This window comes from Trachemys scripta, chromosome 2, assembly GCF_013100865.1.
Source record: "Trachemys scripta elegans isolate TJP31775 chromosome 2, CAS_Tse_1.0, whole genome shotgun sequence".
Taxonomy (NCBI): Eukaryota; Metazoa; Chordata; order Testudines; family Emydidae; genus Trachemys; species Trachemys scripta.
The window spans coordinates 97,719,023-97,791,111 of NC_048299.1; the positions used below are offsets into that span (position 1 = coordinate 97,719,023).

The 72,089-nt window shown below is 41.8% G+C and overlaps 1 protein-coding gene across 1 annotated transcript; it reads right to left on the reverse strand.

The window, feature by feature from the left end:
- Positions 1-14,206: 14,206 nt before the first annotated feature.
- Positions 14,207-30,412, reverse strand: IGFBP3 (insulin like growth factor binding protein 3). Its single transcript, XM_034761299.1, has 4 exons — positions 29,362-30,412; positions 25,206-25,432; positions 23,744-23,863; positions 14,207-14,939 (listed from the first exon to the last, which is right to left on the reverse strand). Exons 1-4 carry the CDS (start codon positions 29,738-29,740, stop codon positions 14,814-14,816), a joined length of 852 nt encoding a protein of 283 aa, XP_034617190.1. The 5' UTR covers positions 29,741-30,412; the 3' UTR covers positions 14,207-14,813.
- Between the last annotated feature and the right edge of the window lie 41,677 nt (positions 30,413-72,089).

Consider the following 72,089-nt stretch of genomic DNA (forward strand, 5'->3'; position numbering starts at 1 on the left):
ACTTCTATTTTTCCCTGAGGGTGCTCCACCCCTGCTCCTCCCCAAGTCCCTGCCCCCCACTCTGCCTCTTCCCCAAAGGCCCTGTCCTTGTTAAGCCTCTTCCCACCCTTGCTCTGTCCCCTCCCCGAGACCCCCACCCTTGCTCCACCTCTTCCCATCCCCCCACTCCGCCCCCTCCTCCAAGACCCCCACCAGCAGCTCATTGCTCTCTGTCCTCCCCCAAGCGCCTCCCACAGCCACCAAACAGCTCATTGGCGGTGCCTCCGAACAGCTGTGGTTGCCAGCGGCTGAGTACCCACAATTTTTTTTCTGTGGGTGCTTGAGCCCCGGAGCACCTATGGAGTCGGCACCTATAGAAGTGGCCCATTAACATCCCTCTAGTCATAGGAGGGAAGGAAGGGAGAGGGAAAACAGCAGCATGGAGGTGGGGTTAGTGGGGTTAGTGGGTTACAGATTGTTGTAATAAGCTAGAAATCCAGTGTCTCTATTCAGTCCATGATTTTTAGTATCTAACAAAGTGAATTTAAACTCCGGGGCTCATCTTTTGAAGGTATGCAGATTTCCTTTGAGAATGAGAACTGAGAGGTCAGTTATAGAGTGATCACTTTGTAAAAAGCGTTCATCCATAGGGTGATATGGTGTTTTTGTCTTTTATCACTTTCCTGTGTGAGTTCATTCGAGAGCATTGTGATTGTCCAGTTTCACCCACATAGTTGTTGGGGCATTTAGCGCACTGGAGGAGATACACCACATGTTGTGCTAGGTATGTGGGGACCCATGGATCTTGAAAGGTGTGTCATGGGGGGGTGTTGCTCATTGTGGTAGAGGAGATATGTCTTCAGATTTTGCATCTGTTGCTCTGCAGGGTCTGGTGCTGCTTTGAGTTGGTGTGTAGTGGTCTATGGGGAAGTTGTTTCTGATGATGAACTTGACAAGGCGGGGGGTGTGTGTGTGAAGGCCTGACAAAGGAGTTCAGGAAAGATTTCTTTCAGGATGTGGTTCCCATCGAGTATGGGTTGTAATTGTTCAATGATACCCTGTATGGGTTCCAGTGTGGGGTGGTAGGTGACAATTAGGGATGTGCAGATGGAGGGGGTTTGATTTCCATATTGAAGCAGCTTTTTGGGGGGTATTTGGGTGGCCTGTTGCATGATGCAATCTACTTCTGTGGTGGAGTGTCCTTGTTTGGTGAAGGTGGTTTTGAGCGTGTTAAGAGATGTATCCCAGACTTTCTCCTTGGAGTGTATTCTGTGGTATCTGAGTGCCTGGCTGGAGATAATAGCTTTCTTGGCATGGATTTAAGGCTTATTACAACAATCTATAACCCACTAACAATCCCTGCCCCCTCTAAGCTGCCTTTATTCCCCCTTCATTTCTTGTCCCCCACTCCATCACTGGAGGGGTGGCAATGAGCCTGGGGTGCTGGAACATTTGTACAAATGTGGGGAGGAGGTGCCAAGGCCAAAGCTGCTGAGTGGCCTGGGCACTGATGGGGGTGGGAGGGGCAGGGTCTGATGGGAACCTTTTGGAAGAGGAGGTGTCCATACAGGAAGGTTGGTCTCCACCTAAACTAAAACAGAACCAGATGGCTGGCATGTAAATTAAAAAAGTCACAGAGGATTTTTTAAACTAAGGACTGGGGGAAAGCCGGCAGGAGTGGAGGAGCACGTGGTACAGACAGAGATATCCTTTAGGGGAGGATCTATAAATGGGGATTCTCTATATCCTAATAAGGAGGAAAGGATGGCAGATGATAAATTACAGGTAGTGTATGATGAGAAACATCAAATGAAAAGGATTTCCATTCAATTGCATCACATGAAGGCAGACCACTAAAAAGTGACAAATTTTATAAGTACTTAATGTGGTAAGATGAGGCCTGGTATGAGGCCTAAGGCCTGAAGTAAAGTAATGGTCAAGACTTTGTTAACATGAAGCAAAGTTAAACTGTGAGCCAGAGGCAGGCCCTGCTCACAGAAGCTGGCAAGGAAAGGGCTGATGTTGCAAAAATACACAGACTTAAAAGGTACTGGACACTAGAGATATAAAAATATGTCAGGATGGTACCAGAACTCTCCGATACTTGCACATTCCACACAAGGAACAGGCTGATGCATCCTAAAGACAGGGGCAAAAGGGTAATATGATGTATAGAGTTGTTTTGTTCAAACCAACATGTACAAGGTGAGAGGCAGCACACTAATACGTAGAGGGGTTGTACCTCAATACGTCAGGAGTGATACTTGTTTGTATCTGTGTATAAGAATGCACCCTTGAGGAGTTGTCTTGTTCTGGCCAGGGGGCAGTGGAGAATCCCGCCACTGACTGAGCTGGTCCATTGTCAGGGAGCACATATGTACCAGCAGAATTGTAGACATCTGATCCAGGGAGCTAGAGACTGTGTTTTGTTTGGCCATAAACCTTGCCGGGTCCCTTCGTACCTTATCGGAGTATGTGGTCATTGGGGGTTCTCTCGGGGTCTGCTGTGTCAGCTATCTGCAGAGACAGGGCAGCACACAGAGGGAACACACACACATAGCCGACTTTTATCATCATTGAACAGAGCAGAGCATCACACTGGTGACGTCTGACAACCCTTATATACAAATGCTAAATACTAAGATGGGTGAATCTGAGTGCTTGGTATTAAATGAGGATGTTGATATAATAGGTATCAAGAATCTTGGTGGAATTATGAAAATCAATGGGACACGGGAATACCAGGGTACAAGATATATAAGAATGACAGAATAGGTCATGCTGGTCGGGGAGTGCTACTATACATGAAAGAAAGCATAGAGTCAAATGTAATAAAAAAACTTAAGTGAACAAAATTGTGCCATAGAATCTCTATGGATAGAAATTCCATGCTGGCATTATAAGACTATAGCAGTAGGGATTTACTACCGATTACCTGACCAGGATGTTGATGCTGACTATGAAATGCTCAGGGAGATTAGAAAGGCTATAAAAATAATAAAACCTCAATAATAATGGGGGATTTCAGCTATCCCCATATTGACTGGGTACACGTCTCTTCAGGAGAGGATACAGAGATAAAATTTCTTGACACCTTTAATGACTGTTTCTTGGAACAGCTACTCCTGGAACCCACAAGAGAGGCAATGCTTGATTTAGTCCTAAGTGGAGGTGAATTTAGCTGAACTGCTTGGTAATAGGGACCATAATATAAGTAAATGTAACATCCCTGTGGGAGGGATAACACCAAAGCAGCCTACTGCAGTAGCATTTAATTTCCGAAATGGGAACTACACAAAAATGAGGAGGTTAGTTAAACAGAAATAAAAAGATACAGTCCCCAAAGTGAAATGCCTGCAAGCTGCATGGAAACTTTAAAAAAACACCATAATAGAGTATCAAATTAAATGTATACCCACAAATCAAAAATTATAATGAGAGGATGAAAAAACTGCCACCCTGGCTAAACAACCAAGTAAAAGAAGTGGTTAGAGGCAAAAAGGCATCCTTTAAAAACTGGAAAATAGAAAGGAACATAAACTCTGGCAAGTCAAGTGTAAAAATATAATTAGGCAGGCAAAAAAAGAATTTGAAGACTAACCAGAAAAAGACACAAAAATTAACAGCAAAAACATTTTAAGTATATCAGAAGCAGGAATTCTGTTATACAGTCAGTGGGGCCACTGGACAATTGAGATGCTAAAGAAGCACTCAAGGAAAATAAGGCCATTGCAGAGAAAATAAATGAATTCTCTGCATCAGCCTTCACTGCAGAGGATGTGAGAGAGATTTCTATACCTGAACCATTCTTTTTAGGTGACAAATCTGAGGAACTGTCCCAGATTGAAGTGTCAATAGAGGAGGTTTTGGAACAAACTGGTAAATTAAACTATAATAAGTTACCAGGACCAGATGGTCTTTTCTGAATGAACTCAAATATGAAACTTCAGAACTACTAATTGTGGTACGTACACTATTATTTAAATCAACTCCTGTATCAGATGACTGGAGGATAGTTTATGTGACACCAATTTTTTAAAAAGGCTCCAGAAATGATCCTGGCAATTATAGGCCAGTAAGTCTAACTTCAGTACCAGGCAAATTGTTTCACACTATAGAGAAGAGCAGAATTAGCAGACACGTAGATGAACACGGTCTGTGGGGAAGAGTCAAAATGGGTTTTGTAATGGGAAATCATGCCTCACCAAGTTGTTAGAATTCTTTGAGCGATGTGTGTGTGTGTGGGGTCAACAAACAGGTGAACAAGGGTGATCCAATGGATATAGTGTACTTAGACTTTCAGAAAGCATTTGACAAGGTCCCTCACAAAAGACTCTTAAGCAAAGTAAGCCTTCATGGGATAAAAGGGAAGGTCCTCTCATGAATTGGTTAAAAGAAGGAAACAAAGAGTAGGAATAAATGGCCAGTTTTCAGAATGGAGAGAAGTAAATAGTGGTGTCCCCTGGGGATCTGTACTGGGCCCTGTGTTGTTCAACATATTCATAAATGATCTGAAAAGGGGGTAAACGATGAGGTGGCAAAATTTGCAGACAATACAAAATTACTCATGATAGTTAAGTCCAAAGCAGACTGCGAAGAGTTACAAAGGGATTTCAGTAAACTGGGTGATAAAATTCAGTGTTAATAAATGCAACTTAATGCCCAGTGGTAAACATAATCACCACTATACATACAAAATTATGGGGGTCTAAATTAGCTGTTACCAAGAAAGAGATCTTGGAGTTACTGTGGATAGTTCGCTGAAAACATCTGCTCAATGTGCAGTGGCAGTCAAAAAAAAGCTAACAGAATGTTAGGAACCATTAGGAAAGTGATAGATAACAAGACAGAAAATATTAGAATGCCTCTATATAAATCCATGGTATGCCCACTGTGACACACTGTACCTCGGGGGAACACCCAGCATCCCCATGTTCATCCTTGTAAAATGATTGTGTTGTATCCAATGTAAAGTTTGTTATGTTGGGTGTCTTCAGAAGGCTCATGATGCACCAAGCATGATTGTTATAGTGATGTTATAGTAATTGTTACAGTAAGGTTATAGGTTATAATTTCATGTATATAGTTATGAGGCTGAAAATGTATCCTCGTAGCTTAAAACAAGCCCAGGCAAAAACTCTCCAAGAGCAGAGAGGCAGTTCACACCTCATCAGGGCATGTATGGGACAAACCCAGCCCAGCCTCACAGGAACAAAGGATGCTGGCCTAGGCAGCAACAAAAGAATCTGTTGGACTCTTGAGGGAATCACCACCCTTCCTTTGGTCAGTTTGGAACTGCAATAAGGTAATGCTCATCTGACTCTGAAGTGGGGGGCAAAGCCAAAAGGGAAGAAAGAACATGATAAAAGGGAGAGACATTTGCCATGATCTCTCTCTCTCTTCCACCTACATCTACAGACATCACACACCAAGCGACTGAAGCGCTGATCAAAGGGGAAAGCCTGGCTGAAGAGCAATCAGCCAGCCTGTGGTGAGAAGCATCTAAGTTTGCAAGGGCATTGAAAGTGTTAAGATCAGCTTAGAATGCATTTTGCTTTTATTTCATTTGACCAAATCTGACTTGCTATGCTTTGACTTATAATCGCTTAAAATTTATTTTTGTAGTTAATAAATCTGTTTGTTTATCCTACCTGAAGCAGTGTGTTTGGTTTGAAGCATGTCAGAGTCTCCCCTTAGGATAACAAGCCTGGTACATATCAATTTCTTTGTTAAATTGACAAACTCATACAGGCTTGCAGTATCCAGTGAGCATAACTAGATACTGCAAGATGGAGGTTCCTAGGTTTGTGTCTGGGACTGGAGATATTGGCTAGTGTCATTTGGTTGCACAATCCAAGGAGCAGCTTCCATGCCAGAGGCTGTGCGTGAATAGCCCGGCGGGGGGAGGGGGTTCTCACAGCAGAGCAGGGTAAGGCTGGGTCCCAGAGTCAAGGATTGGAGTGACCGAACACATCACCGGTCTAGATAACACCAGAGGGGAACTTCACACCCACATCTTAAATACTTTGTGCAGATCTGGTCACCCCATCTCAAAAAAGATATATTGGAATTGGAAAAGGTAAAGAAAAGGGCAACAAAAATGATTAGGGGTATGGAACGGCTTCCACATGAGGAGAGATTAAAAAGACTGGGACTTTTCAGCTTGGAAAACAGACAACTAAGGGGGATAAGCTAGAAGTCTATAAAATCTTGACTCATGTGGAGAAAGTGAATAAGGAAATGTTATTTACTCCTAGGGGGTAACGCAATAAAATGAATAGGCAGCAGGTCTAAAACAAATGTAAGGAAGTATTTTTTCACAAAACGCACAGTTAACCTGTGGAACTCATTGCTGGGGATGTTGTGGAGGTCAAAACTATAACAGGGTTCAAAACAGAATGAGATAAGTTCATGGAGGATAGGTCCATCAATGGCTATCAGCGAGGCTGGGTAGGGTGCACCACCACGCTCTGAGTGTCCCTCTCCGTTTGCCAGAAGCTGGGAATGGGTGACCCAGGTTGGATCATGTGATGATTTCCTGTTCTGTTCAGCCCCTCTGAACCTGGCATTGGACAGTGTTGGAAGACAGGATACTGAGCTAGATGTCCCATTGGTCTGACCCAGTAGGCTATTCTTATCATGGGGGAGGGGCCGCTTGTATGAACCGCAGATTTAAACATTGCTTAATGGGCAGCGAGAGCCAAGATTGGCCCCCAGGGCAAAAGTTTGACTACTATATTTGGGTGGGGCAGCGTGCATGTGGAGACACGTGTGTGCTGAGCCAGTTCCCCTGGTTCACTCGCTCTCTCCCCCTGTTTGGAGTGGTACCTGGGCTGCTGGTGCTCGGGTGGAGGGGAGTGGTGGGAGACAGCCCAGCCTAATGCGGGACCCGCAGGGGCAGCTGCGGCGACCTGAGTGCGGGAGCTTCGGCCATTCCAGCACCAGCTGCTGCAACGATGCTACTGCTCTGGTGCCTCTGCACCGCCTTCCTGCTGCGGATGCTTCTGCTGCTAAGGGGACACCCTATGCTGGGATCCCGCTTCCCTCCCCGTACCTATTCCACTATCTCCTTCTCTTCCCCATCCCGTCTCCCTTCCCCACTGCCTCTCCCACTGCCCCTCTCCCTGTCCTCCTCCCCCCAACCCCAACATGAGCCAAGCAGAGCAGCTTAGAGCATGCAGAAATGGAGAGGGCAGTGACCCCATATGCACCCCCCCCAATGCCTCACCTCTTTTTGGGGGGCAATGCTCCCCCCTCAAACTACAACTATCCCTTCCCCATCTCCAGTCCTGGAACTACACTCCCTGCCCCGAGCCAGGCTCCCTCTGCTCAGAATGGGACACCTTCTAGCTGTGGAGCCTGGGCCGGGAGCTGCAGCCACACACAGAAGCCTGCCCATGCAGCTGCAGACTGCAGGTCGGAGGCTGCCTCGACGGAGGAGGGGCTGATGCGGTTGATGGTGTGGGTGCGCTGCTCTTGCCCTCCCTTAAGGCAGGTTTCTTTTGTTAAAAAGTGAACGGCATAGCCCTTTTAAAACTGGAGGGGTTATAGCCCCTCCTGAGGTTCCCCCTCCCCACCCGAGTTCTGTCACCCCGTAAGGAGCCACATCACCTTTAATGGTCCCTTGAAATACGTTTTAACTGCTTATGCTAAACAATCTGTTCCACCTTGTATTTTACTGTGATGCTCTGCGTAAGCTCAAAAGCTTGTCTCTCACCCACAGAAGTTGGTCCAATGAAAAATATTACCTCACCCATTTTGTATCTCTAATATCCCGAGACCAACATGGTTACAACAACACTACATACATCTACAGTAGGGTTTTCATTCCACAACTTTTAGGCACTCATGCCTCCCCCATGCAGCTTTTCTTAATTATGCACTCTACTGCCTTTGCAAAAAACCCTGCACAGAATGAACTGTGTGTCACCAGCATAGAATTTGCAAAGGTTACCCCCTCAGGCTCAGTAAACAAATAAATTGTATACAAACCCTCAAAGACTCCTCTCCTCATTGAGGGTTATTTCCCTGACAAAATGTAACCTTCTACTCCCAAGTTAGTTCAGTAGTAAACAGGTTTAAGGAAAGACTGATCATGTTCTTATCATGGGAAAAGTACTCCAAAAACTCAATGTAAACCATCGCTGACAAGTTCTGTTGTGCTCCATGGAGACCTTTGTATGCAAATAAGTTAATCAGCCAATTTACATAGTTTGGTTATAACCATAACCTTCAGCTTCTGATCAACACACCCTGATGCAGCCACTGTGCTGGAGAGTGGCTGGGAGGTGCTAGGGTACATGAATGGGTGCTTTGGCTGCTGTGTGTGTATGTGGGAATTAGCTGGTTTGAGGTGTCTAGATGAGCATGGGACCCGTGTTGGCTGTATTGCCTTGTATTCTTGATACCTCCATTTGCTGCTCCTTCTTCACTTAGATCTACCAATGGGAGAAGAGAGGTAGAGAGGACTGCAGCTCAGTAGGCACCACAGCAGCCATTAGTTGCAAGCCATTCCTGCAGCATAGCTGGATACCTGGCATTTCAGCTGGGCTGTGGAAATGCGTGATGGGGATGCTTGCATTTGGCAACGCTGCTTAAGGATGCCATGTTAGCTAGTGTAACTGGAGAACCAGAAAAGTAATACAAGGGGCAGGATTTTTACAAGGATGAGCTGGGATCTGGAGCATTATTCTTTGCCTGTGCAGGCTTTCAGACCATACCTCATGGCCCTCTCACCTGTTAGGAGGAAGAATAGGGCAAAACCACAGCTTGACTAGGATTTTTTTTAACTTCCTGTGAAATTATTACCAGGACAGCAGCAGTTACACAGCACAAAAAACAGGCAGTGAGTTTAAAAAGTTCTTCTCCTAATGGAAAACACATTTATGTGTCTTAGCAGTGCATCGAGGACTGTTTTCTTTTAGTAGAAAGATACATCATATTCTCTCAGCTGATCTAATGCAGTGGAGCAATGGTCACCCGACACCACATGTTGATAGACTAAATGGGTTCAAGATGAAAGAAGATATTTATCCCCAATGGATATGCAAAAACATTTTCCTCCGAATAGTAAGTATTACCTAGAATGAACTTCCCACACTGGCAAACATAGTCTTATTACATGCAATGATGACTAAAAGCGAAAAACCAACTCCCCGCACCTCCTCCCTCCAAAAACCCAACCACCTTGGAATAGTCACACATCCTCAGTCTTTAGAATTATTTATCAATAAATAAATAAACAAAGGGGAGCAAGGTCATTTTATAAGAAGCAAACATGTCCTCATAGAAATTAATAATTTAGACATCAATGATTTTAAAATGCACAACTTGCCCATTACAAAACGGTTACATTGGTTACAAAATAGCAACCTCTATAAACATGTCATTTTAAATATGAAGCTCTGGTGTCCAGCAAAGTTGCTCAGCACTTTTCATACTTTAACTATAATTTGTATGGCTAACAGATAACGTCTCTGTGGAGCCATCCACGGGCACCCAGTTTTAAAGAGTGAATCGAGATATCAAAAAATGATTTCCCAGAAGATTTGTAAAACCATTACTTAATGTTAGGTCTCAGTTCAATAAAGAATTATGCTGTGTTACTGTTTCTATGGAATTTAGTCATAAAAAAAAAGTTCAGACTGTACTAAAAACTCATTAATTCTGTGGTTTTGGTATTCATTGAAGCCTCCTTTCCCCTGTCACAAATAGCTACCATTATGCCCTGAAGGATGTGCATGCCAAAATGGTGGACAAGGATATTCTGAGCTCAAAAGATTATAGCAAAGTAGGTTTATTTAAAAAGGAAACTTTCTCAAATGGCTTGAAAGATAATAGAGCTGCCTGCAGGCAGATTTAACTTGCATTCTGGTCATTTATGGGGACTTATTGCACAGCTATTTATTATGCTGGTTAAAATAAACACTTACTGCCTCAATATGTTCTACATATGGTACTTAGTAATACCTAGAGATGAATTATCTTTCAGAAAAGCCATCATTCACAATATGGACATTAAGATTAACTTTTGTACTTTTCTGCACTACCTAATGGGGAAAAAATGTCCAAAATAATCATGTTTTTCTTGAGATTTTTACAATGTTTTCATCTGCAGTGTTTGTAATTCTCAGAATAGCGTTTCAAAACTATTAGCTAATACAAGTTTGCTTAATAAAATATTGAGCAGAAGATAGGGAAGGCATGAAAAACAGCAGTAATTTATCTAATACATTGATTCTATTTCTGCCATCAATAACATAGCAACTGCAACACATTTTTACTGAATAAAGTCCTCCACTAATTACAGCTATTAACAGGACTAGTTTTTTAGCATATGGGTGGGGTGAAAGGAGATCTTTCCCTAAACTGATATTGATTGACCTATATATATTTGCATGTTCGCCTGATTCTGCCCACATTCTACTGCTCAAACATAACCCACAAATATTTTGTGTTTAAATTGGGCACTCATTATACAGTCCTACTCCCATGCAACATTCCGTGGGAAAATCATTACATGCCCATGTACCTTGTTTGTTGAATTGAACCCCTGTCTTAACCGAAATAGTAACATGAAAAAAGCACAGTTCATCTTCATTTTAATGAGTGTTTTTGTGATAGCAATAAGGTTACTTTGTGTTTCACACCAAGAATGTTGTCTGCTGGGATACTTGTATACACAAACTGCAGTGTCTGGTATTAGAGTAAGTATACCATGGTCATGTGAAATATATAGCAGTCAACTACTCATCAAGGAAATGGTATACACATACACACACACTCACACACAAGAGAAACATTTTATTTACTATTTTTAGATACATTCACCTTTTTTTTTTAATAAAGTTGAAAAGTTGACTGGCTGGTGCATAGCCATAAAATCCTTTTTACTGCTAAGGTTATGTGTTTTGTATGTCACAAAAAGACTAGAGTCATTAACATTGCACAGACATGCAAGTTAATCAATGAATCCTATTTTAAAAATAATGTATGTGTCTCCCAGGTTGCCTTAATGAATTAAGGAACTTGTTTGAGCTCTCAAAGATTTTGCATTTTTGTAAACTATCAATGGCTAAAGCTATGTTTTTGTCACAGATATTTTTAATAAAAGTCAGGGACAGGTCACGGACAATAATGAAAAATTGACGGAAGCCTGTGACCTGTCTTTGACTTTCACTAAAAACACCCATGACAAGATGAGTCGCCTGGGCAGCTGCGGGTGAGGGGGGGAGCTCCAGGGCCCCCCTCCGCTGGCGGCTCCAAGCTGCGGGTCCCCTCTGCCTCTCACGGCGGCAGGGAGCTCTGGGGGTCCTCCCTGCCGCCCGCCATGGCTAGGAGCTGTCGGGGTCCCCCCTGCCGCTCACAGCAGCCAGGAGCTCCGGGGGTCTCTCCTGCCCCCGCCGGTGCCGGTGACGCCAGGACCCCCAGATCCAGTGCCGGCTGTGCCGGAGGCATCGAGATGGTAGCACAGGGGGGTAATGGGCCTACCGGTGCCGGCGATGCTGGCGGGGATACAAACAAAGCCGAGGCTACCTACGTCGCCCTGGAATGAGACCCTTGGCTGCGACCTTGGCTTTGATGAAAAGCCCAGAGAGTCCAAAAGGGCCACTGCACCAGGGGTTGCCATTGGGCAGGCCAAGGTGCCGGGTAAGGGTGCCGGTCACGAGTTGATGTGGACCGTCTGCTCCTACTCCTCCAGGACAGACACTGACTCTGCAGTGTCTGAAAATAATAACCAAAGGGGGAGTGGTACTTTTAGGCACCGAGTTTTGACGCTGAGGGCTCAGGGCTCAGGGTGGCTGCTGGGTGTGCTCCGGTGCTGGGGAGTGGTGCGCTGGGGTTGGAGATCAGCGGGCCATCATAGTGGGCTTTCCCCTTGAAGGATCCTGGGGAACAACCATTGCCATCGACCTGTCCCGTCTGGGAGGCGAGAACGGTGATGTGAGATGAAGCAGTCACTTAGGCCACTTCAAACGCCTCCAGTGTTGAAGGGGGGTGCAGCTCACGGCTCAGCCTCAGCGAGCGAGGAGGGTCTGGATTCAACCGCCCTTCTACGCGGGCAGGAGTTGGCGTGACCGTCACTGGTGGAGCAGCATTAGTGTGGCCTGACTCAGGTCTAACAGCGTCAGGCTCCTTAGGCCTTGCAAGGGGAGAGCGACCCCTCTGGCCTTGTCTTTTTTTGTGGCACCGGTGAACAGTACCTGTGTGCGGCATGTGAGCCGCGAGCGGAGTCAGGACGGTGCCGTGAGTCCTTATCCTTACCCAGCCCTGGTGCTCATGCTGACAGTGCTGGAGCACTCTGCACTGAGGAGGAGGTACTTAGCGCAGGATCCGCCAACCCAGGGTTGGACTGGGGGCAGAGTGCTGCCTCCATCAACAGGACCTTCAGGCACTGCTCTCTCTCTTTTAAAATCCTGAGCCGAAAGGTCTTACAAATGGCACAACGATCCTTCTGATGGCCCTCTCCTAAACACTTTAGACACGAGGTGTGAGGATCGCTTCTGGGCATACACTTGCTGCAGGCTTCGCAGGCTTTGAAGCCCAGAGACCCCGGCATGCCCCGGCGTCAGGAGAGCGTAGGAGGGGATTTCCCCCCATCCCCAAAGGAAACTTATCTAATACTAATGAATTACTAACTACTCACTATTAACGAACAATGGAAAACTAATGGAGAACAATGTAAGAAACTGCTAAACGCGCTTGTTGAGACAAGAGCACAGGGAAGTTCCAGCTAACCGTCACTGGCAGTAAGAAGGAACTGAGGGGGCAGGGCTCTACATTGAGGGCCATGTAGGTGCGACTCCAGGGGGCATCCAGGCCCACCCAACGGATGCTGCTAGGGGAAAAACTTCTGGCTACCATGCACGTGCGTGCACACACACACCTCATTGGAATTGACATGAACAAGCACTTGAAGAAGAATTGTTATTATTATTATTACTGAATATTGTTAAATATTGACTCCATTTCATGAATCTAGCCCTTAGTTTCATGTCTACAGTTATATGACATAATGCTGCTGTATACAATATCTTCCTCGTGTGACAGTATGAGGGTAGATTGATTATAGCTTTAAAAAAGTGTTATTTCAATGTTTTCTTGGTAAAACTTTTACAATTGCAGTATTTTCATCCGTTCACAAATCTGCCTGAAACCCAAATATTCAGGATTGTACATATTTTGGAGTAACAATTATTTCACAAACCTGAGTTTGGGTTAGGATTTCAGTTTTAATGATGATGCAAGATTGTTTTGTTAAGATTATAAACTGAGAAACTGCATGGGATGCAAGTAAGGCTGTTCAGATAGCCCAAGCCAAATACAAGGCTGGTGGCTGCAGTCACAAAAACTACCTAATTCCTGACTCACTAAATATTGAATAGGACATTCAATTAATGTTGATTTTTTTTTAGTTACACCACTTACTTATATGCAGTTTGTAATAAAATATTATTACTTTTCAAATCTTATCCCAAAAGGAAAAGATGCTCAATTCCATATCCCATTACTGATTTTCATGTAGACCTTCCCATTAATTTTAACGGGAATCTGACTCCAATTGATGCCATATGCCAGATATTTGAAAGAACCACAAATTAAGAACATAAAACCTCTCTTCAGATTGAAAATCTAAGTGAATTCATGACAGAGAGACATATTTTTCAGAATCGGATGGTTACTCTTCTGCTCTTAAAGGCAAGCAGACAACTCCCAATGAAGTCAGTGGAAGTTACGACCATGCAATGGAAGAGTCCTAAAATTTAGGTCTATATCCTCTTTTCTGTATATGTTTGGCACTGACTTTAATAGGAGTTCCTCATGTAGAATGAAGGTAGAATATCTAGTGTTAACAGTTTTAAAAAAGGGGAAGAAGGGAAAAAATTGTGTTAGAATAGCTGAAACGAGTAGGAGAGAAGTGTCGTTTATGGTCAATTTCAATGCAACTATTAATTGCTTATCTAACATCTAAGTACTACAGTGAGGTATACACTAGAAAAACCAACAGAAAGGTTAATTTAAAAGTTATTTTGATGGTTTTAGCTACTTCAAATAGGGAACTCTGCCTCTTTAGGAAACTTTTTCTTCAGCCAGTAAATCTATTTTGGCTCATCCACATTAAGTAAAAATATATATGCCATTCTATTTACAATCCCCTTTGTTTTTTGACTTGCATGGAATCAGTAGTATACACCAAAATGAATGTGTAACATTTGGTATTCACATGTTACATTTAAATAACGTTTATTAAAAAACAATTATATTAAATACAGACTAACAGAATATTCATAATATACTTTACAGAAAAAAATAGCCATGTCTTTATTTTAGAAACACGTTTCTTTAAAAAGTTCTTTGAGATTTTTATAAAACATTTTACCCGTGAAGATAAGTGTCCCGTCAGACCTGTATAGAAAAAGCTTAAACTTTAAATCCTTGGTTTTTTTTAATATTTTTACAAGCTTACAATCTATAAATTCTTTAAAATAAAATACAGTATCTTTCGGGATCAAATTGGTCACAGGCCGTTATTTTAAAAAGTCAGTGGAGACTCCCTGAATCCATTCTGAAGTGCCTTTTTTTCTTTCTGGGGATAAATAGTGCAGATTTACTTGGGAATTCAGAGCTCCCTATGTTCTATAGAAAGCGGGAAGTGTGTCAGTGACAGGGTGCAGCTGCAGAGTCCATAGAGTCAATGAATCCCCCAATATCAGTAGGAGGCAGAACTCGTAACTCCAAGTCCAATGCAGTCCATGCTTTTTCCCCAGTCCCTCCAAGGTCTCTGATGGGTTGAACTGCCACACACAGATTCCACAGGAGATGGCACCAGCCCCTCATTTGCTTTCCAAGTTGTAGCAGTGGACATCTCCTTTTCCTTTCCCATCATATCCAGGAAGTGGCTGTCCATATTTATCCACACACCAGCAATAGCCTCTCTTTCGGCCTTTGGATGGGCGGCACTGAAACAAAATGAATGTAAGGTTCAGTTAGCACCATTTTTTGGGGTACAGCAGGGGTTCCAGTTAATTCTAATCTGATAACTTCAGTAATATAACATGGCCAAATCAACACTGCTCATGCTGTGAGTAAATGGAATTCCGATTACCAGCACAAACTATTATAATGATATTTTATTTCTACTGCCAGCCAACTATTAGGGTTCTAATAATCCTACAATAAAACTATTCTTAGAAGCACAAAAAGGCAGCTTTATAAACCACTCCACATGATATTACACAGCACAGTTGTCCATTATTGAGCAAAACCAACTTCAATGACACTACTTGCAACTGTAAAGGTTGTAGGATCAGGTCCTTTATTTTGGAAAAAACTCAACAGATTACTCTTGTCATACTAAGGGAGCACATGTTTGGCAGAGACTGCACTTGCAGCAATAACACCTCAGCTTGCATCTGCTTGACAAAGGCATTTCAGTACTGTAGCTGACGTTTATTAGCAGATATATAATACCCTGCAACAGAGTTATCACTTCAACAACTGCTAGGTATATTAGAACTTTACATATATAATTTCCTATAAATAAGGTTGCCTGCATATTAATCTATAACCTAAATCATTTCTAGAGAAAGCACTTGCCTAGCAGGACTAGTTATATATACAAGCCAACCTGAAATTGTAATACATAGTGTGTGTGTATGCTTTTGCTATAAATTATTTATATATCTATATAAAAGCTAAAACTTTCCCTAGAAATAATAATTTAGTACAGGAAAGATGGAAAACCAAGCACCCAAGAGTTACAAAGAGAATCTAAGGCAGCATACATAGTTCCTGATCACATATTGCATATTACATTCGTCAGCTAGGCCCAGTCCAGCTGAAAGGTACATCTGTAACTGTGAAGGTTTTCTTCTATTATAAGGGGAAGCACCTCTCTCTAATAGTCGTGCAATGTCATATTAAGCATTCTACAGTCAACTCCTTCCCAGGATGAAGTCATAATCTATGTCAACTGGACTTGTGGGATTTTATGGTTGTAGACTCACTGAATGACCTATTGCAGAGACAAGTTCATCAGAGCTACAATGACCACCATTTAGTTGGTGACGAATTTTAAAGAGTCTGTGGCACAAATTTACCAGGCTCTTGCTAGATGAGAACTACAACAGATATGTCACCTAGGGACAAGAACAGAGAAGCCACGTAGCCTTAAGACCTTGCCTGCCCTCTGCCACCAAAAATAAAAATACACAAAAAAAGAAGCCTACCTCCACCTTCTTTGGAGGGAACAAGAGAACTCATCCTCCATAGCAGGCGGCTGGGCTGTGTACATTTCCAGCTCATGTATTGTATAATTGAGGATGAAATTTATCCGTGTTGAAAGAGTCTGTAGAAGACCTATGCAGGCATCAATTAAGCCCTCAAAACAAGGTTTAAGTAGGATTTAAATGGTGCATAGGCCTCTGCATAGGAATCCATTTCACCCTTATAACATAGCTGATTGGTCCACGAGCCAGAAGCCACTAATTTTCCCATCTAAGGCTGCACAGTGCAGCACATACAGTCCCTGCTAGTTGAAGACTGTGGAACGTGGTGGGCTCATTTGCTCCTTTATCCCTACCCCTAGCCAGCTCCACAACTCCTCACTATGGACTTTTGGGGGAAGAGACCTCTTTGGGGTTTCTGTCATTGGAAAATTTTCTTTGGAGTCCATCATCCTGCCATGAAGCGAACATCACCCACAGCTTTTCAGGGCTTGCACGGTTCAGAAAGCTGCATATTGTGCTGTACAGACTCCTCTCCCTGAGGAATGTTTGCTTTTACCATGTTTATTATGGTACATGAACTAAGAGCACTCACTCTAACTGAAAATAAGCAGTCATTTAGATTCATTGATCCCAAAGGCCAGAAGATGATTATCTAAGTCTATAGTCTTGTTATATCTTTGGGCAGGAAGACCAAATATCATGTCACGTGCTGAAATAACACAAAGCTTTCTCTTCTTCAGAACCTTTCTTTTGCAGCCATACTGCATGCAACAACCTTAGTCACTTAAATGGCAGTTGTGCCAGAAGAATGTCTGCAAGATCAGGTCCAAAGTAAACAAATGCTTATTTTCTGAGAGAGAAAAGCATCACTGGCCAATCGCAAAAAGAGCTGCATTAGTAATTTGCCTAATTATCTGATTATCTTTATTTGAATTACAAGTTAGCCATTCAGTCAGTTGTCCTTAAACATGAATCCAACATGGATTTTATCCTTTTACATTATTTAACAAGCCCATTAATAGTCTGATCCACTGCCCATTGAGTCAATGGGAATTTTTCCATTCACTTTAATGGGCATTAGATCAGGACCTAACCGAAGTGGTAATGTTTAATCCTTAAAACTCTTTGGCGTCAAAATAATTTAATCCACAGTCCACACCTCTTTTATTATAACAAGTTCATAGATCGGGAAACTAAGGCAGAAATTCTTAAGTGATTTTCCAAAGGACACAAAGTCAGTGTCTGAGCCCAGAATTAGAGTGAGGATTTCCTAACTCCCAGCCTGGTATTCAGTCCACTAGATTGTACCTCTGCTAATAACTGTAACATATCCTCCTTGTTTTTAGAGGTACTGTATGAAGTGTGCTGCACAAATCTCAATGGTTCAAAGGAACTGACTTTGATTACTGTCAAAGACATACATGAAAACCAAATTATCAGTTTAAAAAGTTGGTCTCATTTTTAATGTCATTTTATTTTCTACAATCTCATCACTGACTTTCAGAATTAAATACAGCTAGAAGCCACCTTTCATTTCTTCTAATTAGCTTGTTTTGGGCAAAACTCTCAGATCTGCTGTGTGCCTCAGAGATAAGCAGCAAAAATAATGCTTTGTCTCCAAAGCAACACAGAAATGTTTTTCAGATCTCTCAAGTTCAAAATAAGGATTTGCACTGACTGCCCAGCACTGGGGCAAGGGTCAAACATATCTCTCATAATAGTTTTATCTGGCCCAAAAGGGATATTTTTATTCTAAAATCCCATATTTTGCATTCTCTTGCCCTGACATCAACTGAAATGATAGACAGTGCATATCAAAAAGACATCTCTTATTCTGTGTTGTGTATACCAGTGGGGCCAGATTCTTGGGCTCAGCTCCAGCTGCTTTGTGCTGCCTCAGAAGTGCAAAACAGCTGGAATGATGCCCTAAATGGGGCAGCTGAGGATTTCCTGACAGAGGGGCCAGATGCCAGCCCTATTGCCCCCTGCTCCGTCCCCTCCAGAGGAGTGCAGAAGGGACTTAGGCATGAGTAAATAGGGATCAATGTCTAATAGATCTGGTGTGGTATATAATAAACAAAGGGGTCTTATTATGCTCTGGAGGAGTCCCTCCAAATTCCTCTTTATCACTTCCTCTCTTTTACACGATTTACTTAAGGACTGAACACAGATTTCTTTAGAGCCAATCAGTGTCACTCCTCACTTCCAGGTGACATGATGACAATGACTCTTTATCATGTTTCCAGGTTCTGAGGATCTAGGAGCAAAAATTAAATTAGGGACTCAAACTCTGATCCCTCTACTCTAGAACAACCACGAAGCCAGCCTTCCAGTTTTACCTTTAAACCGATGTTTACCAAGAAGCATCGGGCAAGAAAAGTAAAGTAAATCACAAATATTCATTTAAATGGACAGAGAGTGGAGGGCAGAATTCCTTTCAGAACTGTTCAGGTAGCTTCCAGTACCACTGACTCTCCTATTTGATTTCATGTTGTACATCACATGACTTGGCAAGATGATAAGTTCATATTGGCAACCACATTTATCTGATAATTTCCCCGTGCTCCTGATTTAATAATAATTAAATATAAAAAAACCCAAATATAAATACTTTAAATTGCTTTACATGATGTATCTGGATAGATAAAATTCCTTTACAGCAAACCTCTCACTCATTAAAACTACCCCCGAGGGTGTCTGGAAAGTCAATGACTAGATAACCACAAATCAAATCATGAAGAACAACTGCATTCAACATGTTCCTGAAGAGCCAGTCAGTGAGGAAAAGAGGTGGTTCATGTGAACACGAAGAGGAAAGCTTTCTTATGAAAAACTTTATATGGCTCTTCTAGATGATCATGATACTTCACTAGATTTATCCCAAATCTATCACTTATCTGTAGACAAATGCTGGTCCTTCATAACTAGGGCCCTACCAAATTCATGGTCCATTTTAATAAATTTCATGGTCATAGCATTTTAAAAATCTTGAATTTCACTATTTCAGATATTTAAATCTTAAATTTCACAGAGTTGTAACAAAGCATGAATATTTATTGAAAAATGGCAAAATATAAATATGTAAAGCCCTTAAGTCAGTGTTTCTCAAACTGGGGTTCCCAATCCAAAAGGGGGCAAAGCTGTTGGGGGGAGGGGGGGGTGTTTTCATGGTATTGCCACCCTTACTTCTGCTCTGCCTTCATAACTGGATAGCTGGAGCACGGCGGGTGCTGGTCAGGTGCCAAGCTTTGAAAGCAGCATCGCCACCAGGAGCAGTGTAGCCTTCAGAGCTGGATTCCTGGCCAGCAGCTGCTGCTCTCTGGCCACCCAGCTCTGAAGGCAGTGCTGCCACCAGCAACAGCGCAGAAGTAAGGGTGGCAATACTGCAACCCCTTTACAATAGGCTTGAGACCCCCTTTTGCGTTGGAGAAACACTGTGTACTAGTATATACTTTTACCCTATAGTACAGGGGTTGGCAACCTTTCAGAAGTGGTGTGCCGAGTCTTCATTTATTCACTCTAATTTAAGGTTTCACGTGCCAGTCATACATTTCAACATTTTTAGAAGGTCGCTTTCTATAAGTCTATAATATATAACTAAACTATTGTTGTATGTAAAGTAAATAAGATTTTTAAAATGTTCAAGAAGCTTCATTTAAAATTAAATTAAAATGCAGAGCCCCCCAGACTGGTGGCCAGGACCCGGGCAGTGTGAGTGCCACTGAAAATCAGCTTGCGTGCCGCCTTCGGCATGCGTGCCATAGGTTGCCTACCCCTGCTATAGTATAAAAGAGTATAGTATAGGGTAAAAGTACACAAAAGACCAGATTTCATGGGGGATTGGTAGGGCCCTATTTATAATCATATTGTTTCTTTGTGTTAGTTCTGCCCTGCACTGCATAGCCTGGCACTATGCTGAAATACACTGTACTATTGGACTGTATCTGTATCTATATCTATCTACAAACATACAATTTGCACTCACAAAGTGCTTTTATTTTCTTAAGAGCATTATTAACATTTTATTTGATTCTCAAGGCACCTTATGAGGTGGGTACTAATATGACATTAAGCTGATGCAAAAAGGCCCTAATCATGCAATTTGCTCTGTATGAGCAAATGCTTATGTCCATGAATTCAATGGGAATCGGTTTAGGCATGAGCGTGTTTGCCTGTGTGGAGCAGCTTGCAGGATCAAGGTCCATATCAGTGGCAGAGCCAAAAAGAAACACTGGAGGAGTTTTGATTCCAACTCATTGTTCTAACCATTACACCACACAGCTTCCGATATGATGGCTAACCTGCTTTGGTAAAGAATGAACTACTTTTACAAAATATGCAAACACCTTGCTAACCTTCTCTTTGGAGGTAGTGTGCCACCATAGTGCACTGAGCTGCATATCCAGCTACTTTAGAGGTACCAGAAGAAAGCCAATATTTCCATCATTAAAAATGCCTGCCTTATAGGACAGTGAAAATACTATTATTTAGGGATGATTTACTATTTCCTAGTATAATATACTCAATTCTTCTGTCATAATGTGGATACTAATGAGTTACAAATGCTAAATGATGTTAATAGTAGCAATGCAGGAAATTCATACAATAACCTAGCTTTATGTTATTCAGATTAGATACGTTCTCTCAGTTCCTAAAGTATCAGACCTAAATTTATGCTGCAAAAAGCAGGGCAATCACTACATTTTTCATAGGGCAGCAAGTGCAATCTATTATGTAGGTACTTATTTCTTATCTCTATTGTTGTATTTAATTTTAGAAAGATATTGTAAACATATTATTTTGCATTTTTGTGAGCTGCAGACTGTACCCTTGACACCTACCCTAAAGTTAAGGCCTGCATTACCATTTGATAGCCGTACTAAGTGTTGGCACTAGATCAGCACTCAGATAAGCTATTTGCTCGTGTTGATTCCACCTGTGCTCATTGAGGGCTTGATGCTGCAAGATGCTGAGCTTCCCTCAATTCCTATTGAAGCCAGTGGGACATACAGGCACGTGGCATGGCATCTGGCAGGACTGGGCACATCTGAAACTACCCCTCAATCCTTTGCCATAGATGCCACCGTGACAGGCCACTAAATGTAGTGCACGAACTGTCTCTGAAATTCAGCAGATGCAGTTTTAAAGCTTCTGGTGGAACATGCACTACACAATTTAGAGTGCAGAAGCAGCTCCCCTTACATGGGATCTTCATCTTATTCTATTAAATGAATAGCTTTGAATGATGACTAGAATTGACATCAAGGTACACTTATTTTAATATCATTTTTTGGAGTGGGGAATTGCCCAGGTTCCCCAATGGCAGAATTGCCATTGCTAAAAAATGCACCTCAACATTTTGGTGCCTGTGGATCTTATTTATGTATGGTAGTACCCAGGAAAGCACCTAGCACAAAGTAACACTGAAGAAAGAAATTCTATTCCATAAAGAGCTCACAATTTGAGCTGCAAGTTGACAAAAGTACTGCAGACAAGTTCTGCAAGTGGGCAAAGTAGAGCATATTTTTTGGTCTTCTTTAATAGCTAAAGCAGCACAAGGACTATAGTATGTAACAAAAAGCATATCTCTTGGAACTCTGTTAAAATATCTATTGCTTTAAATAAGCTAATCACTTCTATGTCACAGGAACAAACACACAATCTTGGTTCCCACTCTGAGGGTCAGTGTTGTCCTTAGTCCACTGAATAACTTTCATTGAAATCAATGGCATTTTGGAATGAATTCAGATTGAGGGCTGCCACCTGCATATGGCCCTATGTTAATTTACATCAAGTTAAAATATCATGGAACAAGAATTCACACCAGCTTAAATGAGACCTCCAACCCAAAAAAAGAAACTTGCCCTGCTTGAGAAAATCACCAGCTGCTCAGGAAAAGCTAGAGTGAATAGATGAGCTATGCAGCATGCCCTAAAGGTCAACAAACATAGGCACTGTCAGACCAGTGCAAGAAGTGTATTCTAGAGCCAGGAGCCCCCCACTGTGAGTGCCCATCATCAAATCTGCAGAGGTTGCTGATCTCAGTTGTTGAGATGCTACATAAGAGGAAGGGCTGTCTCTAAGGGTACACCTGTGTTGAAAAAAGGTGTGTTCTTAACTTATGTTAGCTAACCTGGGTTAAAACAGCAGTGATGCCACGGCAACTTGGCTTTGAACTCAGGTTAGAAGCTTGAGTTAAAGCCTATGAGGCAGCCTGGGGTTGAACTTGAGCTGCTAACCCAAATTAAAAGCCGAGTTGCTGTGCCTTCACTGCTACTTGAACTCAAGTTAGCTAATGCAGATTAGCTAATCAAGTTAAGAACACACAGGGGTTTTTTATTTTTTTGCAGAATAGACATACTTGAAGAAATCCATGATCCAAGCGACAGAGAGCAGCAGGACTTAAAGTGAAGTCCATGGATGAGTGGTAGCAAAGTCGGGCCGGCTGCTCACTTCACTTTCATTTCCAACTGACAAAAAACAGTAGAAGACAGCTAAAAATACATGGAATGCTTTTGTACTATTATTTTCTCGTGTAAGCACTGCTGTGGTTACCTCAGAGATGTGAAGGGAGAAGTGGGTCTGAGTAATCACCAAAGGGAGGGGGAAGGTGCACCACAATACAAATTCTCTTTAAAGACATGATCAGGCCTATGAAAAAGCTTGAGAACCCCTGATATAAAGCTCTGTAAATTTAAAACTACACCTTGAATTGCACCAAGAAACTAATTCAGAGCCACTGCAATCTTCTAAACATTTGAATTATGGGTTCTGACATGAAAAAATGCTATGCAAGGGCCCTGATATTTATTCTTCATTAGCCAAAGTTTCTTGAGAGCCCTTCATGGGCAGCCTAAGAAGAGCATGTTGCAGTAGTTCAATATGGAGATAACAAAGACATGAATAGCTGTGGTGGTGTCTGCATTTGTCAAGAAAGGTCACGATCTCGTAACCAAACGCAAATGGAAAACCAAAGTGGTTGAGAGACCATCCTTACTGAAGAGTAAATACTGAGTGTATCACTTTCACTATAACACGACATGGATTTTGGAAGTGATCTCTGCGGTGTATAAAGGGCAGATATATGGCTTTCTCAAGTTGCTTTTTGTAATGTGACCTAATCCAGTTCTTCTAGGAACTCTTAAGCAGCTATTTACAATTCAAAGCATTGATCTATTACAGTCATATGGTGACTCCAACAGCTAGCACAGTGGGTTATTACAGAGGTAATGCTTTTTTTAAACTGATGGGCACTGATATCCAGGGCTCTGGCCAACCCATGTGTGATTGGGTATGAAGTTTCTCAGATTAATCTGTTGTCAGGAACGACAGCAAATAAAAACACTGTCCACACCTGACATGGCTTGGTGCTATGCCACCAGGTCCTAAAACTGGGGTTAAAGCAATGTTTCAGTGAAGTGCTATGTAATGCACATGAACATTACCAGTAATGTTAAATTTGACTTCGTATTAACAGATGACAATGTGGAAAAGCCTAAATACACTTACTGAAATGATCAAGAAATATTACTCACTTGCTTTTTCTTGTAAAATCCCTTCTTGTCACAATTTGGAATATGGAATCCTCTTGGACTCAAGACATTCTGGATCTTTAGGTGATTTAATGTATCTTCCATTTCTCTACGGCAGGGACCCTGTCAATGATCATGTTTTAGAAAGCACAAATGAAATCCTCTCACTCAAACCCTGTCTCCTATATTCTTAAAAATAGTAAATCTGTAGACATTAAAAGCACTAAGCAGCAAAAAACCTCCATAAAAATAGGGTGATGGATCTGACCAGAAATGAATAGAAAGATCCATACTTCAATTTTTAGCATGCTAGCTTGAATCCTGCAAGCACAAGTCTGACTACTAACAAGCTTGGTCCCAGCTGCTGTGTAGCCATACCCTAGAAGCCCTAGTTCTGGACCAGTGGCCCATAATCTATCAACAGCCCTCACAGCTACCTAAAATGATAATTCTGCTATACACAGATTTATTTTTTGGAAGAAGGACATTCTGAACCCCTCAGACACTGATGTGCTTTAACTGGAATGTCTGACTTCTCTGACTTCAGTAATACATTGAACATGCAGGAAAATCAACATTGCTAATTTATCTTAGTTGCCATATACTCTCTACTTGGAACTCACTACTTTTTATAGGTTTTGAAGCCTTCTTTTTGCAGAAGAAAGACACGTCTGGATCACCCATGAATATTTTGATGAAGTGCCAAAGTATACCCAAGCAACATTTTGTATGCCTGTTGGCACTGATATGAAGATAACCAGATTGTCTGTCAAGAGCAATACACAAATTATAGTTTTACCTGCTCACATTCCCTATACCCAGGCTGCCCTGCAAATCTTGCCCATATACTGTAAATAAGGAATAAGAAACAGTGGCAGCTCTTATCCCTATGGTCATTACCTGCTGACATTTTCAGCAGACAGAGCAATCGCTACAGATCTAGATACAGATTTGTGTGCACTAGGCACATTTGATAATCAGTCAAAAGCTGGTATTCAGTCCCATGCTAGAGCACTTTCCATACTTTGCTTCCTGGAGCACAAACTCAGACCTTTGGATTGAATGTAAGGCCTTTTTCTTTTTTGCATTACCCTTTCTTTCTTGCCAATGGGTAATCAAATCTAATCAAGCTGCTATTAGACCTAGTCTGAATCTGTTCACACCCATGTGTGATAACTACAGGTGAGATTAAGCATTTTACTGTCCAAGGTTTATTATTGATAATCAGATTAAAAACAAACACTAGGCCTCTGTGTTTTCCAAATGTAATCTGTCTGGCCTGCTGACCCTCTGTATTTGCATCTCCAATAGTTTTACTGGTCACACAGTCAGAACTCCTTAAATGGCTACAACAATTACCACCATCTGGTTTTCTATTTATCTTGTCAAATACAGCATGCCAAAAAAGAAAAAAAAAAAAAAGCATGAGAATGTATTCATCTTTTCTACTTATAAAAATACTTACATATTCAGTCTCTTGTTTGGATTCAGAAGAGAAATTCAGTGTATCTGTACTTTGTGAATCATATTCCACTTTGTACCGCTGTGTATTTTTGGCTTGTTCTTTCCTGATGATATCTATTTTGGTGTGATGTGGATGTGATTTGGAATCTGACACCCTGGGAGAGTTAGGGATGGCCTGATTCTCTATGCTACTGGCATTCTGGTCTTCTTCTGAATCACTGGAATTTCCTTCAAACAAAATAAATTCAACAAAGAAACAAAGTTAATTATTCAGTTAAGCCTAGGAACACAATAACTTATTTTAAAAGTTTCTATTTTTTTCTTTTCTTTTTTATTAAAAAACACAGAAAGCCTTCAATGTCATAGTGTTCTCTGAGCAGCAATGTCTGTATTTCCTGAACAGAAAGAATTCTAATGTTCTCATGATTGAAATATCTCGTAAACTCTTAGTAATTCTTTTAAACTCTGTCATTCCACTGTCACTACTGGTTGCTACTAATTATACATCTTTCTTTTCTGCTTAATTGTATGAAAAATTTCATTTATACTTTACATCAATTTGATTTTTTGAATCACTGCTATTTAAACTGAATATACAGCCAATTGCTTCCCTTAATTTGAAGTTTTTTCTCACCAGAAGGGGGCAGATTTGCACTGGGACTTCATCATTTCCAGAGTTTGGATCTGAACCAGAAATCTGTTATCAACTTTACTAATAAAAGACATGCAAAAAATTCAAATAATTTATTTCTGTCCTAGAACTGATTTTATTATCACTTAGTAACAATAATGAATTCCTGTAATGTCTTATAATGGTTAGTATTCTGTAAGGTAATGTCTCTTCTTTATATCTTCTCCAGGAAGGGAATTAACAAAGAGGTATTACTAAATAGAAGTAATACTACCATGTTGATTTTTATGGTCCTTAATTTTCTCCCACATACTGCAAAAATCTGGTAAGTTAAATTTTACTTAGTTGATAGAGAATTTTCCAATTTGATTCTATTTTTATATGAAACACATTTCAGATTATGAACACAACATTGCCATCCACTCTTCCACAGTATCAAAAAACAGACATCCTGCTTATTTGCTTTTCACTCGGAGTCAGAAGAGTTTAAAAATATTTTCTATCTCTATCTACTTTCCATAGAAGTAAAAGAAAAGAAAGTGCCCCAGAATATTGTGCAGGCACAATGTTTCCATATACTTAAGATTATGTGTCTATACTATACTATACTATACTATACTATACTATACTATACTATATGGAACTCTTCCAGTGTAAATGCAGATGCCTGCATTTCCTCTAAGATATTTTTAAAGTTTATATCTCTTTATCAGTTAAGTCAGACTGCTTGCTGCATTTCAGCCCTCTGGCTGCAGGCCATCAGAACTTTTTTAAAAAAGGAAAGGAAATCACATTGGAAATGTAAAATGATAACTGATGTTCAGGGCACAGATTACTTTTAATACCGTTGCTTCAATGCTATACTAAAGTTAAAGCATAAATTCTATATTAAAATAGTGCTAAAAGGCTTACTAATAAGCACCAAAGCCAAGAAATTCAGCATTAAGACTGAAAGCCTTCCTAACACATCCCACTGAGTCCAACAATTTTAGCACATATGGCACTAAGGCTCCTGCAATACATAGGCACAGGGAGGAGGAGGAGGGATCAGAGTTAACATCTTGTGCCAGTGGTTTTGGTGTAGCCACTGCTGGCAGTAGACATAATTGACCAGGAAAATCCAACTCCCAGCGCAAATGGATTAAGGAAGTTTAAGTCTTAACTCTGAATTTCCTGGCTTTTGTGGGTTTAACTCAGACTCTCAGCGGTATTTGAACATATTTTTTGTGGTTTAATTTCGTTTTTTTTTAAGTAGTATTTTTTTTTCTCATTCTCAATGTTTGGAAGCATTGATACAATAGAACATAATAATCTAGATCTCCTAAATCTAAATTATTTGCCCAATAGCATTTTGCAGCCATTCCAGTTCCATGTACATATAGATTTAGAAAGTATTTTAACAAGCATTATATAACCAACAGATTACAATGGCTACTTCATAGTTTATATAATTAATCATTGCAATCTGTTCTCAAGCAGTTCTCAAATCAGATTTAAGAGCTATGACTACAATTTTTTTATAATGTCAAGACATACTGTATTGCATCAGTTTATTCTATAGAGCTGTTGTCATGTTAGTTACATACCCATTCCTAACACATTCAAAATCATCATGAAAAAAGCACAGGGAGAGTTGCTTTTTTCTTTTATTAATAATATTATAATAGTCCCTTAAAATGAGAGCTGTATTCATGCCAGAAAGATATAACATGCACTAGAAGTTAGTGGCCTTCTAAATCTGGCATTAAAATGACATTTTAAAATATAAATCTATATAAAACTTTTTTTAGCACTTGCTGTAACTTAAAAAGGACAAAAACAATTTTACATGGTATTCTACCTATCTGTATATGTGGGAACAGATTTGATCCTATTCTGAGAGTTTGTTGTATGCTAGAATCTGTACTGGAAACTTGGATTTAGGATTGAAACTCTAGTAGTCCCTTAAAGAGGCAGGCACTATGCATGGCATTGGTTCAGCAGATTTCTTCCCTCTTGAAAACTAAGCACTCAACTTGTATTCCCAGGAAGGGGCCTACTTTTCACTTTATACACAGGGGCAAAGTTCCCACTGACTTCAACAGGATTTATGTCTGAATAAGGAGTGCAAGAGTAGAGCTTTAGTATTTTAACTATTTAGGGCTGAAGTTAGTAAGAGACCCGGAACAGAAGTGAGAGTCCAGAAAAATCTACCCCTTCCCTTCCTCATTATATATACAGTTACAAAACAATAATGATAACTGATAATTAGCGTTGCCAATTTGCACCCATTTGTATGGAAAACCCCCTCATCCAGGATTCCTTTTAAACTAGAGTTAACAGCATCAAGCTCTTATGATGAAGGATGTTGCCATACGTTTCAATGAGGTTTAAAACTTCACTCGGCATGTTCTGAACTCTCCCTCTTTCAAGTTGTCACTGCTTGTGAGCAGCACAAAAATAATAAGGTATTTTGTGCTCCTGCAGCACTGGCGGCCACTTCCTCTCACACAGCTAAGGAGAGGCCAGCCAAAGAGTGCCTGCAACCCAAAAGAAAAACTCCACGCTGCTTTAAAAACAACCGTGCCAAACCTTTTAACGTGCTGTCTTATGAAGTAGATGTTACATCCTCGATATTGGTTAATAAACTCTCTACTGAAATTTGTGCAAATATTGATTGTGCTTTCCTGATCTGAACCCCAACTTTTCTTGTTTCTAAACATTGTAAAATGTGCATGCTTACAAAAATTATTCCAACCTTCCCTCCCTCTTAAAGAAACACACTCTAAATGGTTTTACTTACAAGAGAGTACTGGAAAGGTTAGTTTTTACCAATCGTTTATTTGCAAAAGTGTACCCATAATATTCACCTCTTTTAAAACTACCAGCCTCTGATGCTTTTTTTAAAATAGTCAATAACTTTCCAACCTGGGAAAATATTTGTCCCATTGTCTATGTACTCCTTTCCTCTTTCTATGAATTTTATAAGCAATTCACTCATTTTTAATATCTCAGCCTGGCAGACCTGCCTCCTCAGTCACCCAGTTCAAAGGGGGAACGACTCCCTCATATATTTTTTAAAAAGCATCCTCACCTCTGTTGCAAGGAAGGATTTTGCAACAGCGGAGATTAAAGAACTTTTCTTTTCCTATCCCTCATCCAAATGATCCTAAACTTGACACACAGCCCTAGATTTGACCACGAGATCAGAAAATACAACCACTTATTTTGAAGAGCAGGAATTACCACGTCAGTCTTAACAGTGCACTAAGGCTGGAGTTTTGTTTAAGAATCCATCCGCTAGGAGTTGGCTGCAATACTTGGGTGGCGCTTAACAGAAACATTTTTGCAGTAAGGGAGTGGTTTTTTGTTTTGTTTTTGTTTTGTTTTTGGTGTGTGCAAACTATTTTTTTTTTTCATAAAGGCAACTGATTGATAGATTGATTTGCATCAAACTTTTTTTGGAGGGGCATTTTTTTTTTTGGCATTAAACAACACACACACACACACACACACAGAGTGAACGGCTGGAGCCTGGTCTCCTTACCTGGAACATGTGGTCCTACTCCTTGCAGCAGGAAGGTCCTCAGCTTGCTGCCCGTGGTCACGTTGGTGCAAAGCCCCCTGCCCTCCAGCAGCGCCTGCAGGGGTCTGAGCTCTCCTCGGCGCGGCTGGCAGCTGAGCCCGGCCCCGCAGCGCTCGCTGTAGACCCCGCACGGGCGCCCCTCCTGCAGGGCGCAGGTCAAGCAGCAGCCGCAGCCCGGCTCCCGCACCAGCTCGGAGCACTCGGGCGCCAGCGGCTTGCACTGCTCCAGCGCCCGCGAGTCGCAGGGCTCGCACCGCACCACCGGCCCCACCGCCACCGCCCGCCGGCTCAGCAGCGCCAGCGCTGCCACTGCCCACAGCACGCAGAGCCGCGACACCATAGCAACAAGCGCAGGGGGGGGGCTGGAGAGGGGACGAGGAGCAGTAGCAGAGAGAGCAGGAGAGGGACAGAGCCGCAGCCACACGCGCACCTAGCCCGGGGCAGAGCCGCCCCCCGCCACAGGAGGGGGGAGTCACAGGCACTCGCCCCCCAACACAGGAGAGGGGAGACCAGGACAGACCCCTGCCACGGAGGTTCAGAGCAGAAGGCTCAAGCCCCAACCGCTCGCCCCCCTAACAGAGGAGGCGAGCCCAGGAGGCTAAAGCTACAGTCACCCCCTGTCTGCAGCTGGGACCCGCCAGCCCCTCACAGCCCCCCCGCCCCTGCAGTAGGAAGAGCAGCTAGCGCCCAAGACGGCTTGTCGCTTCCTCCCCTCCAATAGCTCCCAGATCACTTGGCTTTCACACTGATTTCTTGCCGCAGACACAAATTTGAAAATAAAATAAATTAAAAAAAAATCAACAACAAAAAAATACCCAAACCGAGCAAAATGGTCTGGCTGGGAGGAAACGTGGTCCCAAAATGATCACGGAAAGAAAGGAGAGCAGAGGGGAAATGAAGGAGAAAAAATAAATTAAGAGAGCAAAGTTCCCTTCTTTTTATTCTCTTTGTTGCCCGCTATTGGCTTCTACTCTCTGTAACTCTGGGCTCCCATCTGTTCTCTCATTCAGCTGAACTTCTTGCCTATATACAACTCCTGCTTAGGACACGCCCCGGACTATGAATAATGAACAACTCTGGCACTCCAGGAGAAGGGGAGTGACTATCGAAATCCAGATTTCGGTTCAGAAAGTACTGTAAGGCGGGGGGGACCCCATCGTTGTGAGTTGAGTTTAAGTGCCCTTCTGAGAAACCCTCTTTGAGGAGATGCGTTGGGACTGACTTTGGGCAGAGAGAGAGGCTACATCGTATGCGTTGTGTTTCAAAGAAAAGTGTTCTCCTTCCCCCACTCCCCTTGGCACTCTGAGAGGAGACACGAGCAAAGCTAAATGAAAGTGCCCTTTTTGGATTCCTGTCTACAATCCTGTCCACATTGGAGCTGATTGATAGCCCAAGACAACCTGGGAGGCGTGCCTGTTATCACACACAGTCAGGTTTAGGACATACCTTGGACTAGCTTCCATCTCACATGACAGTTGCAACTTCTTGGCAAAATTGGAATATATATTTCTCTCTCTCTCTCTCTCTCTCTCTCTCTCTCTCTCTCTGGCACTGGAACACGGTACTTTCGGTGAAGCTGATGTATGAATGTTCCTCCTAAGTATCTTTTAAAAAGTGCTCTCTGAACTCTTAAGACTTTACCTCCTTTGCCAAGACAAAACAGTTTACATAACTACTTCCTTTTCCAATTCTGAAATTCAAAACTGGATTTTGCACATTGAATTTAAACTGTCTTTTAAAAGTGCAATTGCAATTTCTGTTCTGCTTGGGTTTTTTTAAACCTCCCACTGTGTTTGATTATAACCTTAATCAGGAAAACTTTTAAAGTAGCATAGGCAATGTTTCTATATATTGTATATAAATATGTTACATACTATCGATACTTAGACCCTAATTTGTTTATGTACATATGTATGACCTTTCACTCGTAAACAGTTTTCCTCTTGAGTGAAAATTAATCGCGCTTCCAAATACTGTCTAGCAATACTGTTTCCTGTCATGGAAACGAAATGAACCAGAATACTAATCTGTTTCCAAACCATTTCTTGGCACTGAGATTCCCCTCTCAGTGATTCTTGTCAATCCGTTTGTCTAAATCCAGACAAAAGAGTAAAGGGTTTACTTTATTACCCACTTTATTGCCACCCTACATAGATTGTGTATTCAGAACACTGCACATTTAAAATAAAATGCTTTCAGCATTAAGGTCAACTTTCTAGTTACTCTTCCCTGTTCTTTATTCGGCGCCCATACTTTTCTGCTACAGTCCTAGGTGGCCCTTTTAACAACTTTAAACTAGGTCTGATTTTGTATCCTAAAGAATATGCGTAAGAGATCTTTATTCAAGATTTTAAATTTGAAAATGAATTTAAAGTGTACGGAGAGATTGGTCTGCCTCATTTAATCTCCCCATAATGCACGATGACTTGCAGACTTCTTTGTCCTCCGGCTCATTTTATAAATTCACCAATAGAGGTCGCCGGTTGCCCAGGATTGAGTCAAGGACTGACTAAATTTGATTGAGCCCATTTACAAAGAGGGGATTGATGAACTTGTTCTAAACTGAATGCATTTTGTTTAGAGACTATCTCAGGAAAGCTTTCTGTTCCCTTCCCTCACCCCTACAGTCTTATAGATGGCAAAGTCTGAAAAGCTTTGGGATCATTTTAGGGTTAGTATCAGGAGGACTCACAACATTGCTCAAAGATTAGGTCCAAAAGAAGGATTAGACCTTCCTCTTTTCCATCCCAGCAATAGCACTGCAGGGTAGCACAGTAGATCAAATATGTTTAAAAGCATCATTTTCAGCCACAAACAACTTTTATAGTTTACTGATTTCAAAACTGAAGCAAAAAGGTAAAGGAGACACTGAGCAAAAAAAAAAATACATAATACAAAAATAGCAATTCCCTTCCCTTACCACAAAAACACATATAAATTGTTCTCAAAGTATACACCATTGTGTCTGGAAGTAACTTGTTCTTTATATTGCTTCATGAACATTTCCATCAACCAGCAACGTAATCCCCACTGTCAGTCCACCCTCACCCCTCAATTACAATGATTTGCAATCCTTGTGTACGCTGATATTATTTATTTCACTTTTTACTAGGAAATATTTGCAATGCCACCAAATAAAAGTATTTTAAGAATTTTTTTTAAAAACTACCTTTGGTGAAATTAGCTTATATGCCAATTGAATAATAAAACCTAGGCAACTTGAAGGTTCTACATTTGAACAAAAATTAGGAAATGCAAAAATTAAGATTCCATTACTAAAGAACTCACCCACAGGTCAGATTTAGTTCTATTGTGAGTATAGATCCAAGGATATGTAGTTGTACCCACTTACACCAGGGCTGAATTTGGCCTAACATATATTAAACTAACCATTTATGGGCATCATTCTACACTGATATACACCCAGTGCAATTCCATTGCAACAAATGGGATTGTTTGGATTAGAATCAGCACAGAATTTGGCTGTAACCAGCAATCAATAATACCACCTGTACACATCAAGGCCACCAATTTAGCTTCCATTAAAGTCAGAAGTCTTGCCAACACACTGATTTAGCTAAATTGATTTAGAAACTAGGCCCTCTTAAATCAATCTAAGAGAGTCTGCACAAGAAAGTTGCACCAATTTAGCTAATTCAGTTTCTAAACCAAATTAAAGCTTATCTGAACTAGAAAGTATAACCCCACGAGAGGACATAGTTACACTGGTATAAATGTGTTTGTACCAGTATAGCTTATTCCAGTTTGGGACCAAAATAAGCTATACTGGTATAAGGCACCTATATACTGGTATAACTATGTCTACACTGGGGCTTTTAATGGTATAACGATGTCGACAAAAAAATTCCTCCCCTAGTTGACATAATCATACTGATAAAACTTTTAAGTGTAGATCAGTTCTTAATTAAATTGGTGCAATATTGGTGTATGGACAAGGCCAAAGTCAAAACATGCAATGCAGCAAGGTTAATAAATAGGGTCCTAACAAATTCACAGCCATGAAAAACTCATCACGGATTGTGAAATCTGGTCCCCTCCATGAAATCTGGTCTTTTGTGTACTTTTATCCAATAGCAGCATTTCTTAAATGGGATCTTGACCCAAAAAGGGGTCTCAAGGCTATTGTAGAGGGGTTGCGGTATTGCCATCATTACTTCTGTGCTGCCTTCAGAGCTGGGCGGCTGGAGAGCAGCAGCTGGCGGGCAGCACCACCACCGGCAGCAATGCAGAAGTAAGGGTGGCGTGGTATGGTGTTGCCATCTTTACTTCTGTGCTGCTGCTGGCAGCGCACTGCATTCAGAGCTGGGCAGCGGGAGAGCTGGATGACAATACCGTGATCCCCTTACAATAGCCTTGCAACCCCCTTTTGGGTTGGCACCCCTGTTTGAGAAACACTGCTGTAGGATAAAACTACACACAAAAAACAGATTTCACAGGGGAGACCAGAATTCACGGTCCGTGATGCATTTTTCACGGCTGTGAATTTGGGAGGGCTCTAGTTATGACTGTGACATTTATGAAAATGGACCATGAATTTGGTAGGGCCATGTTTATAAAACTTTATAAAATCCTGAACTATTAAATTGCCATTCCCTTTCCTTTGTTTAAATTTGTAACCTTATTGCATGAATATAACTTTCGCATTTAATTTCCTTTGATTGTTTTTATTTTCAAAGACAGAAAGAAAAAAGGGGGAAGAGAGGGAATGAGGGAAAACAACACAAGCTATAGTATAGTACTTCACAGTTACAGAGACCTACAGTGAGCATTTAGACGCAGCCGTTAATCAGGAAGATGGGGGTGCACAGCTGCTCCACCCATCAGGAGGAGCATCAGACAGGAACTGTGCCTGAGAGAGTCTCATTTCCTCCTGTACTTCCCACCTGCATGCTCTGGGAGGGCTAAGTACTCTATTGCAGCCCTAAAAAAGATGCATCTTATTTCAGCCCTAAAAAAGATGCATCTTATTTCATCTCTTGCACCCAGCCACTTCTGCTAACGGGCGTCCTGGGTGAACCCACTCATTTCATCTCTTCCCCACCAACTTACTTGCTGGTTGAAGTGGTGCCAGGACTGCATTCTGCATGGAAATTGAAGCCTTGATCTCGGTAGCTCTCATGTGGCTGCACAAGGAGGCATCTGTTACTCCTTCTCATTCTACTGTACAGTCACAATAGGGCTAATGACAATCTAGATCACAGTTTTTTGTGCAGTTCCAGTGTACTGCAACTAATTATGCCACATAAAATTTAATTTAAAAAAATGTTATTGTGCATGCATAAAACCATTTTAAATCACATAAAACTTTGCAATTACTCTTTTCCAGATCTATACAGCAACTCTTCTTCATTGAAATCGACCCTCCTGTAACATTTATTGTATTAAAATCTAGTCATTCTTGAGCTGAGCACAAAGACCCAAATATTCAAAAATGTTAACTCTCAGGGTGCTTCTGGTTTTGGGTTCCCAAACTTTAGAGACCTGGGGTGAAATCTGGGCCCGCATTGAGGTTAATGGGAGTTTCACCATTGACTTCAATGGAGGCCAAGGCTTGCACTTGTAGGGTCTTATTTTTCAAAAAACAGTGAGTGCCCACTACTTCAAATGAAGTCAATGGGAGCTGTAGGTACTCTGAATCTCAGAAAATCAGGCATTAGAAATTTCAAGTTGGGTACGCAAAATTAATGGGCACTTTTGAAAATTTTGGCCAAAGTGTCTTTAGTTTTAATTTACATGATTCTTTGTAGATACCTGGCTGACAGAAGTGAGGCCTAAAACTCAATTCAATGACATTTCTCTGTCTGTCTGTAGCAAATTTAGGTTTACTGGCAATTACCTTTAAAATTGGTAGAGGATCAGAGATAGAGAGCTCCCACCACCTGACAGCTCAGCTTACCCCTCTGATACTTTGGTGAAGACTCAGAAATATGCCAGACGTCTCACAAATGCAAGTAAAAAATGTCCCTGCTCTGGAGACCATATAATGTAAATTCAGCATAACGCAACAAATGAGGGTCATGCTTGTAAATAGACAAAAAAGTTAGAAGAATGGGGGATGGGGGAAATAACAAAGGCAGGATGTGTGTTTGTGAAGAATGCTTATCTAGACAAAGGGTGTGATCTGCAAACATCTACAGATATGAATAAAGTTTTTCATGTGAGTAATCCATTGAAGTGTAACTTTATTCACAGGCATTGGTTTATAGAATTTGGCCCTACTTTGGCAACAAAGGCTGATATGAAGGAAACATGCTTCGGCAGTATTGCAGGGTGATCTTTCCAACACTTCTGTTTACTAAGTGATCCTTCCAGTTACTGCAATCAAAAAAGGGAGGCTGGCTCATAGATATTCCTAGTCAAAAAACTGAAGTAGTAACACTGTTCAACCTCCACATTCCTGAGTAGATTGTGCCTACCTCAGACACTTGAAGGAGGCTGTCTCCTTTATGCCTTCACAATATTTGTATAGTTTTTCATGTCCATAAAGTTTTACTGAACAGAACTAAAAGAGATTGGGGGGGGGGGGAGCTAACTCTCAAGACTTTTCAGTAGAAGCAGCAAAGATTGCTTTTTGGCTAGAAATCTCCCATATCCATCCCACCACCAGCAATCTGGCTATTGTGTAATATTCAGAGATGCAAGTGTCAAAAGAAATAACAACAGGAGAAATGCTGCTGTGGCTTCCATGAGAGTGCATAGATGTGCTCAGAGCTACGTTTACTGACACACATGAACTTCTGTTCATGAATAGCAGGAGAAAGGATCAGATTCTGCTTTTATATCTCAAAGGGAGGGGAGGTAGAAAGACAGTTGACTCCAGATTGCCAAAAAAAAGAAAGACATTCCAGTTAATACAACGGAAGTAAGGAGCACTGACACTCTCCAGAAATGCAGCTGACTGTCCTTGGACACATTTACTTTTAGAACATTCTGCAAATTGCTGGGTCATGGAAAGTTCATATATGTGTGTGTGTGTGTGTGTGTGTCGCGCATACACAAACCCAGAGATGTATAAAGGATATATAAACACATTGATATACAAAGTATTTATCAGCATGAGTGTGAAATGATAGCATTCTTCTTTTATACCACTCCCCCAACCCATGATAGATTCAATATGTATCACATATATTTACAGAAAAGAAAAAAAAGGTTTTCAAATGTTTTAGAGGTTTTCTAAAAAAAAAAAAAATTGATATTTTTTTCACCTCTCTTCAAAGTCAGGTGCTTTAGTTACCATGAGTTCAACTGAATCATAAAAACCTCTTTTAAAAGCCCCCTATAAATATGTCTATTAAAAAATACAATTTTAAAGTCTATTATCACAGACTGATCCAGGGCTAAAAGTATGTGGTAGGAGTGCATCCCAGTGAGCAGCTGGGAATTTCTCCTTTCCAATAGTATAAAATTTTCATTTTTATATCTGCAGGGCCATGTGATAATGTAATTTAAAACTGTAATATTTTATAATTTTAGAAAACTTGTTACTGGCTCAGAACTGGCTATTATTTATCTTCTTTTATTGGACCAACTTCTGTTGGGAAGCTCTATATAGCTCGAAAGCTTGTCCTTTCCACAACAGTCATTGAAATATGACCTCATCCACCTTGTCTCTCTTATATCCTGGGAACAACACGACTACAACAACACTGTAGATGACACATTACTTATCTTAGACTTCTGGATGGTATAATTTTGGAGAAAACCGAAGAAGGAAACATTTCTGGGGCAATTTGCAGAGAGGGATATCTAGACATAAATTTATACACAGCATTCTGAATTTTGTAAATTTTAAACTGTTTAAATTATAATTCCTTCACTGTCATTCCTCTCCATTTTTATGTATTTATAATAATTTCTTTCCTTTAAGGTCAACACAAAATGTGTAAGTTATCCAAAGCACTTAGGCCCTGATCCGCAAAGATACTTAGGACTGGTCTACACTACAGGGTTAGGTTGAATTTAGCGACGTTAGGTCGATTTAAAAATGAATGCATCCACACAACCAACCCCGTTCTGTTGACCTAAAGGGCTCATAAAATCGACTTCTTTACTCCTCCCTGGCGAGGGGAGTAGCGTTAAAATCAACTTTGCTGGGTTGAACTTGGGGTAGTGCGGATGCAAATCGACAGTATTGGTCTCCAGGAGCTATCCCAGAATGCTCCATTGTGACTGCGCAGGACAGCACTTTGAACTCCAATGCACTAGCCAGGTACACAGGAAAAGCCCCGGGAACTTTTGGATTTCATTTCCTGTTTGGTCAGCATGGCGAACTCAGCAGCACAGGTGACCATGCAGTCCCCCCAGAATCGTAGAGTGTAGAATGTTTCTGCACTCCCCCTATCATCTCCGTCCCTGAGGTTATTGCAGATTAGAAGGCAAAAAAAACGCACTCACGATGACATGTTTTCTGAGCTCATGCAGTCCTCCCGCACTGATAGGGCACAGCTTAATGCAAGGAGGCATTCAGTGGCAGAGGCCAGGAAAGAATTAAGTGAGCGCAAAGAGCAAAGGCAGGACGCGATGTTGAGGCTAATGGGGGAGCAAACAGACATAATGAAGCGAGTGTTGGGGGAGCAAATAGACATGATGAAGCATCTGTTGGAGCTGCAGGAAAGCCAACAAGAGCACAGACCCCCGCTGCATCCACTGTATAACCACCTACCCTCCTCCCCATGTTCCATAGCCTCCTTACCCAGATGCCCAAGAATGCTGGGGGGAGGGGAAGGAGGAGGGAGGAGAGGCTCCAGGCACCCAGCCACTCAACTCCAGAGGATAGCCAAGCAACAGAAGGCTGTCATTCAAACAGTTTGATTTTTAGTGTGGCTACAATAAGCAATGTGGCCTTGTCCTTCCCTCCTCCCCCACCCCACCTGGGCTACCTTGTCAGTTATCTCATTTTTCTTTTAATTAATAAAGAAAGAAGGCATGGTTTCAAAACAATAGTTACTTTGTTTCGAAGGGGAGGGTGGTTGGCTTACAGGGAATTAAAATCAACAAAGGGGGTGGGTTTGCATCAAAGAGAAACACACACAACTGTCACACCGAAGCCTGGCCAGTTATGAAACTGGTTTTGAAAGCCTCTCTGATGCAACAGCAGCAGTGATGGTGAGCTGAGCGGGCTCCATTTGCATGGGTAACCCAGGAAAAAAGGTACAAAACAATTGTCTGCCGTTCATGGAGGGAGGGGCGACTGACGACATGTACCCAAAACCACCCGCAACAATGTTTTTGCCTCATCAGGCACTGGGAGCTTAATCCAAAATTCCAATGGGTGGTGGAGACTGCAGGAACTGTGGGATAGCTACCCACAGTGCACTGCTCCATAAGTCGATGCTAGCCACGGTAGTGAGGACGCACTCCGCCGACTTAATGCGCTTAGTGTGGACATACGCAATCGACTGTATAAAATCGATTTCTAAAAATCGGCTTCTATAAAATCAACCTAATTTCGTAGTGTAGACATACCCTTAGGCACCTTAAATATTATGGTGATAGATGCTTTAGATGTGGAAAGGCAGAGAAATAGATGGAAAAATGAGAAAGGTAGATGGATGGATGGATCAAATGACAGAGACACACCCAATAAAATGTTACTTGAAAACTAACCACTGCCTAGGAGCTGGCTAGAAGCATTACTCCATAGTAACACTTATTTTCAAATAATAAAGTTATGTTTAGGAGTTTACAACCTGAACACATAAATTATTTCCACTAACCAGGGTGGATAGAATTAAATCAAAGCAATTTAAAACACCAATTTTAATCACAATTAAAGTAATCAAGCAGGAAATCTTGCTTTAAATAATCAATTTTAATTGTGTTTTGCATTTGTACTTTTTAGATGTTTTCCTAAAGAAAGGCTGATTCTTATTATTTGATAACCATTAAAGCATATTGATTTGCATTTAAATATAGGCTTTACACTAAAAGTGGTGCTTCTTTTTGCAAACCAAGAGGATATACTATATCTATACACATTTATTTAAATAATCATATAGCTTAAATAATATTTATTCAGCTTCTTAATTTTTACATTTTAATTATGCTAGAAAATGGTGAATGATGCATTTTTTATTTACTAGATAATGATAATTTTTTTATTTGTGATTTGTGTCAAGCTTTGTTTGGATGGAAATTTGAATTTAATTAAAAGTGCATACAAACGGCATTTTTTTAAATTAAATAAAATTCATTAGCCATACTAAATACATAATAAAACATGCATTTAAACTGTTTCATTAAGCAAAAGAAGTATTCTCTGTAGTTAGTAAATTAAATTGATTGTTTCCATGGCCTTCAAGATTTTAGAACTAGTAGATCTCATCCTCTCAAACCTAGTTTTTATTTTTAGCTTGGAAAAGGAAAACAATATTTCCTGCTTTTTCTACTCCTGGTCAGTTTCTTAACTTTGAATGAACTAGTCATTAAATTGAATAAATAGAAATGAAGAAAATATTCTCTCTGAACCTTCAGAAGAGGCTACTGCTGTCAAAAGCACTTCAACAAACTCTGGTTCCAGATGTTTGGCCAGTGACTTTCACTGGTTCAGTGATTGGACTTTCTTTAAAACTTGGCAGCAAAGTTGTATGGCTTAATACTATTTTTGGATTTAATGTAAAATATTTTAATAAATTATAATAAATTTAAGCCTTAACATAGGTTGTCAATTTCAACTTTAATTTTCAATAGTTTTTTTTAAATAAACTTGTATTTCCTTTAAATTAAAAAATCAAATTGAAATGAAAAAATCTGATTTATTTAAAAAAAATCATAGATTGCTATCCACCCTGCCACTTACATATTGGTAATACAAAATATCAATGAAGGGCCAATTTTAGGTGAAAAATAATACTAAAAATAATTTGAACAGATACTCTAAAATGTCTCTATATCAAAATAAATTGGAAATCATAAAGCAGGGCGTGGGGGGTTGGGGGGGAAGAAATAACATAACCATCAATTAAAGTTTTTGTTTCAAAGTCTTTCTGTCATTTATTGTGCAGAAAAAGTTGTTGCTAAAATAATCTGCTTGGCCTATCATTGTGACTATGTCATACCCATTCTGAGTCCATTCATAGGCTCCCACCTCTTCACAATATGTGCATTACATGTGTAAATAATTATTTTCAGTTATGTATATATATAAAATAAATATAAATATAAATGACTTGATTGACTGGATTCACAAGAAAGATTCACTTAATGTGTTGTCTTTGTTGACTACACAGATAGGTAATCATTACAATGGACATTTCACCCTTTCCATCCAAAACACCAGTAGCAAAAGCAAAGCAGGACTCCCGTTTTATCTTTGTTAGAAACAATAAATGTCTCAAAAAGGCTGTAGTATATCTAGTATATCTGCCAAAAGCTCAGCACAATGCACTGAACACTGCTCTGAATGGGTCTGATCCCAAACCCAATAGGAGTCTGATTTCCAAGTCAACAGAAGTCTTTGCATGGACTTTAGTGGGCTGTAGACCAGTCTCTTTGGTTTGAGCAAATCTAAGTGCATGGATTTGGCAGTGGGAGTTTGAGGGAATGCAGGACTAGGCCCTTAAACTTGACACACAAGCTAGAGATTGATAGGAGGACTGTTTCAGGAAATCAGCACAAAATATTTTTTCTGCAAAGTGCAGCCACATGCTTCAGCATTAGAAGACTTACCTAGAAGGAGAAAAACAGAAACATTTGTGAGCTATTGGATGGCGCATGTTTGGTATCCATGCTGTCTAGTGCTTCTTGCTGTTATCCTATTTCTTAAAAAAAAAATTAGCCAGCAAATTCTTATGCTATTTTAAAACAAATTGTAAATAAACTGATTCAAAGTTTCAGCATAGTTTTCTTTGCACGAAATGTAACCTATCTATGCAATTCAATGGAGTATTGTACATCTCAGTTTTTGGATATATGCCACAAACAGTTGTTAGGATACTTTGGAAAGTTAAAGCACAATACATAAACAAATATTGTGATCCTTCAGTGTACAGTAGAAAACTAGCAGTTTCCCAGAAACATTGATGTCATAAATGATGCAAGAAATCTATTTTTAATACACGAGTACAATCTGTGTAGAAGGGGCCAATTCAAATCCTGCTCCCACGGATGTCAGGGGCAAAAGTCCCATTGACCAGGGTTTAACCTTGTATTTTATAGTGTGATGTGATAATGTATAACAATACAATAAGCCCAATACTGGTCCCTTTGGAAACGAGAAATTTACTATGGACTTCAATGGAACCACACACTGGTGTTATAAGGGACAATCTGTTACATACATAATAAATAGTGGTGTAGAAGCAATTTTGAAAATATGGGTTCTGTAGAATCACTTATTGAAAATGTTTGAAGAGCAGCCCGTATGGAGGTAAAGTGGGAAGCAGCTTAGTGATTAGTGGGGTCTGCATAAAAAAAATATTTGACAGGAAAATCTACAAAGGAATGTTATCTAGCGAACATAACAGTCAGGATTCCTGGGATCTGTTTCAGTCTATACTAATGACTCACTGGGCTTATTCTCTTTTCAATTACAGCACTGGGAATCAAGGGTACAGTAGAACCTCAGAGTTATGAACACCAGAGTTACGAACTGACAGTCAACCACACACCTCACTTGGAACCAAAAGCACACAATCAGGCAGCAGCAGAGACCAAAAAAAAAAAAAAAGCAAATACAGTACAGTACTGTGTTAAACATAAACTACTAAAAAAATAAAGGGAAACTTTTAAAAAAAAGAATTGACAAGGTAAGGAAACGGGCTCTGTGATTGTTTCATTTAAATTAAGATTGTTAAAAGCAGCATTGTTCTTCTGCATAATAAAGTTTCAAAGCTGTATTAAGTCAATGTTCAGTTGTAAACTTTTGAAAGAACAACCATAACATTTTGTTCAGAGTTATGAACATTTCAGAATTATGAACAACCTCCATTCCCTGAGGTTCAACTGTAACTCCACTAAGATCAATGGAGTTTCATGGGTTTAAAACTGGCGTAAAAGGAGACTCCAGCCCAATGTATCTCATTTTACTCAGCTGTAAAATGGAAGAATGATACTTTCATGTTTGACACCCTTGGGTGAAAAGTGCAAAGTATTATTAATATAAGTTAACATTCATACTGCAACTGATTATCGGAATAAGAGGAGGAAAGGAAGGTGTTTAACTGGTTTTGGTGCCAGGCGCTAACACAGGAGGAAGTTGCTCTGGAGCTCTCCCCCAGAATTTTTTTGAAAGACTGATGCAATTGGAAATCATTCTTATGTGAAATAAATGTGCCCCCTCACTTCTCTTCTTGTCCAACAGTTCAGCAACTGATTCCTCCTCAGTTATTCTGGACCTTTCATACTACCCTGAGCGGGGCTGTTGTTCTGACAGATGGACGCTCTAATTAATAGCTCCTCACAATGGTCCAGTTAAGAAGTATAGCTTTCATTGAACTTTTTTTTAAATGCTTCTAGCTTATGAATATTTTTCTGTCTTAAAAAAGCAAACACCTGTACCAAAAATGTGGCCACATTCTTCAATGGTCTACATCTGCAACTATGTCCTTTATTCCTATTCTATTTGTATCAAAAGATTGGCACATTGTCACCTACTCTATTCCTTCGGATAATTTTCTGCCTTAACATTACTGGGGTTGCTGTTAATTTACTCAATTAAGCTAAATCAGTTAGACTAGATTGATTTTAATCTATTTAGTTACAGTGGTGAAACTTTTCTAATATAGACAAGCCCTACATGAATCTAAGAGCATGATCCCACAAACACTTAATTACCATGAGTAAAACATAAGAACATAAGAATGGTGGGTCAGACCAAAGATCCATCTAGCCCAATATCCTGTCTTCTGACAGTGACCAATGCCAGGTGCCCCAGATGGAATGAACAGAACGGGTAATCACCAAGTGATCCATCCTGATTGCCCATTCCCAGCTTCTGGCAAACGCAGGCTAGGGACACCATCCTTACCCATCCTGGCTAATAGCCATTGATGGACCTATCCTCCATGAACTTATCTAGTTCTTTTTGAATCCTGTTATAGTCTTGGCCTTCACAACATCCTCTGGGAAGGAGTGCCACAGGTTGACTGTGCATTATGTGAAAAAATACTTCCTTTTGTTTGTTTTAAACCTGCTGTCTATTCATTTCATTTGGTGACTCCTAGTTTGTGTGTTATGAGAAGGAGTAAATAACACTTCCTTATTTACTTTCTCCACACCAGTCATGATTTTATAGACCTCTATCGTATCCCCCCTTAGTCATCTCTTTTCCAAGCTGAAAAGTACCAGCCTTATTAATCTCTCCTCATATGGAAGCCGTTCCATCTCCCTAATCATTTTTGTTGCCCTTTTCTGAACCTTTTCCAATTCCAATATTTTCCTTTTTTTGAGATGGGGTGACCGCATCTGCACACAGTATTCAAGATGTGGGCATACCATGGATTTATATAGAGGCAATATAGAGGCAATATGATATTTTCTGTCTTATTATCTATCCCTTTCATAATGATTCCCAACATTCTGCTCACTTTTTTGACTGCCACTGCACATTGAGTGGATGTTTTCAGAAAACTATCCAAAATGACTCCAAGATTTCTTTCTTGAGTATTAAGAGCTAATTTAGACCCTATCGTTTTATATGTATAGCTGGGATTATGTTTTGCAATGTGCATTACTTTGCATTTATCAACATTGAATTTTATCTGCCATTTTGTTGCCCAGTCACTTAGTTTTGTGAGATCCTTTTGTAGCCTTTGCTGTCTGTTTGGGACTTAACTATCTTGAGCAGTTTTGTATCATCTGCAAATTTTGTCACCTCACTGCTTACCCCTTTTTCCAGATCATTTATGAATATGTTGAATAGGAGTGGTCCCAGTACAGACCCCTGGGGGATACCATTATTTACCTCTCTCCATTCTGAAAACTGACCATTTATTCTTACCCTTTATTTCCTATCTTAACCAGTTACCAATTCATGAGGTGACCTTCCCTCTTATCCCATGACAGCTTACTTTGCTTCAGAGCCTTTGGTGAGGGACCTTGTCAAAGGCTTTCTGAAAATCTAAATCTAAGTACACTATATCCACTGGATCCCCTTGTCCACAAGCTTGTTGACCCCTCAAAGAATTCTAGTAGATTGGTGAGGCATGATTTCCCTTTACAAAAAACATGTTGACTTTTCCAAACAAATTATATTCATCTATGTGTCTGACAATTTTGTTCTTTACTGTAGTTTCAACCAGTTTGCCCGGTACTGAAGTCAGGCCTGTAATTGCTGGGATCATCTCTGGACCCCTTTTTAAAAATTGGCATCACATTAGCTATCCTCCAGTCATTTGGTTCAGAAGCTGATTTAAATGATAGGTTACAAACTACAGTTAGTAGTTCTGCAATTTCATATATGAATTCTTTCAGAACTTGTGGATGAATACCATCTGGTTCTGATGACTTATTACTGTCTAGTTTATCAATTTATTCCAAAACCTCTTCTAATGACACCATTAACTTCAAATGCTAGTACATTCAGTATTAAGTGTTAGTAGGATTCACTGCTAAGTAAGAGCATTGTTTCAGTCCTCTTTCTCATACTGAATAGTATCTTACTCTGGATATAGTCTTGTTGAAATCAGTGGGACTACTGTGGAGTCATATGCTATTCAGTGTAATGGTAGCAGAATCTGGTACTAAGAAAGCAGTACCTTTTTAAAAAAGGAAATTATTTAGTAATTCACAAGTAGATGTAAACAAAAATTGAAAAAACTCATTAACAAAACTGAATGGCTACTTTAATAATCCAACCCAAAGGTCCATCTTCCCATACTCCAAAGCCATCTTTGAGAGAAGAATATGTATAATAGCCACTAGATTTTTCAGACCACTGCCCAGTGCAACAGTTCAAAAATCTGGAAATTATTACACATATAAATAAAAAGCCCTTTGGGATGTTAAAAATATTAAAAACAGTGAAGAACCATTTCAACTAAGTCATCTGCTGTCCTGTGTTGTGGGATCGGTAACATGTGGCAATAACAGAAGACATAAAAACAAATTCTTAGAAGAAATCTACATTTGGAATTAATTTGTCATACTCTGATTTTTGCATTTTCATAAGTAACAGAACCATGATTTTCAACAACACATTAAAATATGCTAGTAGTAATAAGATAAATGTGATATTTTATGCTTTTTGAAGATACTATCATTTCCATATGGTGCAATACCTTTCATAGTATTACACAATAACATTGCTTGTCATGGTAACATTTCAGACTTAAATTTATTGTTTTAGATGTGTCTAAATAACATACAATGGTAATATTTTATTAGTAAGGGAGTGATCCTGAAGTTGCAGTGTATGCAATTTCCATTGCCTTCCATAGGAAGTGTATATAAGAGTTACAGGATCAAATCCTTGGTAAATGGGTGCCAGGTAAAACATTTTTATATTCTTTAACTCTATTGTTGTAAGAAGGATGAAGAAGACCCAAAGAACATCATTTGTAAATGTCACTTGATATTCAGGGGGTTGGGCGAAACCCCTCTGAAGCCAGGGAAACAGCCATCCTTTATTCAGGATAGATAATTCTCTTCTATGTCAGCTTGTGGTGTTTTTAGGCATGTGGGAAACTGATTTTCGGCACGTGGGAGGCTGGATTTTACTTGGTCAGCTCAAGACGAAAGAACTTACCATAACTGTGGTTGTCCAGTCTCCTGACATTGTAACTGTGACATACTTTTTTGTATAATACTGTAACCCTTCTGCCAGGTAGAGCCAGCCGCAACCAGGGCCGGGTTTCATATCTAGGGGTTCCTTTTCAACAACACAACACAGAACTGTCTCGAGTCCCCACCCAGTAACCTGGGAAAATTGCACACCAACCTGGGCACCTCTGAGAAGCAATACTTCCCCACTTGCAAGCACAGAGTCTGAGTGTAGAAAAGAAACTTTTAATGAAAGGAAGTGAAGTCACCTGACATTAATTAAGGATAATGCCACAAGCGGGATTCATAATCATAACACTGTGAGCAGGACACCCACCCCAGAGTGCATGGGGCGGTGTCTTCTGCCTCATGTTCTTGAGTGCTACAACCAAAAGTTCCTTTTCTGTGCCCCTCTCTGCTCCCTCACCAGACCCCACTCACAGTGATTGTTCTTGGTCAGTGAGGACCCAGGGTTCAGAGGTGCATCTGTTGAGTTCACCTCCTACCCAGGGAAGAAGGCACCTTGCTTGTGCTTGCTCTGGCTGGCTGTCCCGCCAGCCGCTGTTCCTCATCACCTGGCCATCCCGCCAGATGCGGTTCATCTCCGCTGGCTGCCCCACCAGCTGCTCATTGCCTTGCCAGCCACTTGTTCTGCTTACTGCCTCGCCAGCCACTCTTTTGCTGGTTGACTGTCATCTCCTTCTGCTGCTACCTGTCTCTCTGCTGTGACCTCTGCACATCAGTCTCTTAGGCCTTGGCTACACTGGCGCTGTACAGTGCTGCAACTTGCTGCTCTCAGGGGTGTGAAAACGCCCCCTCTGAGTGCAGTGAGTACAGCGCTGTAAAGTGCCAGTGTAATCAGCGCCTGCAGCGCTGCACGCTCACTCGCAGTGCTGCAAGCTACTCCCCTCGGAGAGGTGGAGTACTTACAGCACTGTGAATTGCCAAGTGTAGCCAAGGCCTTAGTGATTGTCAGCTCTTTGCAGGCTGGGCAGAAATATTGATCCATCTCAAGTGATTTCAGCTCTTATTTGAGCACTGTAACATAACAAAGAGGCTCCTAATGAAGCCTAGTTAGCTCTTTCTTTGAACAGCCGGGAGAAAAAGGTTAAACCCGACTGGAGACCCTTAGAGAGAGTACATACCTCCTGGCTGGGACACCTGTCCCCACCCCTTTTACTTTCACAGGGCTCTGGTATTCAAGCCCCTGGCTTAATGAGGTCCTTTCAGCTGAGGGTGACTCCCACATTTGGAACAGGTTAAGCACAGTTCTACTCCCTTTTATTCATACAATAATGATAACAACATTGGTAACAGCATTTCACTACCCCTGCATTCAGTACTAAAGTGATTTGTAACCCAACACCAGTCAAAGTCGATTATTTTGAGAAACACCACTCTATCTGCTGGATATCTAAGCAGAGTAAGTGTGTTCATGTAAATACAGTTTGCTCCTGAAGTCTCTCCCCTCCCAGCTAGCCATCAGGGGAGAATTCATTCAGACCCTGCTTACAATACCAATGGGCAACTGTAAACTCATGCAAAGTATAAGCAAAACACTAACTAGTGTGAACCTAAAAGTTACAGAAGTTTGATTTGAAAACTTATCCAAAGATTATCTGATATTCTTTGGTCTAGAAATCAGGATAGAAATCTCACAAGTACAAGTGTTGCCACAAAATTATCCAGTTTTTTTTTTTCTTTTTCTTTTTGTATTTCTGCTTTCAGCCCTGAAAAACAGAAGAGTAAAGGCCCAGTTCTCCAAATGCTCACTCATATGTGTGATCCTTATTCATTGTCCTTATATGCTTATTTTCTCCTGTGAATAAGAGTTTTCAAGTTTGGGCCCTAATACTACAAGTATTGTCATGCCCAAGTATTTAAAAATCATGAGTCAGGCCCAAAAAATTGGCTTAAAAATAATGAGATTTTAAAAAACTTTAAATGTGGGTGTTCTTTACATTTGTCTTCTGCTTTCTGAGCTTTTTATGGTGCACTTCAGTTGCATTTTCAAGCTTTTCCCCAAAGTGTGGGACAGCTAGAAACTTTTCTTTAATAAAAGTTGAAATTTTCACCTAATCAAATGCGTCTATGAGCTGGGGCTTTAAGAAAACAATTATCTCAAGACTTGTGATAAAATTGCGAGAGTTGGCAACTGCACAGACATATCAACTGAACCTTCTGAAAAGAAAAAAAAGGTGCAATGTGTGCAGGTGAAGATTAGTTTTTATTTTTTTTTTCAAACTGAGATCCATACAAATAACAGATTGGAGGCCAGATCCAATATCTATTGAGTCAATGGAAAGATACTTCAGTATCCCCCTATTTTATCCTGTATACTTGTTAACCTTTGTGATGTTATTGATATAATCTGGGACCATACAGAACATGGTTGCAACCAAAGTCCTGTAGTGGCACCACATCTTGTATAAAGGGGGTCAAATGAGGTGTCTAAGACAAGGTTATGGTTTACTGGTTATAATTATGCTGTCTATACATGTGTATCAATTTTGTAGTTGAAGTTATGAATATTGGCTCTATACTGTCTGTATTTCAAACTTATGCTATGCTTCTGGGAAACTTCCCAGACAAGTTGGTATTAGCTCTGCCTGGTCTGCGTGATGGCCCATTAAGGACCATCAGCTATACAATTGACCTATTGAGAGAAGGCAAATACGCCTTGCAACTCAGCAAAGTATGCAGGGACTGGCCCATGTGACTCCAGACTCCATTTTGCTGTAATTTTCCACAGTAAGGATAAAGAGATGTTCTTACACCCGGAAAAGAGAATAAAAGGCTGATGCCTCTCCTCCATCTTGTCTTCAATCCTGCTTCATACCTCTGGAGGAACTTTGCTACAAACTGAAGCTCTAAACAAAGGACTGATGACCCATCCCAGCCGGGGATGTATTCCAGAGACTTGATTTTGAACCTGCAGTTTATTCTATCACTGCTACAAGCCTGAACCAAGAACTTTGCCATTACTGTATGTAATTGATTCCATTTAACCAATTCTAACTCTCATCTCTATCTTTTTCCTTTTATGAATAAACCTTTAGATTTTAGATTCTAAAGGATTGGCAACAGCGTGATTTGTGGGTAAGATCTGATTTGTATATTGACCTGGGTTTGGGCTTGGTCCTATGGGATCAGGAGAACCTTTTTTCTTTTATTGGGGTATTGGTTTTCATAACCATTTGTCCCCATAACGAGTGGCACTGGTGGTGATACTGGGAAACTGGAGTGTCTAAGAGAATTGCTTGTGTGACTTATGGTTAGCCTGTGGGGTGAGACCAAAGTTTTCACTGTCTGGCTGGTTTGGTTTGCCTTAGAGGTGGAAAAACCCCAGCCTTGGGCTGTAACTGCCCTGTTTTAAGAGATTTGTTCTGAATTGGCACTCTCAGTTTGGTCCACCAGAACCGCATCGTTACACCCCTTTTGACACAAACAATAAGCTAATATTCAGAGTCTTATGGGTTATTTCTGTTAGAAAGAGAAACTGATGATGGAGTCAGGTATTTTTTGTATTTTTCAGTCTAGTGAAATCAGAAATGAAGATTCCAGTTCTCTTTCATGTGCTTTGGATCTGGCAATGATTGTTTGTTTGACACTGCATTGTGTCAACTCAGAAGAAGTACTGATGATAGGATTTATTATGGAGAACCTTAGACTTCTAAATCCATAGAATATAGATGAGGTAGAATATTGGAATCTCTAGTTACTTAAATTCTTTCTGAGACCATGCCAGACAAATAGGAAACTGAGAAAGGACAGCATTCATTACTTTATCCAGGTACCCATGTATCCACTTAAAAAGGACCTAAGTGTCATCTGTCAGACAAATGGGTCTATGGATTATTATGATTAATACTTTAGATTATCTAGTGTTAAAGACCTCTGACACTTAGTTGGTTTGTATAGTCTCATGTACAGTAAAAGCTTTTTTATCTGGCATGTTGGAGGAATGGGGGGGGTGCTGGTAAGTGAAAAATTCTGGTTAACTGAGAGGGAGGGAGTTTGGGTGTGGGAGGAACATGGGGAGGGAGCACGGAGGGGGTGCAGGGTGTGGGCTCTGGGAGTTTGGGTACAGGTGGGGTCTTGGGGCAGGGGGTTGGGACACAGGAGGGGTTTTGGGGCTGCTGGATCCACGCGGCCCTCACCTCGGGCAGCTCCCCACAAGCAGTGACCTGTCCCTGCTGCTCCTAGGCGGAGGCATGGCTAGGTGGCTCTGTGCGCTGCCCCCACCCTGCCCCAAGCACTGGCTCCGCAGCTCTCATTGGCTGGGAACCACGGCCAATAGGAGCTCTGGGAGCGGCGCCTGTGGGTGGAGGCAGTGCGCAGAGCCACCTAACCACCCTCCGCCAAGGAGCAGCAGGAACATGTCGCCGCTTCCAGGGAGCCACGTGAAGCCAGTAGGGAACCTGCTGGCCCCATGCCAACCAGACTATAAATTGGACTTTCTATGAAGATTAGAAATGCTGAGTTATAGAGTTTACCAGTTGGTACAGGACCTGATAACACAGCTTTTACTGTATATGAATGTGTTTGCTTTATTATAAATATTATTTCTACTTATTTTCATATATATCTGCTATGGATTTGAAGGTTAGCATAAAATAATATATAATCAAATTATAGCTTTACATTCCCCCTAGTTTTGTGATTATAGTTACAATAGATTGTAATGGGGTTATATTACTAATAATAAATAATAGTGATAACAGTAATACTCAAAGTCCCCAATTAGAATCAGAGCCCCACTGTGCAGAGAGCTATACAAACATAAAATAAAAGGGAAAACAACAGAGAAAATGTATGACAAGCGGGAGAGTTTGAGAGACACGTAATCTAACAAGGAACATGCTACATTTTTATAATCTGACAAAGGGCGAATGGGACTGACTATTTTTTGTCCCAGGAAATTTATATGCAAACTGGCAACCTAGTTGGCAGTTCACCGCAGGGAACAAACACTGAGTGGATATGGAAAGTAAAATACTCTCTCACTTCCTCACACAACGCACAGTCAACCTGTGGAATTCGTTGCCAGGGGATGTTGTGAAGGCAAAAACTATAACTGGGTTAAAAAATGAATTAGATAAATTCATGGAGGATAGGTTCATCACAGGCTATTATCCAAGATGGTCAAGAATGCCACCCCATGCTCTGGGCGTCCCTAGCCTCTAACTGCCAGAAGCTGGGAATGGATGACGGGATAATTATCTTGTTGTGTTCATTCCCTCTGAACCTCTTGGCATTGGCCAGGTGCGGAGGGCAGGATATTGCACTAGAACATGGGTCGGCAACTTTTCAGAAGTGGTGTGCCGAGTCTTCATTTATTCACTCTGATTTAAGGTTTCGCATGCCCGTAACACATTTTAACATTTTTAGAAGGTCTCTTTCTGTAAGTCTATAATATACAACTAAACTAGTGTTGTATGTAAAGTAAATAAGGTTTTTAAAATGCTTAAGAAGCTTCCTTTAAAATTAAAATTAAAATGCAGAACTCCCAGAGCGGTGGCCAGGACCCGGGCAGTGTGAGTGCCGCTGAAAGTCAGCTCGCGTGCCGCATTCGGCACGCGTGCCATAGGTTGCCTACCTCTGCGCTAGATGGACCATTGGTCTGACCCTGTATGGCCATTATGCTCTTAGGCCTACTGATCTCTCCAAATCATATTTGAAGCAGACTAGTGGAGCAGAGCTGTTGCTTTACCTATACTTACCTAATGCCCTACTCTTTACTCAGGGGTGCTGGAACCATTTGTACAGTGGGGGTGATGAACCAAACTGTAAGCCCTGCATATAATGGAAACAACTTCAAACCAGGAGGTGCGGTAGCAACCCCCGCACCTCTGGTTCTAGCACCTATGCCTTTACTTATTCTATAGAGGGGGATTCCAACCTCCATAACTGTCCTCCATAATCACTAAAATTCAAGATTCTGTGGCCCTTCCCTTACCTCAAGGGGCGGACCCATTCATTGCTCTGGTGAGCTCTTCCCACAGCTCCAAGATTTAAATAGGCCTCCAAAAATAACCTGTATCTGTATTCAGCCCTTTATTTTATCAGCTTCAAAAAAATGTGTGAATAGTTAATTTATTTTAAGTGAAGCCTAGTTAACTCTTTTGAAAGGAGAGGTCCTCTTTCGATTACAAGGGGAAATCTAGCTCCTGGCACTGAGGCCAGGGAGGATTTCCTACCAGCTGCACATTGAGGAGGCAAGATTCCAGGGGGAACACAGTGTGCGTAGTCCTCACATACAGCACAAAGCTCAGTCCTTGGGGACCTTTGTATGCCAATACAGGAGGGAACAGGGTGATAGGATAACTGCTTCCTGAATCTTCCTATCCTCCCCCTCCCAGAGACGGCCCATATTGGAGCTACAGAGTCATGCTGTGTCTACAGCCTCAGGACTTCAATAGTAATGGCTCTGAAATGACTCCCACTGTGCCCTGAGCAGGAGAACGGTACACGTTTCTGGACTCAGCTGTGTGCCGATCCCCAGAATTTGAGCCTAATTGAATTTCCCACACGATTATGTAGAGGGCATTTCAGGCTGTTTCACTCATTTGTAATAAAATCCATCTTTTGTAATGTGCCTGAAGAATAACTGTAAATTGAGAGTAAGAAAAAACAGAGGGATTAAATGCTTGGGTAACACAGAAATATGATATGAAACTGAAAACAGAGAGAGAAAACATTTTATAAAAGCAGCCAGAAGCCTTCACTTATTCAGTCCCAGACAACGTTGACCTAGGGCTGAAACACTTTATAGGTTAGGAAGTTTGATGTTCCATTTGAAAAATCTAATGCTTTTAGGTATTTTGTTTAATCTAAGCATGTCAAAACCGATCCCTTTTCAGCTATGCAAAAATCCAGTAAACTAGAGGAGTTAATATAATACTAATAAAATAGTTGCACGGCTCGCGACAGAAGCAAAGCAGCACTTTGAGCAGGGATGTGTTGCTCAGGGAAATTTGCTTCCCCTTTCACAAGCCTCACCTAGTGTGCGAAGTGTTATTAGGGTGGGGCTTTCTAAACATTAATAATAAATAATAATAACAATGCGGACCTTGTGAGTTTCCTGTCTTTGTGTGGCTACATGCTCCGTTCACTGCCGAACGCTGCCCAGGCTATGTATTCCTGCCCAAGGCAGAGGGATCATTAGAGAAGCCTGTAATTAAGAACATTTGCCAAATCCTTTACATTTCGGCACGTAAAGAACACGAGGATCTGCAGCGAGTTACCACCTAGCAGGACGGGAACCCCGGACTCGCCAGAAGCAGGCAGCCCGCACGTTTCGCACATCGCCACAGAGGCGGCGAGCAGACAATGCCTGGAGGGGACTGGACGGGGCGGGGCGGAAACCCAGCAGGGCTGTAGGTAGGCAGCGGCCCGGAGCGCATGTGCGCGGGGCAGGGAGCGGCGGGACGGGAGAGTGCAGGACGTGCAGCCGCCAGCGGGACCCACCTCCGCTCCCCCTTGCAGCGCTCGCAAACCTATTGAGACCCGGGAAGCCGAACAAAGAGCGCGGCATTTGCCTTTTGTCCTTTAGGAGGCAGCTGGAAGCAGCATGATTCACCCGGGTCAGCCGGGGGTGAGGCTGCCCTCTTCCCCGTGGCCACCTCCTCCTCCCCTCTTGCTCCCGGCTGTCTCCCCGCCCGCCCCGGCCCCGCGCAGCGCTGCAGAGCAGCACGTCCCCCGCGCTTCCGTCCTGCGCCGGCTCCCAGCCGCTGGTGGAGGAAGAATGTGTCACCAGGCGGCCTCTGACGCCAGCCTGTGTCCTGCAACAGCCGCCGCTGACGCAGAGCCCGACACACAACATCCACCTGGCCCCCGCCACCGCCTCCCTCGCTGCCGGGCTGGTGCCTGGCTCTCAGCACATAATCCGAGGGCGGGGGGAGCAGCAGCGCGGGGGGGATCGCTCCCCCTGATCCTGCAGGACTCCCTCCCCCAGGGAGAGTCACTGGCCCCATTGGTGATGCGAGTGCGGAGCAAAGGGTGGGCAGTTGCACCAGGGCCCTAAAATCAGCCCCCCATCCAAAAAACGCTTGTAACCTTCATGGGTAAATAAAGTGAAATGGGAGAGCGAACATGCCCCAGATTTATCTGGCTGGGCCCATAACCTATACAACTAACTAACAAAAACCCGGTACACCAGCCAGCTGCCCCCAAATAATCATAAGGGATCATTAATGACCCCAGCTACTCCCAACTAGTTAGCAGTAAATTGTGAAGAGTAATGGGCTAGATTCTGCACTGTGTTAATCTGGTTTAAATCTGGAGTGATTTGGGGTTACTCAGATTTTATACCGGTGTTAGGGTGGCCAGATTGCAAGTGTGAAAAATCAAAACACTTTTTTGGGGTGGATGGGAGGGGTATAGTTGCATATATGACAAAGCCCTAAATCGGGATGGTGCTGGTAATAGCGGGATGCCCGATCACTCTAACTCATATAAAGGAAAGCAGAATATGACCCCTGCTACCTCCCCTGAACTCTCCTCGCATAATTAAGCATTAATGACTCTGTGACATAAAATCCTTGCCACAATCACCCCCAAATTATAATTGATAATGAAGCTGTGTATAAGTCCCTAACCATTCTCAAATAATTAATATGTATTGATTAATGACACTGCAAGTCCTCAAACTTCCCCCTGACTGACTAGTGACACCGTGTAAAGTTTACAACTATTTGAATGCCAAATTAAGTACTGCACCTTCACAGTTCTACAAAGACAACAATTACTTTATTCTTAAAATTGCTCTTGCTACAGAGGACCTACATATTCTGGGCCAGAACCTCAACTGGTGTAAATCAGTGTAGATCCAATGGACTTCAATGGAACTACACTAATTTACACCAGTCTCATGGAGACTTTATTTTTGTTCTTTCTTATTTTTTTTTAATTTAAAAATCAAATTATTTTATTTATTCTGAAAGGGTCTAATTATCCCCTCACTTACAGCAGTGAAGACAAATGGATGTAAATGGATTTACTCTTGTTTACACTGGCCTAAGTTAATGCTCTTTGTGTATGGAAACATAACTGTGAATGATCGTCACTTGGATCACTGTGTATTTTGCAGGGATGGTATATGTAGACCTTAAAGCTTGACACACATTTTTTTGTTTCTAATTTACTGTGGGCAGTCCATTGTTTTTTGTACAGTGGTAAGAAACGGCAATTGAGCAGGGGCTGCAGAAGCTGCTCCAGAGCCATGTACTGAATACGAAGTTAATTTTGTTCTCCAAGGTACTGCTGAACTTCATTGGAAATAGCACAAATTTGACCCATCTCCAAGGGTGATGGAACTAGGGGTGTTAGGATGAAATTGTTTCCATCAGATGCAGGGTTTACAGTTTTGTTCAATGGCTTTCAGCACCCCCACTATAAAAATTGTTGCAATGCCACTGCCCATCTCAGGATCTACACAGTCACCTTTTCTGTATAGCGCAGTACTTAAATGGTCCCACAGTAAAATGCATGATATTCAGCTTATCTTACAGAGAAGGGTGAAGGACTGAATTAATCATGCCACTATTCGTGGAATCTGTTCCAGAATGTCAAGATATTTAAAATCTGACGCTCACAGCACTAAGTCATTCCCTCCAGGGATGACAATAATAAAAATAACAAACAGTGAATAAAAATTAAATTACACTGACTGTCTGAAGTGGCTTTTTGACACTTGTTCGGGGCAGCAACTTGGCTTTAGGAGAGTGAGGTTAGTGCAGCACCTCCCGGAAGAAAAGGGGGATATCATTACAGTTTAATTTCCTAATGACCTTTGAAGCAGCATTCTGAACAGATATGAGCAGAGCAAGCTTGCATGTGTCAAGGCCAGGGAAGAGGATGTTGCAAAATTGAGATGAGAGCCTGGATGAGAGGTTTCTAACTGTGTGGGTGGATGTTTTATCAATACAAGAAGTAACCATATACTTTAGGCCAGAACCTCAGCTGGTGTAAATCAGCATAACTCCATGGAACTAAAAAACAACAACAACAAAAGAATAGTGCCTAGTAGTGTTTCCATGAGAGAGCTTAGTGAGTGTCTCCTGTGTCTCCTATGCAACATGCACTAATTCTGCCTCACGAAATGGCAGCTGCCCCTCCAGATAGGCAGATTCCTTGGAAATTTAAAGGTGAAACCCAAAGAGAAAACAAAGTCTTAACACTTACCTAGTTTGTAAATTTGAGTTAGAGTAGTCATGTGGGAACTCTGTGTTGAAACTGGCTGAAGGTACCTGATAGGAAGGGCAACTGGCAAATTGCTTTTACTTCAATTCCTTATATCGTCTACAGGTCAAACAACAGCATAATCATTTCATATCTTTAAGTAATAATTGTCATCAGCTTTAATTTCAGTGGCTTTTCCCCTTCCTAAACTTTTATCCTGTAACTGCTGGTCAGTGCAGTTCTTCATTATCTGCCCTTTTATTTCTGCCAGTTCCCAATGACTTCTTGACAAAACCTCACTTTCCTCTTTCTCTGTAATTTTCTTTGAAAACCTTCTGGCCTAGGCTTTAAAGATGGATTCTTTAGTCCATGCTATACCTGCTTTTTTGATATCTCTAATCTAAGTGAATTGAATCTATTATATAATGGATTGTTTGTTAAGCCCCAGTATAGCATTCTTATGGAAACTAAAGTCCCACCACCTATAAGCAACCAAACTTGTCTGTCAGACTGAACCAAACAAAGGACCCTTTGGAAATCTTAGACTTAAACACGTGCAGTAAGTTCAGCTGCTGCCTCCTGCCATTCTTCAGCGACATTTCATTGAGGTGACAGAGTGCTTCCTTTAGAGCTAATGTGGGATGATGACATCATCTCTCTATACATTCACATGTTGTGCATCCCTAGGGAGAATAGATCCCATTAATGTTTAGGAACAGACATGTTCCAAGGAGAGTTTAATCAAGCAGTAAAACCTTAGTGTGACTTCAACAATATTACTGTAATTTGTTTTCACTTTTAATATGCTTTACTTCATTCTGTATGCTCTAGTTGTGCAAGGGAGAAGAAATCTGCATAATCATTATAGACTTTGTTAGTGGACAGGCTGGTGAAGTGGCCTTATATAACATAATGATATGGCACAGTAAGTATACTCTAAACAGTTAAAAGCATGCTCCCTAGTAAGCATGTGTATGTGTATAAAGTAGCTATACAGGCCAACATTTTCAAACTGAGTGCTTTAATTTAAGCACCTAAATAAGTGGTCTGATTTTCAGAGGTGTTGCGACCTCACAGTTCCTACTGCTCAGCAGCTATGAAAACCAGGCAACTTAAATATAGGTGCCTAAATATGAAGTTAGGAATCAGATTTTTAAAGTTATCTAGGCCCCTAAAGATGCATATAAGTACCTAGTGGAATTTTCAAAAGCATATAAGCAAGTTAGGTGCCTAATTCCCATTGCTTTCAAAGGGAGTTAGGCACCTGGCTTTTGAAAATAACATGGGGAGTCTATCTGCATCTTAGGCTTCTTCATACCTTTGAAAATATGACTATAAGTACCTAACGTAAATTTGAACATTTTAGCCTTACTGCAGATCTTTGTCATTTTCAGCCCTATTGGCTGAAATAATTTGGATGAGGTGGCAGTAAAATGAACAGTCTCAATTGATGGCTTTTCTCCTACTGAAGTCTTTGGAAAGCTAAACAGGCAAACAATGGGAGGTCAGCCTTTTTCCAGTGATTTATATGTTAAAATTGTAGGGCGTTGAGAAGCCATGCAAAGGTCTTGAAGCTGCAGAATGAAGTAAATAGCATGGCTTAATATATTTAGCAAATGATAATATAAACTATGGATAAACATACGGAGGGGTTTGAAAAATGCATTCCTTGGCTGAAATTAGTGGTGATTTAGAGCCAAATTGAGGAGACGGGGGTGGCAATTTCCTTATAACAAACAAATCATTATCTCTTCTAAGACAGCACAATATCTATGACACTTTTGGACTGGTAAAGTCTCATAGCAGTCTTGAAAAAGTAAACTCCATCAATATGCCCCCTCACCCCCAGGAATCATATGAAGGCTGTCAGAAAGGTGGCACCCCTTCTGGCTTCTCTGAACCCACCCACGTGTCTATACTACCTGGCACTCTTACTTCCCTTGACCTGACCAGGCCTCCCATGAATGTCACCCACCTGACACCCTCCACTGCACTCAGCACCCTCCTTCCCACCCAGCCAGTCCATTCCCTCAGGCAACATTCCTCTCAACCGGGGCCCTCAAACTGTACACACCCTTACTGTCTTTGTGGAAGAGGCTCCTCCTCCTTCTCTTTGGTGGGCTGCCAAGTGCTCCCCTTCTCCATTAGACCTACAGGGCAGATGGCTGCCCGGTAACAACCATCCCCTTCCTATCTACAATCTCTAACGGGTATGAACCTCTCCCCTTTTCATCCCTTATGCAGCAGAGTGTACGCTCTGTGTTGTGGTAACATATAGGTTCCAGAAGCCCTTGCAACTCTATATCCAAACCTTGGGAGTGGAAGATCTGAATGGCTTAAAGGTTTTGATAATAGGATATGGAAAGTTTCATCACTGGATTGTTTTTAGCCTAGCTCATGTCAGAAGTTGTTACTGAAAGTAGATAATTTCATGATTTGTGTGAAAGGAGGTGGTGGTCTTAGTCCACTTTCTAGCAGACACCTGGCCATGTCACAGACAACATTTCCACAGCTGGCACTAACTGGTATCTTGTATCACAGATAACAATAATTGAATGGTCATGGAACTTGAACTACTCTTTGGACACTAATGAGACTTCATCCAGGAGAGGGTTGAGGCACAACTGTTGTGTGATTTAGGGTTGTTTATGCTGATATCCATGTTGTGCATACTCTATGAATAAATATAAGACTTCAGCCTTTAGTACTATCACTCTGGCATCCTTCATGAGCATCAGATCCTCGACAGATTCAGTAAAAAGTAGAAATGTATGTATGTACAACATATTTCAATAGAAAAAGGCATGTCTTTGGCTGACCCTGGCCCCAGTAAGCTCACACAGATTGCTCAGTCTGCATCACTCCTCCTGAATCATAAACAGAGAAGAGTAGATACATATGACATTTGTTGGCTTTATTGTACTAAAAAGACAATTTGCTATTGTTCTCTCTGAGAAGATACTAGTGAATGGCATAGCTCCAGAGTTTTAAAGGTTTGACTTGGGTAAGGTTACATCTTTCTCTACCTATTACTGGCCTAACTTAGGGCCCCAAACCCCTCCAAAGTTTCACTCTTGACCATGAAAAGCATTCTTAGTCCAGCAAATGTGTTCATATGGGGAGTTATACCAGTATAATTGTAGTGGTAGGGATATGCCAGTGAATTTCCCTGTGTAGATAAGCCCAAAGAAGTCAGTAGCCCTAAGCAGGAGAGGAGATAGTGAAATTGTGAATTAATTTTTAACTTGCAGCTTTTCTGTGCCTTTATAAGAAGCAGCCTTCAAAGGGAACACGTGCACTGGTAAAGCACAACACACCACACAGGGAAGCAGACGACCATCATGGTGTGCATGCTCAAAAAAAGTCCCTCCTCTTCCATTTTGAAGGTATGGTCTATGCTCAACACGGGGTGCTTGCACTCGCCAAGGCAGGAAAGAAATGGGAGGAGTCATGGCTCTGCTTTTCCCCCTTGAGGTTGTCTAGTGATGCTTATACTTCTCTGGCCCTTGCATTTAGAGAGCACAAGGAATGTGATTGTTACTGCTCTGGCACAGGAATGCAAGGATGAGTAAACTTCTTTCATTCACTCACTGCCTTGCACAATTATGGAAGGTCAGCTGACATGTGACCCTTGGTGATTAATTCAAATGCAGGAAAATGGCGAAATGACTAAATCAGTGTTACCACCTTTTGCAGTTGGGGGAGAGGCATGGGTAGAGCTTGGCCCTGTCCCATCAAAGTGCCAGCTAGCAGAGCTGAACTGGGATAAAGGGTGTAGCAAGTTATGTCTTTTTCAGGACTGCAGTAAATAACTAATTCCTCGGAGTGGGGCAGGAGTTGTGATGCAAGGTATGTCTATACTGCAATTAAAAAACCACAGCTGGCCTGTGGCAGCTGATTTGGGCTCGTGAGGCTTGGGCTAAGGGGCTGTTTAATTGCGGTGAAGACGTTCGGGCTTGAGCCTACAAGGTGGGAGGGTCCCAGATAGGGTGACCAGATAGTAAGTGTGAAAAATCAGGACACTTCTTTTGGTGTGGGGTATGTGTGGATATAGTTGCCTATATAAGACAAAGCCCCTAATGTCAGGATGGTCCTGATAATATCAGGACGTCTGGTCACCCTAGACCCAGACCTCAGGCTGCAGTTTGAGCCCCTGTGCTTACATCACAATGAAACAGCCCCTTAGCCCAAGTCAGCTGGCATGGGCCAGCCAGGGGTGTTTAACTGCAGAGTAGACATACCCTCTGATTCCTTCCTTGGCCTCATCCTGGGACTGAGTAGCTATGTACATCCCCTTACTCAGGACTGAACCTTAAGGCTCAGTGTTTTAAAATTGTCTCAAGGGAGTGCAAGGTGGTGGTGGGGGAGTGCTTCTATTTCATGTCGAGTTTTGTCTTTTTGATTAACACTCTCTTCCCAACCATTATTTCAATGGTCCTTTGTAGCAGATTTTGCAGATGAGCAGGTTGCTTCTTCCTTCAAACCTACATGTTCAGCATCAGCAGCAGGCTCAGGGCCCTGTCCTGCTCCCATTGAAATCAATGGCAATCCCCCGATTATCTTCAAAGGGAGCAGAATAGCATCCTCCCATGGAAGCAGATAGGGGTTTCATTCTCAGTTTGGGTTTCCTGTTCATACTGAGAAGTATTAATATTCAACAGTGGCTTCTTTTTACAATGGGAAGAATCACATATATGGACGCTGACAAATGAGATGATGACAGTAACATGATTAGCAAACATCCCTTTGACCAGTTACTGTGCTCTTCCTTTTGTTTGGATGAGAGGTAGAGTAGCCTGCCTCATTTTCACTGTATTAATTTTAGTTATAGAAATAAACCAAAAAAGGCCACACTTGATTGGCTTTATACATATACATATATATATACAGGGGGGGAGGGATAGCTCAGTGGTTTGAGCATTGGCCTGCTAAACCCAGCATTGTGAGTTCAATCCTTGAGGGGGCCACTTAGGGGTCTGGGGCAAAATCAGTACTTGGTCCTGCTAGTGAAGGCAGGGGGCTGGACTTGATGACCTTTCAAGGTCCCTTCCAGTTCTAGGAGATGGGATATCTTTATTTATTTATTATTTTCAAAACAAATAGGAGGTGAAGATCGTGCATATCTGATAAGTAAGGAAACCCTAGGAGCCAGTTTCTGATCATTATTTTGCCTATATGAATTTGGAGTAACCCCACTGGCTTCAATGATATTACTCCAGAATCATATTGGTGTAACAGAGATCAGAATTTGGCCTCCTAGCACAGCACCTAACCTTTCTGAAATCACATGTTAGCTCTATGGCTTGAGTCTAATCTTCAGCCCAAGACAGGGAGGCAAAGGTGACCTTAAGCCACATTTGCAGCCCCCAGAATCTGGGGCTAGTTGTGAGCTGGTTTGGTTTCTAGCAGATGTTAGAGCAGCTGGTAGTCCATGGCATCAAAGTGTTAGCCTGAAACAGATTTTAAGGTGTTTACCTTCTGAGGCCACTCAGAAGATGGGCTAACCTGCAGGTCCTTCCCCCTCCTGTATCTATCACTAGGGTAGTTAAGAATGAAACAAACAGGGTAAGGTGCAAGAACAACATGATTTATTAGACCAGCGTGGTCTGAGAAGCAGAACCCTTGTTACAAAGCTAATTTCCTTCTGATTTTATTTCCCCTGAAGAGACCTGGAGCTCATTGCAGTCAGCAGATTGCCACCTTATGCTATACCACCTCCTCTTTCTTCCCCTATTCATTCCCCATGTCAAGAGTGTAATCAACAATATTTACCTAGGAAGATTTTAAGTGAAAAGTTTTAGCCAGTGTATTATTTCAAAAGGTAATTAAGAATGAAGAGGACCTTTACTTCTCTGATACAATGGCAAACTTTATTATGCTGCAATACAGGACTAAATGTACCTTTTACTGTACACGAATACAAAGCCTGTCACTCATTTTGCACCAACATTTACTACTGCTGTTATTCCACTGTTCATTTCTGTAAATCAGGATCACATGTTGAAACATAAAAGCTTACTCCTAAGGGAATTCTGTGCCATTGCGCATGCACAGAATTTATGTCCCCCACAGATTTCTTTTCTTCTCCGCAGAAAAATGACTTTCTGATGAGGAAATCAAAAGAGTGGTCATCCGACCCTCCTCTGCAGTATGTTTCAGGTGCCTTGGGCAGCTGGCAGAGAGGTAAATCATTATGGGGCAGGGGGCGGGACTGGGGAAGACCTGGCTGGGGCTCCTACCCTGTGCTGGGCTCAGCCGCTAGTCCCGGCTGGGCTGGGGAAGACGGGACTTCCTCTTTCCCTGCATGTCATCCAGGGCCAGGTAAGACCCCAGCTGCAGAACGCTTTGCAAACTCCTCCCCCACTTCTTGCACCCATTGCTTCTCACCCCCCCTCAGCAGGGGGAAGGATCCATGTACAGTGAGCTGCTCCCCCATCCGCTCAACCCCCATGTATCCAGACCCCCTCATACTCAGATCCTCCCACCAAGCCTCACCACCCCGTACTCGGAACCTCCTCCCAATGAGCCCCACTTTCCCTAGACCACCCTGACAAGCCACCCAGATCCCCACCCCACCAAGCCCCAACCAACTGCACCTGGATCCCCACCCAACTGAGCCCTATTCCCCCAGCGTCTGGACCCCGCATTGAGCCCCACAAACCTAGAGTTTCCTGCCACGCTTTATCCCACACACCCAAACCCTGTCCTGCTGAGCCCCAATCACTTTCATCTGGACTCCCCTGCAGAGTACCATTAACGTTGCACCCAGACCCTCCCCAACAAGCCCCTGTGCAATCAGATCCCCCACTGAGCCGCCTCCACCCAGATTGGCCCACACAGAACCCTCTTACACCCGACACGAAGCCCCTCCACACTTGCATCCTGCCTTGCTGAGCCTGCTTGCCCACATCTGGTGCACCTGGCATGGAGGGGCAGGGCCCTGGGGTGTTTCTGGGACAGGCCTGATCCTTGTGCTGTGTCAGGGTTGAGTGCAGCCTCACCGCTGAGTCCGTGTCCCGGATGTGTAGGGGAGCTGCACAGTGATCTCCCACCTCTGTGCAGCCAGTGGACTGTGCTCCCCACTGCTTCCACATTTATTTGAAAAATAAAATTTGCAGAATTTTGCAAAAATTTAAAATATTGTGAGCAGAATTTTAATTTTTTGGCACAGAATTTTTAATTTTTTGGCACAGAATGCCCTCAGGACTAAAAGCTTTATTTGTATTAAAAGTGTTCATCTGATGTCACACGCTGCTATTTCATGTCGTGCTTCCTTCTTTGCGGACATTACTCATACATCTTAAAGGCCAAGGTCACACACTGAGGCTCTCGCGGGCTAAGAATAATTAGTAAATCCAAATTTCACTTCCACTCCCCATTCTAATGAAAATGAGCTCTGGCTTATGCTCCTGAGTTATGTAGGACCAGGAGAGCTCATAGGATCTTTTGTGCCTCATCACAGCATTACTCAGTGGAGTTGCAGCAGAGTAACACTGGAATAATGTGGTTCTGAATCAGGCCTCTTTTGTGTGTACAGTGATTTAAAATGCTGCGGTTATTCTATGCAGTGTTGTAGCTATGTTGGTCCCAGGATATTAATGAGACAAAGTGAGGTAATATTTTTATTGAACCAGCTTTTTTCCAGACCTGAAGAAGAGATCTGTGTAAGCTCAAAAGCTTGTCCATCTCACCAACAGATGTTGGTCCAATATTTTTTTATTATCTCACCCACCTTGTCCCAGCAATTATAATGGAATGCTAAACTGTATTATACTGTTCAGCCACTAAGTGGCACTGTGTGTAAAATACCTTATTTAAAGCTAAGTCTAGTCAGACCGGGCAGACCACTAAAGGATTTTATGATGAACACATTTGGTGTGTATAAGCAAGCCCTGTAGCCAGTCCATATCTGATACAGAAGTACATGCCATGGTGTCAGGAGTAAACTAAGAACAGAAACAGAAGGAACAAAGCCTGCAAGATCTCATCAAAATGACACTCTTAAATGCTCCAGAGAACTTCAGCTTTGACAAACTTTCAGCATGGACAGATTGGAAACAAGATTTCACATTGCACTGTGCTCTAAAAAGAAAGTGGAGATATACAGGGTATCTTCTTTAATCTATGCTATGGACAAGCAGGCAGAGCCTATCTTTAAATCTTTTGACTTTACCAAAGACAGTCACAAAGAGGAATATGAAAGGGTTCTGGCTATGTTTGATGCATACTTTATACCTCAGAGAAATGTGGTTTATGAAAGAGTATGTTTCCACCAGAGAATTCAAGAACCAGGGGAAAATGTTGAATGTTTTTTAAGAGCTCTGCATAACTGGCTGAAAACTGATTTGGGGAATGCAAAACATGAAAATATCAGAGACAGGCTGCTCACTGGGTTAACAGATAAAAACCTTTCACATCAGCTACAACTGAAGAGAGATTTAACCCCAGCAACAGCTACATAGAGAGCAAAGTAGTCTGAGCTGGTAAAACAGCAAAATCTAGAGCAATTTGACAAACCTAAAAAACTTGAAACTGGCTTAGAAATTGTAGACAAACACATGAGTGTTAAAAGTCATTATAATAAAACCCCTGAGACAAGGAGAGAGAACTTCCCGACTACAAGGGACAAATTCCAGGCTACATGCACAAGGTGCGGAAAAAAGTCATATCCCAAGAGATGATGCAAATCCAACCAGAGGCACATACTGTAATAAATGCATAAAATATGGACATTTTGTTGCTGTTTGCCACACCAAGTTAGTCAAGGAGTTGATTCATATTGCAGACAATCAAGAGCCATTGTTTCAGGGTTTATTACTGTTGACATAGAGGCTTCCTGGAGAATGAAACTAAATATTCATGGCAAGATTATTGACTTTAAAAATTGACTCAGTAGCTGATGTCACAGTCATCTCATAAGGCAGTGTTTCCCAAACTTGGGACGCCGCTTGTGTAGGGAAAGTTCCTGGCGGGCCGGGCCTGTTTGTGTACCTGCCATGTTGGCAGGTCCAGCTGATCGCGGCTCCCACTGGCCGCGGTTCGCTGCTCCAGGCCAATGGGAGCTGCTGGCAGGGCTGCCCAGAGGATTCAGGGGGCCTGGGGCAAAGCAATTTCGGGGGCCCCTTCCATAAAAAAAAGTTGCAATATTATAGAATACTATATTCTCGTGGGGGCTCCTGTGGGGCCCGGGGCCTGAGGCAAATTGCCCTACTTGCCCCCCCCCCCCCCGGGCGGCCCTGGCTGCTGGATGTGGCGCGGGTCGAGGGATGTACGGGCCGCTGCTTCCAGCAGCTCCCATTGGTCTAGAGCGGCGAACCGTGGCCAGTGGGAGTCGCAATCGGCTGGACCTGTGGACGCGGCAGGTACACAAACTGGCCCGGCCCGCTAGGGGCTTTCCCTACACAAGCGGCATCCCAAGTTTGGGAAACACTGTCATAAGGGATTTAGAGTCACCTTCAACCCCTTCCAGAACTGAAGTCACCTGCCACAGCTCTGACTGGCCCTAGAGGTATTCTGAACTGCACAGGCCAGTACACCACAGAAACAACTTACACAGACAAAGCTATGCATTCAGAGTCTATGTGATCAAAGGACTACAGACCAACAGCCTCTTGGCTTCAGTGTGGCAGCCATGATGGGCCTAGTGAGAAAGGTGGAAGAATTCAATAGAATATTTGGTGATATTGGACTTTTGAAAGAAGATCCAGTACAAATAACCTTAAAAGACAATGCAGAACCATATAGTGTACATTCACCCCATAGGATTCCTTTCCCATTACTTCATACTGAGTTAAAGAGAATGGAGCAGATTCTCTTGATTATGCCAGTCTCTGAGCCAACAACATGGGTGTGTCCCAACGTTACCAGTTATAAAGAAAAATGGAAAAAATATGAATCCATATGGATCTTAAAGACTTAATGAAGCAATTGTAATAGAAAAATATTTCCTCCTACTATTGGATGACTTCCTCCCAAAGTGAAAGGAGCTACAGTATACTTCAAGCAAGGTGCCTCATGCAGATTCTGGAAAATTCCTTTAGCCAAAGAAAGTGCTAAACTGACTACATTTATCACACCCTTTGAGCGATTTTGCTTTTGAACATTATATTTTATCAGTGCACCTGAAATTTTCCAAAGAAAGACGGCAGAATTGAAGAAAAGAAATGGAGCTGTCATTTTCATGGATGATATTCTGAGATATGAATCTTCAATGGAACAACAACAAAACTCTCAACAGAGTCCTAAGCCTAATTCGTCAGCATTTTCTGCCTACCCCAAATTTAATTTTTGGGACAGATAATAAACAAAGATGGAAAGTCCACAGCCTGAGACAGTAAAAGTGTAACCCTTCTGCCAGGTGGGGCCGACAGCAACTAGGGGCAGATTCAATATCTAGGGTTTCCTTTTCAATAATACAACACAGAACTGGCTCAAGCTCCCACCCAGTAACCTGGGAAAATTACACACCATCCCTGGGCACCACTGAGGGGCAATACTTCCCCCACTTGCAAGCACAAAGTCTGAGTGTAGAAAAGAAAACTTTTAATGAAAGGAGGAAAGTCACCCAATATTAATTAGGGAAAATGCCACAAGCAGGATTAATAATCATAAAACTGTGAGCAGGACACCTACCCCAGAGTGCATGGCACAGTGTTTTCTACCTCATGTTCTTGAGTTCTACCACCAAAAGTTCCTTTACTGTGCCCCTCTCTGCTCCCTCACCATACCTCACTCACAGTGGTTGTCCTTGGTCATTGAGGACCCAGGGTTCAGAGGTGCATCTGTGTGAGTTCACCTCTCACCCGGGGAAGAAGACACCTATCTTGCTCCACCTGAACACTTGCTCCTTGCCGACCGTCGCTCCCCCACCACTCTCGCCGGCTGCCCCCCGCTGGCCGCCTACTGCCACTCACCGCCCACAATAGACACTCACAGGGAGCCCAGCATTGCTCTCAACAACCCGTGAGTTTGAAGATGATGCAAATGCATATGTGGATGGAGACTGCTGTGGATACATACAGACCAGTGTCAGAAAAGAGTCTACAAAAAAGCAACCTTGACAGACATTCAACTACTAAGAAACTTCTAAGATACATTGGGATGGCTAGACCAAGTACCTAAAGAACACTAAGGAAGCAACAAGAGACCGTTTTGTGGCACATGGACAATTAAGCCAATCAAATGGACTCATGATTAAAGACAATTGAATTGTAATTCCAGACAAAATGAGAAGAGAAATCCTAAATCTCCTCCATGAAGGACATTGAGGATTAACTAAATGCTGTGAATGGGCCAACCAGTCAGTGTGGTGGCTAGGCATCAGCAAGGACATAAAGAATAAGCATCTGCATGTGACCACTGAAGAACTAACGGACCAACACAACACAAAGAACCTTTAATATTTAATAACAGTACTTCTACCAGACAGTCCTTGGAAGAGACTAACTGCAGATTCCTGCAAATTCAGAAGACATCATTATCTGGTCGTTGTGCACTAATTTTCCAGGTATGTAGAAATAATGTACTTGAAAGACATAACATGTCACAGGGATATCAAGAAGCTCAAGTTCACTTTTGCTTACTTCGGTATTCCAGAACAACTAGTGATGGACAATGGAGCACAATTCACTGCAGCAGAATTTAAGTCCTTCTGAACAAAATATGATTTTAATAATATTACTAGCAGCCCACATTGCCTACAAGCAAATGGAGAGACAGTCAGTTGTACAGATAGCCAAGCAAATCCTACAGCAGGAAGATCCATTCCTTCCTCTTCTGAGTTATAGATCAACACCAACAGCAACTAACATGGAATATATTATGTTTAAAATGTTTTCAGAATATTTTGCTATTTGATATATATATATGACTAAACAGCACAGTGAAAAGGACAGTCACTTGTAATGATTGCCTGGTGCTTCTAGATCATTTAGTCTTCTATTTGGGCATAGTACAATTCCTGATGGGAAGACAACTGTGACAAAGTTCCTCCTCTATCTTGGTGGGTCCTGCGCTTATTGGCAGATTTTCTTGCCTCAGGGCTGGTCCACACTAACCCCCCAGTTCGAACTAAGATATGCAATTTCAGCTACGTGAATAACGTACCTGAAGTTGAAGTATCATAGTTCGAACTACAAGGTACTTACCGTGGGTCCACACGCGGCAGGCAGGCTCCCCCGTCGACTCCGCGTACTCCTCTCGTGGAGCAGGAGTACCGGTGTCGACGGTGAGCACTTCTGGGATCGATTTATTGCGTCTAGACAAGACGTGATAAATCGATCCCAGAAGATCGATTGCTTACCGCCGAACCTGGAGGTAAGTATAGACGTACCCTCAGAGATTCACTATGTGGGTTGGGGAACAGACCAGAGACCTTTCCCTCTGGAAAAACCCACAGTCTAGGTCAATTGGGAGGTTTGGGGGGAACCCGGGCCCACCCTCTACTCCGGGTTTCAGCCCAGGCCCAGTGGACTGCAGCTGTCTATAGTGCCTCCTGTAACAGCTGCATGACAGCTACAACTCCCTGGCTACTTCCCTATGGCCTCCTCCAAACACCTTCCTTATTCTCACCACAGGACCTTCCTCCTGGTGTCTGATAACGCTTGTGCTCCTCAGTCCTCCAGCAGCACACCCTCTCATTCTCAGCTCCTTGCGCCTCGTGCTCCCAGCTCCTCACACTCGTGCCACAAACTGAAGTGAGCTCCTTTTTTAAAACCCAGGTGCTCTGATTAGTCTGCCTTAATTGATTCTAAGGCTTCTTCTTAATTGGCTCCAGGTGTCCTAATTAGCCTGTCTGCCTTAACTGGTTCTAGCAGGTTCCTGATTACTCTAGTGCAGCCCCTGCTCTGGTCACTCAGGGAACAGAAAACTACTCATCCAGTGACCAGCATATTTGCTCTCTACCAGACTCCTGTACCCCACTGGTCTGGGTCTGTCACACAACTCAGAACTATTGTTCCAACTTTTGAACAGAATCTATCTCCAAAGTGGCCAAACATGAAGGGGGTAGACAAATTGGATAAAAAGTTTTAAAGAGCTTATGAACACTTTTACAACAGACATCACTCGTTAGAGAATTGCTGGATCTAGAACCTGGTGACCATGTTCATGTCAAATTGAATGGAGAGAAGGGAGGGACAACTCCAGATGTTGTGAAGAAAAAGAATCCAGCACCCAGATTGTATGTGATCAAGACCAACAATGGAGAGTTCAACAGAAACCATCAACATTTATAGTTTGTTCCTCAAAAAAAAAAAAAAAAAAACAAACAGAGCAAACTCTACGGATGACATATGCAGAACAAGAAGAAGATGATGACGCAAGGATTCCAAAGCAACCACAGCCAGTCATTGCAACTAATGGACAGCCAGATGACCAAGTTGTTATGTGTTCAGATTGTGTAATTAAAAAAACCAGTACTATTCAGAGACACTTAACAGACTCATACATACTGAACTTCAAAGGTATTGTGATAGTGTAAAACATAAAGGAAGAGATGTAATGGAATGCTAAATTGTATTATGCTGTTCAGACAGTAGGTGGCACTGTGCGTAAAATGCCTTATTTAAACCTAACAGCCATACCGAGGAGAGCATTAAAGGATCTTCTGATGAACTCATCTGGTATGTATAAGCAAGTTTTGTAGCCAGTCCATATCTGGTACAGAAGTACATGACTCCCTATATGTTTGTGTCTGTTAAAACTCTCTGAAAATAATGGGGGAATGTCTCTAAATCTCATTCCTTGTGGCACCTATCTGTCTAAATACACAAACACCCCACATGTAGGGCCAGAATGTAATACACTTTATCGCAGTGAAACCAAATGGTTGCCTTTTATGATGCTTATACCGTCTTTGTACTGTTCCTGTAAAAGAAAGGATACTGTTCAGACAGGAAATGCAATTGGACAGTGAGGTAGTATATTTGCTAGAAATGAAAAATGGAGGGGACACACAGCATAAGACACTGAGGGCAAGATTGTGATAGCCTTACTCACATGAAGCATTCCCTTACTTCATAAGTAGCCTCACTGATTTGTGGGGTAAGTTACTGCTCAGTGTGAGTAAGGGTACTACAGTCTGGCCTTTATTTAGCAAATATTTAACTACACCTCTACCCTGATATAATGCGACCTGACATAACACGAATTCGGATATAACGCGGTAAAGCAGTGCTCCGGGGGGGGGGAGAGGCGGGGCTGTGCACTTCGGTGGATCAAAGCAAGTTCGATATAATGCAGTTTCACCTATAACACGCTAAGATTTTTTGGCTCCCGAGGACAGCGTTATATCGGGGTAGAAGTGTATATAAGGAATTTTAAATCACTATTCATCTCCTTTAACTTGAAAAACTCCAGTCCTAATGGTGGACAGTAAGGTCAAGTCACCAAGAGTGTTTGATAATCCCCATTGCCAGAGTAACCTGAGTTTTAGTTTCATTGGAAATGAACCACCATGAGAAAGAGAGCCAGAGAGAGAGAGTTCAACAGGGTATGAGATCAACTAACTCTAATGGTATATCTATACTGCAGCCAGAGCTGTGAATAGTTGCTTGTGTAGACATAACCCCAATAGCTGTACTCTAGCTAGCTTGCTAAAAATAGAAGTGAGGCTTTAGCACTGGCTGTACAAGCAAGTACGTACTTGAAAGGATCAGGCAGCCAGCACTGCGGCATCCTCACTTTTATTTCTTGTGAGCTAGCTAGAGCATAACAAGCCTGGGTATGTCTACACAATCCATTCACACCCGTCTGCAATGTGAACTTACCCTAAATTAATTATATCGTATATCGTGGTGGCCTGTATTAAGATTTCACTTGCAGATGATTAGGCCACTTAGAATCAGAATTTATTCTGAGATATAAAAAGATTGGTGTGCTCCCAAGCTATCTGAAAAGCTTAGGGGCCATGTCAAGCCACTGATTTTAAAGCAGAAATTCCCATTGAATTTATTACCTAAAAATCAATGCTATCCCATGCCATGGTCTGGCCATAGATAAGGGGGAAAGGGTAACTTAAATATAACTTTTTCAGTCTGTATTTGTGATACCCTTACTTAGTGGTATTTTAATCCTCAAGCAGACCCACTGAAATTAGCAGAATTACCTGTGGAGTAAGGTAGCACTCAGCATGAGTAACGATATCACAGTCTAGCTCTCAGTGTCTTATACAACGAGCCACTTTATCTTGACTTTTGTAAGTTTTAGGAAATAGATGCCAGTATTATAAATTCAACCTGCCATCTCAATTTCTTCTTTGAACGTTATGCCAGTATAGTATCATTCCTTTTACAGGAACAGTAAAAAGCCAAATATGTGTGTCACAAATGACAGCCATTTGTTTTCATTAATATTCTCTAGTTTTAAATTCAGCTACAAATGGTGAAAAAAAAAATAACCCAGAAGCAATGAGTTTATTCTTTAAGGAAATTCTTTAAGGCAAAGCTACCAAATTCGCCAAGCTTTCAGCTGATTGTTAAACGGTACACAGGCTTGAAAGGGTATGGCGGTTAAATCACCTCATGTAATTCCCAGAGAGAGTGCTTTATTGAGGTCAAGTCTTATGAACAGGCTCTGTCCTGCACTTTACCTATGGTGACAGACGGTTCAGAAGCAGATTTTTTATTCTTTCAACCACCATGTGCCTGCTCAGCCAGAGCACATTACAATAAAGTAATAAACAGAATAATAGGCAGTCTGTATAAATAAATAACTCAACATATTACTGTGCCTTTTAAAAACAACAACAACAAAGAGCACCCTCCTTTTGGACTCCCTGCTATAAT

What these genes read in the sequence shown, in the direction of transcription:
- IGFBP3 (XM_034761299.1), bottom strand. Translation starts at nt 29,740, where the DNA reads ATGGTGTCGCGGCTCTGCGTGCTGTGGGCAGTGGCAGCGCTGGCGCTG. An exon ending in CCAAACAAGAGACTGAATAT is followed by an intron (nt 23,864 to 25,205) that starts GTAAGTATTTTT and finishes GATCATTGACAG; the next exon opens with GGTCCCTGCCGTAGAGAAAT. An exon ending in GATTTTACAAGAAAAAGCAA is followed by an intron (nt 14,940 to 23,743) that starts GTGAGTAATATT and finishes ATTTTGTTTCAG; the next exon opens with TGCCGCCCATCCAAAGGCCG.